The following is a 72089-nucleotide window of genomic DNA, read 5'->3' as shown; positions in this document are numbered from 1 at the left end:
AGAGGGTCATTGTGGGGGTACCTCATGTGTCTGGCGTCATCCTCTGTAAAAGTGAGAGTTTCACTTTCATACTTCAGATTTTTTGGAGATCGCTCCTCGACTGTCATGCACTGAGAAGACTCCCCTACCTCATGTCTTAGGGTCCTTGCATATCGCTCACGAGCATTGTTTCTATTGCCTGCTATGTGGGGCCCCCCACATATGGTATCCAATGTGAAGTCTACGGTTGCTGGCTCCAGTGGTGGATTCCTCTGCCTTTAGAACTCTGGATTCTTGCTCAAGGTTTCAGTCTTGACTCGGTACCTTGAAAGTTTTCATAATCGGAGGAGAAACTCTATCTCATCCTTAAATTGTTTGCAATCTTTTGTGTCGTGCCCATAATCATTATGGAAATGACAAAACTTATTATTGTCCCTCTTTCCTTCTAAATGTAAGGGTGGTGGCTTTCGGTATGGTACCTCTTGGTATGTTGCCAAGTAAATCTCGGCCCTTGATGTAGTCAGATTAGTATAATTGGTGAACATGGGCTGGTAGGGATGATGCTTAGGCTGTTTGTTGGTTGGTGTGACATAGCCTTCTTTTCCCCACCCTGCTCGACCCCTGAGGTACTCCTCTTTTTACCGTTGCCCCCATTACTGCCCTAAGGGTTTGCAGCGATCTTGTCTGCCTTGATAATGGTCGCATGATTTATGCCTTTTTCTTCCTTCACAATAGTGTCATCTAGCTTCATGTATTTGTCTGCTCGGTCCAGGAACTCCTGCAAGGTGTTGATGGGGTTCCTGTGTATGCTATCCCACAATGTACTACGATAAATTATTCCTACCAAGATGGCAAAGAACTTCCCTTCATCTTCTACTTTGGACACTCGGTTTGCCTCTCTTGTGAATCTTTGAATGTAGTCCTTCAGGGATTCATCCTTCCCCTTCTTGATGTCAGCTAGCAGATTGGCATAAACTGGTTGAATCCATCCGGCACTGAAAACCTTGCAAAATTCCTTCCCGAACTGCTCCCAGGAAGTGATGGATCTAGGTTTGAATTTCCAATACCATTCCTGAGATGAGTCGGAGAGAGTGGTAGGGAATACCCTGCACCTATAATCATGCTCCACACCAAGTAACTCCATCTGATCCTCAAACTTTCCAATGTGTCGTACTGGGTCCTCTTTCCCAGTGTATGTTGGAAGTTTTGGGGTCTTGTATTCCGGTGGTGGTTGAGCAGCTTGGATCTTGGCACTGAAGGGACTCCCCCTTCTATGAGCCAGCTTGATATCGGAAGGTTTCATTGTCAGACCATGAACATCCATGACGAGTGCATCTATTTGAGTCTGCACTGCTGGTGGGATCATTGCTCCAGGTGGGGGAGACGTCCCCGATTCCCCCTCCTGAGCGCTGGTTCTCCTGTTGATGACCTCCCTCAGATCCTGAGGTTGTGCATCTTTCCTGAGTCTATCGAACACGGTATTAGTGTTGTTCATCGGTTCCTTTCCCTTGCGAGACTGAGGGTGTAGGGGTGGTAGGTTCGCATTGCCCTTGCTGGAGCGACCCTTCCCCCGAGCCTCTCCTCCTACATGACTTTGAGACTTTGAGCAGTCATTTCCATTCCTGACACGCCTCTCAGATGTTTGACCTTCCTCTCCTGTGTTGTTTCGTCTATCCCCCTAGGAGGGGGCCTTCGGGCTAGTAACACTCTTACTCCGAGATGAAGTGTTATTCTTCTTAGTCATGGAGGAGGCAGTCTTGGACTGCGCCTCTTCATCCTGTCTCTATGAAAGTGGCTCTGAGAGCATCCTTGGGTTCGACTCCTCCCCTGGGACTCCCTGTTACTGTTGTCTCACATCCCTGCTGTTTTGGCCTAAGTCTCCCTTACCGCCTGAGCAACAGCTTCAGCGTTAGCTCGGGCTAACTGGGTAGCCGCCCCCAGGGCCATAGTAGCCTCCTGGTGCCTCCGGTCAGCTTCCTGCTCCCTCTGGATCATCCTCTGAACCTACTCATCTATCTCTTGTCATTTTAGTTCCATAGTCATCCTCTAGAGGGCAATTTCTGCAACAATGGATTTCTACCTCGCCAGAAATTGTGCCATCTCCTCCTAGTGAGCATCCTGTGGATCCACCTGAGGTTCGTTAACGGGATGATGGGATCCTGAGTGGTGGAATCCTTGGGAGTCGTCTTCTTTGTCTGACTGGGTTTTGGAGGCATCCTAAAACTAATGAAAGTGTGTTTCTTGATTTCGTACTCTCAATGAAAGCACCAAAATGTTGACCTGTGAAATTGGCCAATATTCGTATGTACAGTATATGACACCTTTTGAATGAAATGAATATAATATACGACAGAGTACAAATATCTTAAATAAACACACAGAAATTTTAGAGTGGCTCAACCTTGTTCTGATGAACAGTAATACCCTAATCCACTTAGTCTTTGGTATTGAATCACTCGATAGACAATTACACGGATGAACTGAAGTATTCACTTGTCACCAATTTGCCCAAAGTTTCCCCAAAATATTCGTCAGATCAAGATCAACTCCCTTTCAATGAAGCCCTGGGTCCTTTATTTATAGTACTCAAGGGTTGTTACATGATCAGTCATACTGGGATCGTGGTTTGGTACACGATTATTGGGTAGTGGAGATATGTGTCCACCTCCCCATGATTATGAGATCGTGGGTCTTCTCATTGTTTCTTTGGATCATGGTTGACGATGCACGATTGAAACCTTCAGGAAATGCTAAGTCTTGGTTGGTCTATGAGACTTAGGTGCTAGACTTGATGACCCTTTAGAGCTTGGGTGATGGGCCTAATGACCCTTTGGGTACTAGGCTTGCTGATCTTCTGGGTGCTAGGCCTGATGACCTTCTGGGTGCTAGGCCTGCTGATCTTCTGGGTGCTAGGCCTGTTGATCCTCTGGGTGCTAGGCATGTTGATCTTTTGGGTGTTAGGCCTGATGATCCTCTGGGTGCTAGGCCTGTTGCAATGAGCGTGAACTTTATCCAGCGAAGTGTATTTGGGAGTTTAGGCGGACCACCCATGTGGCTCTTGAGCATGTCAGACCGACCACCCCTAGGGGTTGGGGTCAAGCCGACCACCCCTAGGGGCTAGGGCCAGGCCGACTACCCCTAGGGGGTCTAGGCCTGGTCGACTTCCTTATAGGTCCTGGACCTGTCTTTTTTTTCTCATCGGTCTTTATTCAATACTTTGTTATTTTTCTATGACTAGTGATGTCATGTGCCGCTTTCTCATTCGCCGCGTCATCTCTTGAATTTTTAGGGATAACAATTACAGCTTTTGAGAGAAAAAGACTTAGAAAGGGCTGGAGAGAAGACTACAACACTACAACATTATTGTTCATCAATCTAGTTTCTTTTCTTCCCTTAATTTCTTTAATTTTAATTATAATTATGTTTGTGATTATGATTTCCATAATGGAGTAGGCTCTTTTTAGGTTAAGGGTTAATTCAAAACCCAAGACATGAATTCTTGATTGTTGATAATGATTATTATTCTTTAATTTCTCACAATATTAAATTATTTCTGTTTTTCCAATTGAATGTTATGAATTTTGTGATTTCTTGTTAGGTGGCCAACTAATTAAGGTTTTACATTGTTCAATTGTCATCTTAGAATTACTACTCACCTAATAGTTTAGGATTATAAGTGTATGTGATAAATTGCAATTGATAGTAATGTCAAAAGAATTGTTGATTGTGATGAAAAATAGAACATAGGTTAAATGAATTATATGCTTCATTAATTTATTGTCTAAACTAACTTGTCTCTATAGGACTTAATGTCTTACCTAAGTTAAATAGATTGAATGCTTCATAGATTTATTGCTTGGCTAAAAGAGTTAATTATTGAGTGCTTCACTTTGATTACTTGTAATAGGGAGAATTGGATAATTGTCTGGTTTAACGTTATCTGTGGGATTAATAGTTTAATTGAGAAATTTGAATAGTATTTATTATTAGTGATTGAGAATGATTGTTGAGGGTGGAGATTAATTTTTAACTGTTTCTTAATATTATAATATCAATCTTTATTTGCTTTCTTGTTTATGTTATTTAATTTTGAGTTCAAAATGTAAATCTCACTTTTAGTCTTAGTTCTAATTATTGAATAATAAAGTGAACAATAGTTATCGTGGGTTCGACCTATGCTTGCTATTAACCGAGGTTTTCGGTAACTATATTAATAAATATTATTTAAGGGTAATAATAATAGAAGTAGAAGATTAACACGGGGTTTTTACGTGGTTGGGGCGTTAATGAGCCTTAGTCCACGAGTCTGTAGTATTAGAGCTTGGAAAACCTTTTACAATGGAGTTTCTCTTTGTATTTTGACAGAGTAACTGTATCTTAGTTGAAGGGAGATCCCTCTCTCCAGTGTTCTGTAGCCTGTATTTATAGGCTTATGGGAACACTGGGTCTAGGCCGGGTATGACCCGGGCCCATCAAAGATACGGATATTCTTGGCCTTTCTAGTGGAAGCCCAATATAAAAGATATAACATACATGAATTCCAGACCAGCTAAGGCCCAATAAGTTGACTCAAGAGCTATATCTCGCCCGACAAAATGGTGCTTTTGGTCTGGACACTTCGAGTTACGAGGCAGATTCAGGAGACAAGACCAGTCAGAGTACTTGGCAGCGCAAACCTGAATCGACAGCGTGCAATCCCGAGGTGGCCTTTTCCGCAGGCGAAAAGTGGGGACAACCCCCACGCGGAGTGGGGGGGCTTCAGGGTCCTGGATGCTTGGTCCCTCCAACCGGGGACGCTATGATCCGGGTTCATTTACCTTTGTCCCTCTTCATTTACCACAGGCCCGGACCGTACCAGGGTCCGGGACCTGGATGCGTATGTCGTGGGGGGTTCGAACGGTCTGCACGTCTCTCGGATGACCATACCGGACCCCCCCTAATGTGCCCAGAATTACACCCCGGGCCCGTACCCTTCTTGGACACTCCCGTACTAAGAGGCCTTGGGCCGGGCTCGCATGCTGAACAGTCCCTGACCATGGGCCCGGACGAATGTCCCGGGTCCACGCAGGAAATGGGGATAACATTTACCCCCCAAGCCTTCACCTAGGCCTGCAAGGAGGAGGTTTGCATCGTCCCCAGAACGCTCGCACAGTTGCCTTCCCAGTTCCTGCTTGATATCGCGGGTCCGTGATAGCGGGCTGTGGTATTGGCCGTATGCCTAGCCCGGACCGCTTACCAATGTCCGGGGACGTTTACCTTTGTTCCGCTTCGTGGCAAGGGTACACGTGTCACCAGGCGATTGCTGCACAGGTCTTGAAAGGTCGCCTAGCCCTCCCAAGGGTCGCTTGGCCTAGGCTAGTGTGTCAGCACACGTCACGAAGCGTCCCATCCGCACAGGGGTCCATCATTAATATCCTTGGGATGAGGTGGACCGTAGGATGGGGCGACCTTTGGCATCCACCCCTCCTAGGCCGTTAGATCCGAGATGGCGAGGATCCAGTCTGAGGGGCTCATAAATATCCCTGCGCGACTCCCGACCGTCCGATGGGGAGACACCTTTCCGTTGGATCTGAGGCCAGGATTTGGGGCCATTATAAATACCCCACGAAAGCCAATTTGGCATTTTTACACTCTCAAACCAGTTTAAGAACCAATAATCTCTGCTCGAGCCTTGCATGTCCGACATCGCCGACAGCATACACTACCTTCTGCTGACTCTGCGCTGCTGCCTGTTCCCCAGAACCCCAACTTCTGCCCTTCTACCTGAAGACGCGTCTTCGGCCTGTCATGTCGACAAACTGCTAAACCGGCTACACCATTTCAAGAACGAAGTTCTGCCGTCCTTACAGTCGGACAACCACCACCTTTTACGGCCAACAACTCACAGTAAGTCCCCTTGACCCTCTTGACGACTATATGAACTTATGATGTTCTTTTAATCTGTGCGTTTAGGCTTTGTATTTAGGAGTTGTTAGGAAGGCCGCCTGGTTCGGGTTGCTCTGTATCCAGATGCTTCCCGGACAAAGGGCGGGTCTTAATAGTTTCTTCTTTCCCGATCGGAGTCCCGGGGCTCTTCGGTGTCCCGGACCTGATCCGAAGGGGCTCCAAGCAGTCCTTAGGAGACCCCCCGTACCTTGACCGACTTTCTTGGGTTTAGGTACTGACTGCTTGGCTTTCTTTCTTTGCTCCCAGATCGTCATCTACGGAAACGGGCGTTACGCTCCATTCTGAAGAAGAGGTCAATAGGGCCCCTGTCGTCGTTCTTGGATCCCAGACGCCCAAGGGCAACAGGTGGGAAATGGACGGACGCCTAACTTGTTCCGGAATTACCGGATGATGCTGCTCCTGGAGCAGCGTCTGGGCATCGAATCAACTCCTGGATTCTTTCACAACCGCATGGCCAGGATCGAGGAGCGGGCGCATACGCCCGTGGAAGGATTTGGGGCCTGGAGCGCCGGTCACATCAGGGTGGGAGCTACGCTCCTGCTCCACGACTATTTCGTGCGGTTCTTGACGTACGTGGGAATCGCACCATTCCAGCTTCTGCCTCAAGCGTACCGGCTACTTGCTGGATGGCGGGTGTTTTGCATCGCGAAGGAGGTCGCGGAGCCCACCCCTGCTGAGATCCTGTACTTCTACAAGCTGGAGCCGCAGGTCAACGTCAAAGACAAGGCCCTGGACGGCTTTTATAGATTGAAGCCGCGGAGTGGCTATCCCGCTCCTACCAGCTCCTGGAGGCATCCCCCGGACGTCAGGTATTATTGGTTCCTGACGTTCGAGTTCCTTGTGGACAAGAACCCCACACTGCTGCTGGACTTCCAGCGAGTGGGTAAGTATTTTCCCGGTCCTCTCTTTTATTCCTTATCATTTTTCGTCGTCTCTTATCATATCTTCCGGGTGGCAGGGCCTTTCGCTCAAACTCCCCTTACCGAGTTCATTATGGAAAGGAGGAGGTTTTACTCCGGGTTGAGCGCGGAGGATCTGGATGTGGGTGGCTACGTCACGGACGACAATCTCCGACTGGTCGGGATGCTCGCGGCCACCCAAACCATTGTTATCTCGAACCTTCGGGGCATCCCCTGCGAGAAGAACGTCGACGTTCGGGAGCAGTTGGCCCTGGACCACATTGCCAGTGTGGAGAGAGTGGCGCGAGCCGACGCGGCCCGGCACAAGAAGGACCAGGCCCTGACAGAGGCGACCACCTCAGGGGAGCTGGAGGAGCTCTTCGAAGATTCCCTACCAAACATTGGGACTCCCGGGGCTAGCATATCAGGGCGAGGTAACTCCCCTTTAATCTTAACTTACGCTCCCCGAGTCGGGGACTTAGCTAGGGATAGGCTAGTACCCTCGGGCCCCGCGTTTGGGTCCGATGGGGAGATGAGACCTTCAATTCCCGTCCCCGTAGGCTCGGAGGTCCTCATGTTCTTATCTGGGTTCATCCAGTACGGAGGTTTCCTGAACCCGGACAACTTAGGGGATCGGGTCCATTCATTTGCTTTAGAGGAATTGAGTCACGCCCGGGGCATAGATGAGGGTTCGTCCCAGGTCATTTTTAGCTTTGACATGCGTGTTTTTGTTTCTGTTTGGTTTATCATCCTAAATCCCTTTTTTGTACTTGTGCAGGGGATTCCGATATGTCAACCCCTGCCAACGAAATGAGGCGGCTCATCAAGGACAGGGCGACCAAGAAGGCGGCCAGGAAGAACAGCGAGGTGACGGGCCCGGAGCCCAACCTCACCAAGGAACTATCCGGGACGGAGCTCCGTCCCGGTGAGGGAGTCCTGGCCGCGATCCCCCTCCAAGCCGTGGAGCCTATTGCAATCTCCGCCCCCGCCCAGCACCCCGTAATTGACTTGGAGGCGGGCGCAGCGGTCAGCCGAAGCTCGGGGAAGAGGGGCCCAGACGCTGGCGCCGGAGAGGGCAACACCGGGAAGAGGCCCCGGACGAGGCGAACTGGCCTAGCTGAAGAGTCACATGGTGAGAGTCGGCTAGCTGCAAAGGAAGTCCCTCCATTGCCCCTTCTCCCCATACGCCCGACTCTTCTCGAGGAGGGGGAGTCCGCCTTGCGGGATGAGCAGTCCCGGCTGATTAACCGGACCTGGGAAAACGGTCGCGGCTGGAGGGACGAAACTTACAAAGCCCTGACGATCCGTCGTTAGGTTGAATTCGCAGAGCGTCCTGCCGAGTTCAGCGCTCCTCAGCCGATCGTGGATCGGCCAGCCGCCGAAGCGGGCTTCCACCCTAAACTCGGACAGGACACGGCCTCCCTGGCGACTGACCTGCTAGACCAGGTGGGGAACACCATGTCCAACCTCCAGCTCAAGAGGTACACCACGATAGCCAACTCGGACGTACTGTTCATCTCCCAGGCTCTTCGCCACCAGGCCACCGCAGTAACTTTTACTTGTCTTCTTATACTCCTTCCCTTATTTGTTGATGAGGATTTTATTTTCTAACTTTTCTTTGCTCCAGGTTGACCTGTTGTCCCATCGGAGTGCCAATCTAGTGGCCGAGCTGGCCTGAAGATGGAGACGGCCAAGTTGGAGCTGGAGGCGGCCGTGAATCAAAGCGAGGCTGCCAAGGAGGCCCTTGGCCGGGAGATGGCCCGTGCCAAGATGGAGCGCGAGGAGCTCGACCGCGCCAAGGCCGGACTGGAAGAGGAGTTATCTCGTAAATTGAAGGAGGCCGATGAGCAGGCAACACTCTTGGAGGCGACCGCGGCTCAGTCCGTCCTGGATAAGGAGGAGATCCAGGCCTTGAAGGTCCGGGTCTGCGAACTGGGCGACTCCCTCCTTGGGGAGAAGGCGGCGTACGAAATATCCCGCCGCGAAAAGGAGGAGGCCGAGGGCTTGCTGGATGTCACTTTTGATGAGGCCATTTACATGGCCTGGTGCAAGGACAAGAGTATGAACCTCCTTGTCTTCCCTGATCCGGAGTCGAAGCGGGCCGAGTTCAAGGCCAAGGAGAAGGAGGACGCAGACCTTCGGGCGGACGAGTTGTAGGCTCGAATCCCAGCCTTGTCCCCTTTTCTTTTTATTTTTTATTAGTACTTTTGGCTTGTAATTAAGTTCAAAACACTACTACCTTCTTTGGTTTTTATAAAGGCTTCCTTTCGTTATTTCGAGTAGAAATTTCATTTTGTTGTAGTGATTAATTGATTGTGAGGGTTTAGTTCCGGTTCCAATGGCCTGGACTAGACCCAACGACTTAACTCACCGAGTTTTTAATCCTGGCACCAAGTCCAGCGCTGTCGGGGCTTAGTTTAACTTGGAGCTTTGTTCTCCTTTTATCAGCTTTAGGCCATGGCTTTGCCCTGGGGAAAACCGGATGCTTCTATCTCCCGGACATCAATTATCCGGAATGGACGAGCCTTGGGCTCGGTCCTCTCTATTTTATACCCCCGGACATCGCTCCTCTGGGGTGGGACCGACCTTGGGCTCGGTCCTCTTTGTTTTATACTCCCGGACATCGTTCGTCTGGGGTGGGACCGGCCTTGGGCTCGGTCCTCTTTGTTTTATACCCCCGGACATCATTCATCCGGGGTGGGACCGGCCTTCGGCCCAGTCCTCTTTATTTTATACCCCCGGACATCGTTCGTCCGGGGTGGGACCCGCCTTGGGCTCGGTCCTCTTTGTTTTATACCCCCGGACGACGTTCGTCCGGGGTGGGACCGGCCTTGGGCTCGGTCCTTATTTTATACCCCCGGACATCGTTCGTCCGGGGTGGGACCGGCCTTGGGCTTGGTCCTCTTTGTTTTATACCCCCGGACGTCGTTCGTCCGGGGTGGGACCGGCCTTGGGCTCGGTCCTTATTTTATACCCCCGGACATCGTTCGTCCGGGGTGGGACCGGCCTCCGGCTCTGTCCTCTTTATTTTATACCCCCGGGCATCGTTCATCCGGGGTGGGACCGGCCTTGGGCTCGGTCCTCTTTGTTTTATAGCCTCGGACGTCGTTTGTCCGAGGTGGGACCGGCCTTGGGCTCGGTCCTTATTTTATACCCCCGGACATCGTTCGTCCGGGGTGGGACCGGCCTTGGGCTCGGTCCTTATTTTATACCCCCGGACATCGTACGTCCGGGGTGGGACTGGCCTCCGGCTCGGTCCTCTTTATTTTATACCCCCGAGCATCGTTCTTCCGGGGTGGGACCGGCCTCTGGCTCGGTCCTTATTTTATACCCTCAGACATCGTACGTCCGGGGTGGGACCGGCCTCCGGCTCGGTCCTCTTTATTTTATACCCCCGGACATCGTTCGTCCAGGATGGGACCGTGGGGTTTGCGTCGGCCGGACCTTGGTTGTCCGAGCCGGGACTAGCCTAAGCTTGCGCCCCGCCAGGTGTTTCCTTATACCTGGGATACCCCCACAAGTGAGCGGAGACGAGTCTGGGGTCACTTGAGAAAGATTAGCATAGTTTTACAACATTTCTTTATGACGTTTTGCACACGCCATTTTCATTGTTTGAAAAGGTTCGCCCTGAGGCGTACATTGTTTACAACGAAAATATTAAACTGGGAAACACTCTCTGACTACTGATAGTATTTACGGAGATGCTCTGCATTCCAGGCTCGCAAGACTTCCGAGCCATCGAGCCACTTTAAGCGGTACGTCCCGGGGCACACCTCGTGTTGGATCTCATACGGCCCCTCCCAATTTGGGCCCAGAACCCCCACTCTCAGATCTTGAGTAGCAGGGAATACTCTTCGCAAGACCAAGTCGTCAGTTCCAAACTTACGGCTCTTGACTTTGGAGTTGAAGTGTCGCGCGATTTTGCCTTGGTACATCTTCAGCTGCACCTGCGACTCTTCCCAGATCTCTTCGATGAGGTCTAGTGACTCTTGGAGTAAGGCGTGGTTCTGGACGAGGTCATACGTGTCTCATCGGTGGGACAGGACGGTCGTTTCGATCGGGATGACGGCTTCGCATCCGTAGACCATAGAGTAGGGGGTGTGTCCGGTTGACGTCCTCTCGATCGTCCGGTAAGCCCATAGCACGCGGGGCAGTTCCTCGGGCCAGTTGCTCTTACAGGCCTGGAGTTTTTTCTTCAGTGTCCCCTTCAAGATTTTGTTCACGGCTTCTGCCTGCCCGTTTGCCTGGGGCCTGGCAACCGCGGAGAAGCTCTTCACTATACCGTGCCTCTCACAAAAATCTGTGAAGTGGGCGCTGTCGAACTGCTTCCCGTTGTCAGACACGATTTTGTAGGGGAGGCCATACCGACACACTATGTTATTGATGACGAAATCTAAGGCCTTTTTGGAAGTGATTGTGTTCATGGGCTCCGCCTCAACCCACTTCATGTAATAGTCCACGGCCACGATGGCATACTTTACCCCTCCTTTCCGGGTCGGGAGAGATCCGACGAGATCGATCCCTCACACTGCGAAGGGCCAGGGGCTATTCATCAAGGTTATCTCTGTCGGGGGGCCCGTGGGACCTTCACGTATCTCTGGCACTGTTCGCACTTGCGGACGTAGTCAATACAGTCTTTCTTCATGGTTGGCCAAAAGTATCCTTGGCGCAGGATCTTCTTGGACAGGCTGGACCCGGCAGTGTGATCTCTGCAAAAACCTTCGTGCACTTCATGCATGATGGCGCTCAGCTCATTCCCGGACACACACTTGAGGTAAGGCATGGATAAACCCTGGCGATAGAGTTTTCCGTCCATCATGACATATCGGTGGACTTGGTACTGGAGTTTCCTGGCTGCGGCCCGGTCGTTTGGAATTTCCCCGGTAGACAGGTAGCGAATGAGCGGTCCCATCCAAGAAGTGGAGTGATCGACGGTGTGGACCGCGGGGGCCCTAATGCTTGGGACGGGGAGATGGTTGACGGGGACCAATCCGACCAGCTCTGCCTCGACGTCGGTGGCCAGTTTCACTAGTGTATCTGCGAAAACATTTTGCTCCCAGGGGATTTGGCGGATGGAATGTGTTGTGAATGCCTATAGCATTTCCCTCGTTTGAGTCACGTGGGCCGCCATTCTCTCTCCTTTAGTCTGATATTCCCCCAAGATTTGTCTGACAACTAGCTGGGAATCGCTGTAGATTTCCAGGTTCGCTGCCCCTACCTCCCGGGCCAAACGCAGCCCGACTAGGACAGCTTCATGCTCTGCTTCGTTATTTGACGCCTTGAACTGGAAACGGAGGGCATTTTGTAACTGGTGCCCCTGCGGTGATATCAAGATGATCCCTGCCCCTGCCCCTGCCTCTGCCCCGGCCCCGTTCTCATTCGAGGCTCCGTCCACGAAGACTTTCCATACGGGCGCCGCGGGGGCCTCGGGAATATTGTCTTCCGGAGGCACCCTGGAACATTCAACGATGAAATCGGCCAGGGCCTGTCCCTTGATGGACACCCTAGGGACGTAGGATATATCGAACTGGCTCAGCTCCATGGCCCACTTCAGGAGTCTTCCCGATGACTCGGGCTTTTGTAACACCTGCCACAGGGGGTGGTTGGTTAGGACCTTTATGGCGTAGGCCTGAAAGTAAGGTCAAAGCTTTCAGGATGCCATCAGCAGGCAGAAAGTCAGCTTTTCGATCAATGGGTACCGAGACTCAGCATCTAGAAATCGCTTGCTCACATAGTATACCGGGAGTTGTGCTCTTTCTTCCTCTCGTACCAACGCGGGGCTGATCGCGTGCTCAGTCACGGCCAGGTATAGATACAGGGGCTCCCCTTTTACCGGTTTTTCCAGGATTAGGGCTTGGGCCAAGTGTTCTTTCAGCTTACTAAAGGCCTCTTCGCATTTGGGTGACCATTCGAAACGCTGGCTTCCCCGAAGGACGTTGAAGAACGGGACGCACTTGTCCGTGGCTTTGGAAACGAAGTGGCTCAAGGCGGCTACTCGCCCCGTCAGGCTTTGTACATCCTTGTGCTTCCGGGGAGAGGCCATGTCAATTAGTGCCTTGATCTTATCTGGATTGGCTTCTATTCCCCGGAAACTCACTATGAAGCCCAGGAACTTCCTAGAGGCCACGCCAAAAGTGCACTTTTTGGGATTCAGCTTCATCCCGTACTTCCGGATGACTACGAAAGCCTCCGCCAGGTCATCCGAATGGTTTTGGGACGTCTTGGACTTGACCAGCATATCATTGATGTATACCTCCATGTTTCGCCCTAACTGGGCCCGAAACATTCGATTGACGAGCCTTTGGTAAGTTGCTCCGGCATTCTTCAGTCCGAAAGGCATGACTATCTAGCAGTGGATTCCCTTGTCGGTTTGGAAACTGGTGTGCTCTTGATCTGCCATGTGCTTAGAGATATGATTGTAGCCGGAGTAAGCGTCCATGAAGCTCAAGATCTCGTACCCGGACGTAGCATCCACCATTTGGTCGATCCGGGGGAGCGGGAAACAATCCTTCGGACAGGCTTTGTTGAGGTCCGTGAAGTCGATGCATGTTCTCCACGTCCCGTTCGGTTTCGGCACCAAGACGGGATTGGGCAGCCACACGGGGTACACAGCCTCGTGTATGAAGTTGATGGAAGATAGCTTCTCAACCTCCAGCTTAAGGGCCTCGGCCCTCTCCGTCCCCAAAGGCCTGCGTTTCTGGCGGACCAGGGTCGCGTTTGGGTCAATACTTAATGTGTGGCAAATGATTTTGCGGTCAATGCTAGTCATGTCTGAGTGAGACCAGGCCAGGATATCCTGGTTTCCCTTAACTTGGGCGATGATGGCGGCCCGAACGTCTGCCGGCGGACTTTTTCCGACTTGGATGATCCGGGCCGGATCGGTTTCGCCGATGCACACCTCTTCTATCTCGTCCATTGGTTCCAGGACGCAGTCGTCCCCTATCCGCGGGTCCAGGTCATCTTCTTCCTGGACCACCCTCACAGCAGGCGGGAGGGGAATGGGTTCGACGAAGTCCTCAACGGGCTCTTCCCGGATCATGTATATGGGTCGGGCTGACACATGGTAGCACTTCCGGGCGCTCTTCTGGTCTCCCCGGACAGTCCCTACCCCTCCGCTGTCGCATGGGAACTTCATGCAAAGATGGCGGATGGAGGTGATGGCTCCGAACTCGACCAATGCGGGCCGGCCAAAGATGACGTTGTAAGTGGTGGGGCAATCCACCACTACAAAGGTGCAAAACTTGAACGAGTGCTGCAATTCACTCCCCCAGCGTAACTGGCAACTGGATCTTTCCCATGGGGAGAAATGCATCTCCGTTGAAGCCGTAAATCTGGGTCGGGCACGATGCCAGATCCGCTTTAGTCAAGCCAATGGCGATGAAAGCGGGCTTGAACAACAGGTTGACGGAGCTCCCGTCGTCCACCAACACGCGAGACACCAACTTGTTGGCGATTTGAGCATCTATGACCAACGGGTCGTGGTGCAGAAAGTGGACATTGCGGGCGTCATCCTCCGTGAAGATGATGGGGAGGTTTATCAACTTAGGGCGCTGAGCCAGAGCCTGGACAAGGGCGCACACCTCCTGATCGTGGTCCAGCTCGCTTAGGTAGCGCTTTTTGTCATTCCTGGATGGCCCTCCCAAGTGAGGTCCGCCCGAGATGGTGGCCACATGTCCGTCAACTCGAGGGGGTGCTGCCCCGGAGGGGTAAGGTATTCCGGGGCCGGGAACCTGCGCTACGGGGGCCCCCTGAGGGGCTTGCGCTGGGGGTCCCTGTGCATACCCTCCTTGGGGGGAGGTATGCACGAGTCGTTCCCGGGACCGCGGGTTGTCCGGGGCTTGCTGACAGGCCCGGGACTCCCACGGGCATCGTTACCCAGTGGTGGAGGTGCCCCAACTTGATGAGATTTTCAATCTCATCCTTGAGCTGCCGGCATTCATCGATGGTGTGGCCCACATCCTTGTGATAGGTGCACCTTTTGCTGGTGTCTCTCGGATTCCTTCCTCCTTTGAACATGGGGCTAGGCTTCCGGTAATGAACCGCCCTTTCTGTTGCCAGATAGATGTTCTCCCTGGTGTCCACCAGGTTGGTGTATTTTGAATATTGGGGCTCGTAGCCCCTCTTCCCCTTCTTGACCGGCTCAGGCCGGTTCTGGCCTTTGCCCGATCGCTTCCCCCGGGAGGGGTTCACGCTCGCCTCAGTCACTCCTGTCTGTGACTGCTGGGCCCCGACAGGGGCCATGTTGTGTCCTGCCGGCGCAACGCCAAAACCGAAGAAGTGGGTGGATTGGGCCAGGGCATACCCTGAAGTGGTAGGGTCGTACACCGTAGAGGTGTAGTTGACCCCGGGCGCGATGGCCGGTCTCGAGGCAATGGGGGGCGTGGTGTAGGACTGTGCCAGGAACTGTCCCCCATGTCCCGGGAACGTCTGGGGGACGGGATGCGGAGCCAGGGGCCACCCGAAGGCCTGGATCTGGGCTTCCTCCCAGTTGATGAATCCTTGGGCCCTCCTGGTGAACTCTTCCAGGGTAGCGGCCTTGCTACGGTGCATGTCATCCCAAAGGGGGGACCAGGCCCTTATCCCGGACTGCAGTGCCACCAGGCGCTGTCCGTCGTCCACTTTCCTCTTCGAGGCTTCTTCAGTAAAGCGCTAGATGTAGGCCCTCAGTGTCTCCGCGGGGAGTTGCTTGATATTTGCGAGAGCGCTGATCTGCATATCCATCCTCATGGCGGCCACGAACTGCTTGCGAAACGCTGACTGCAGCCCGGACCAGGATTGGATGGATCCTGGCTTAAGTCTCTTCCACCACTCTTCGGCGGGACCGCCCAAAGTGATCGAGAAGCAGAGGCACTTGCCGTCGTCACTAACGTGGGTCACTGTCATGAGCCGGTTGTATCGGGACAGATGGTCCCTGGGGTTGGTGTTTCCAGTATAGGCGGTGAGGCTTGGCATCTTGAACCCCTTGGGGAGTATGGTGTCCAGGATGTTCCTTGCACAGGGCTCTTTATCCTCTTCGTCGGAGTTGGTGTCCGCGCCTTCTTGCTTGCGGACCAGGCGATCCATGACCTTTTTCAACGCGGCCATCTGCTCCATGAGCTGCCTGGCCATGCCATCTTCTAGGGGGATTTTCTCATTCCTCGTGTCGTTGATGTTGTTCCTGAGGTCGCCATCTCGGAGGAGGATCTTTTCCTTTCGGGCCCGCTCCTTCCGAGCGTTCAGTCCATCGCGTAAGTCTATCTGGGAAGTGTCGTCCCCTGAACTGAGGGCATGACGTTCCTCGTGGCGAGGTCGTTCTCGACGGTTCTTGTTAACCAAGGCACTTAGGTGCAAAGATCTTTCCCGCCCGTCTCGCCTTGAGGCATTCCGGGGCTGTGCGTTCCGCGGCCGCGTCCCCTGCCGGTCGATCGGGTGGCCTCGTCCTGGGACGGGGCGTACCTTCTCTTTCCTAGGGAGCGGCCAGGAGCAGGTCCCAGCTTTTACGACGAGGGCGGTCTTTTCTCGGGTCTTTCCACCGACCTTCTTTTTCTCCCTGTCCGGGTTTCCTGGAGCTGGCTCAGGAAAAGGCTCCGGGGGAGGGGCCGGGCTAGCTCCTTCAGGGATCCCGACTCGCTCTTGCGAAGCAGGCTGCTGCGCTTCTGGAAGTGGGCCAGTTGCAGGATTGGCTGCCGGACCCTGCACGGCTATGAGTGCCTGCAGGGCTTGGAGAGACTCTTGCATCCGTCGATGCGCCTCCGCTTGCGCAGCGATTCTGGCTTCCTGATCCAGGACTTGTTTCCTTAGTCTATTCACCTCCAAGTCGGGCTGGTCGGGCTCTCCTTCGGGGGTCTCGGGATCCGCAGCTTCGTCGCGGTACTCCCCCTCATTTTCCTCTTCATAATATTCCTCCTCGTTTTCCTCTTCGTATTCTGTCCCACCCTCGTAGTCTTGTGACTCGTCATGGTGAGATGTTTGAGGAGGCGCATTCTCGGGCAGATCCTGAAGGAGATGCTGTGAGGGCAGCGGGTCTCTGTTGCCCTGCCCTGGATTGCTAGGGTCGAAGGTTGTGTGTCGTGTGTTCACCATTGTAGTAAAGGCCTTACGTTAGCACTAGCTTCTTTCAACTTTCAATGAAAGCACCAAACTGTTAACCGAGGTTTTCGGTAACTATATTAATAAATATTATTTAAGGGTAATAATAATAGAAGTAGAAGATTAACACGGGGTTTTTACGTGGTTGAGGCGTTAATGAGCCTTAGTCCACGAGTCTGTAGTATTAGAGCTTGGAAAACCTTTTACAATGGAGTTTCTCTCTGTATTTTGATAGAGTAACTGTATCTTAGTTGAAGGGAGATCCCTCTCTCCAATGTTCTATAGCCTGTATTTATAGGTGTTGACGCGGTTCTTCGCCAACAGGTAATTAAGAGAAGAAGAGAAAGGGATTAGTGCTAAAGGTGAACCGAAATAGATATATGATCTTAGAGGATGAAAGAGGTGACTCAAGACACGTTTTTTAAGTGGTTCGAAGGTTAAAATCCTTCTACTCCACTAGTCAATATTATTGATCTATACTGAGTATTTGATTACAGAGTATTTCTTACAAGAGATTATTTTTCCAACCCCTATCAACTCCCAGGGTCTCCATATTTATAGGAGAAGGCACCTGGAAGTTGGTAAGAAGGTCATCCCGTGACCTTCTTACTTGTCGTATCCATTCTGTGACATTCATGATTAATTCCTAAACCTGACACATAAGTGTGGTCAAATCAATAGGTAAGGAGGTAATGGGCCGCACGGCCCAACCTAGTCGTGGGTGTCTGAATACGCACGTTCCTGCTGCGTGTCCGAGAAGTCAGGGGGATATCAGACACGTGATGTCTGATATATGCATGTTTACCTTGCGTGTGTTGACTTCACAAAGGGTCACAGCCTCCATATCCAGCTCGTACCACGAGCTTCATACTTAGCTCGGTCTTCGGCCTTCGGGATCCCTGCCCCGGCCTTGGGCGGTGAAGGCGAGCTCTTGGGGCTTCCTCGAGCTAAGAAGGCACGACATTACGACAGAAGCTCCGACCCCTGGGGATGATCATGAGGTAATCATAGTTAGGCCGCAGCTCGGCTTGCTAATCAGCCCGTGGGAAAATCAGGGCGTACATCTGCCCCCCAAGCTCCTGCTCATGGTATATTACGTCGTATATAAGACCACAGTAGGGGCTTTTAGACTTCCCCATGAACTCTTCGTATTCAACTTTTTACGCAGGCGCTTGATACGTGGAACATTGTGGGTGGTGACGGTACGTCTTACGAGAACCGCATTTAATGGCCTAGCCTATGCCCAGCCGTCGTTTCGTATTTCGAGTGGAGGGCCTCGGATCCCTCATCAGGGCCATCCAACGGCCCTCTACACGTGATCCTTTACGCATATAAAAAGGGGTGGTCACCCTACGCATGGGCCACCCTTTCATTCGAAATTTTTCATACTTCTCTTCTTCTTCTCTCTTTACTTCAGAAGAACAAACCCTCTACTCTGTTACTGTTACTTTCAGCGTTCAAGAAGCTTAGGCGCACGGATTTCTTCAAAGCTTTGGAAGCCAATACACCGACGAAGCTTTTACCAAGGCGACACCTCCATCCACCTCCCAGCCACACACTGTAAGTTTCCTGACCATGTGCGTTTTGAAAATATATGCCACTGTAGCATAGGTAAAAAATTTACTGTAGCCGCATGCAAGGGTTTACTAGGTTTTGTGGATACGGAGGGTGAAAGCCCTTTTTAGTTTAGGGTATCTTTGCTGTAGGGAATCATTTAAGAGTACGTGTTTTAGGATGCTTTCTCTAGGGAAAATTTTCTGGGTAGGAGTTTTGGTAATTTTGGGTGCAAAACCGGGTAGCTTAGGGAACACGCCTCACAGGCGGTTTTGCAATTTTCTACCTACTGAAACTTTCCCCCCAAGGCAAATTCTATCCTGACCCTCCTGGCACACGAATCCCGAGGAATCGGGATCTGTTGGGAGCACAGGCGCATGTTCATCGAACCGCGTGGTCCCACTCTCCACGGGCTAGGCTTACCTCAGCTCGTGCAAATAATAATTGCTTTTTCCTCATGCTTGGGTCGCCTTTTCTGAAATGTTTTCTTTTGTTCGTTAGGCGACCAGATGGCTCCAAAGAGGAATTTCCCACAGAAGAACGTTAGCAGCTTGGCCTCCCAGCAGGACAGAGGAAAGGCGGTGATGCCTAGCTCCCCGATCCCCCGCTTCGGGCCGACAGTTGAGAAAGAGGTCGAGGTGGCTCCTGATGCATTCTTTGAGGCGGAGAGGATCGTCTCAAAGATCACCGACCAGGTGAAGATTAACAAAATCTTCCTTTCCCACAACATCGCCCTGGGGAAAGCATCCGTAGTGGCCCGACCTGCTTCAGATGGCGAGCAAAGCTGTGCGCCGCTCGACGAGTCGTTCGCGGCCTGGAGCGGTGAACGTTTTAAGGAAGGGGCCTTCCTTCCACTGGATCAGTATTTTGCTGATTTCCTCAACTACATGGGGTTGGCCCCATTTCAGCTCCCCCCCAACTCCTACCGTCTGCTGGCAGGGTTGAGGTATTTGTTCCAGAAGCACGAGTGGGAGGTCCCCACTCCTGCAGACATTTTATATTTCTCCTGCCTCAAAGCCAACCCGGACCAGCGGGGGCGAGGCGACGGGTTTTACTATCTAACCCGGTTTCCCAATACGGCAGCGATCATCAAGCTGCCCAGCCACCCTAATGACTTTAAGGACCAGTTCTTCATGTCAACTGGGTTCCGAAACTGCGAGCACCACTACTTCAATCGTCCTCGTAAGTTCTTTTTATCTTTAGCTCGTAGGTTAGATTTCGTACAATTCCTGTGTCCCTTTCTGACTTGGATTAATCCTGCAGCTATCTTCGCGAGGACAGAGAAATCTGCAACCCTCGGGGGTCAATAGACACTGCGGGCTTGCCCCCCAGTGAGAAGGACTACCGGGTGCTCATGACGGACGAGACGATGGTGGCTTGTAAGGAGGCCTCGGGGGCCTCCCCCAGCTCGCTCCTCTATGCCCATCATCGTGGAGGAGGTCGCGATGGACGAGGACGAGGAGGACGAGACTCCACTTGTGAGGAGCAGGAAGCGGGCGCTGGAGGTCGCCCAGATAACAGACGAAGAAAGGATCCAGTCCGGAGCAACCGCGGGTCCCTCGGGCCAAGGTAACCTTTACATATTTAGGAACTTAGATAGGGCCATTGCCAACCCCCGGCTAGCTAAATTCAACCCCCGACAACTCGTCCATCATCACCGAAGTGATCCGGACCTGGACACAACCCTGCTCCACTGCGTCGATCGGCTCGTGTTGGACTACCAAGATAGCCGACCTAGGGGTACCGTAGTAGTAGATAACACCCTAGCCTTTAGGTCGATCTTATTCGAGGAGTATGGGACCAACCTCCATTCATGGTCATCCCTCCGGAGGGGTATCTTAGCCTCGGGGCTTAGGCAGTACGTAGGAGAATCTAGCCCTGAGTCAGACCCAGACCCAGAACTTGCGCCAGTTTAGGTTCTTCTTCCAGCTCGGGGGGTAGGGCTCCTTTAGTATTTGCATACTTTTTACCTTTAACCCTTTGTCTTTGTCTCTGTATGGTTGCTAACTTGTACTAACCATGCTTTTGTTTTGACAGAAGAGATGTCTCAGCCCGAGGAGTGCTTGCGAGGCGCAGTCTTCGGGGGGAACCCCTCAGCCGGGCCAAGACTGAAAAGGCTCCGGGGGTCCAAGAGCGCCGCTGGGGTCTCCACCAAGTCTCCGGCAAAGGAGAAGGAGAAAACCCCGGCAGACCAGGTCACGGGAGCGATTCTCCCTGCTGCAGGAGCAGGCCAAATGCCTCCACCACCTCCGCGAGCTCCAGCCGCCACCCAGGACACAGGATCGGAGCTCAGGACTTCGGCCGTGGTGGCCTCCGATGTACGCATCCCACTCCAAGATCTGGAGAAGATCACAGAGGCCTTCCGGGGAACAGTGTATGAGTCGGCAAACTACGCCGTCAGCCATATATACAAGTTCACCGAGAAGGAGCTCCGGGCCATTGAGACAATGAGCCCGGTTGGCATAATGGAGTCTTCAATGGGCATGACCCTAACGGTAAGCTGCCCTGTTCTCTTAAAGCTTTTACCATTACACTTTGCCCTACTTTTCCTCTAAGGCAATTTATCTTTCATTTCTCGCAGGGCGTCGTCGCTCTTCACCGGAGCATCGTCAGGGCCAAAACTCAGCTCGAGGATATGAGGACTGAGCACCAGGCCTCTCTTCAGGAGGCTAAGGCGACTAAAGATGCCTTGGCAACCTCAAAGGCCGAGTTGGAGAAGACCCGCTCGAAGGTCCAAGAGCTCGAGACCTCCCTTGCCACCTCGCGGACAGACCTCGAGGCCGCGAAGACTGAGATCCAGGCCACCCAGGCCGCCCTGGAGGCCGAACGGATCACTTCGGAGCAGTCCATGGAAGATCTGTTCTATCACTGCTGGGTCTACAATCCGGAGGCTGACTTTTCCTTCATGTCACCGAGTCTCTCGGCGCGCTTGCTGGTGAAGTTCCAAGCTCGCCTTGACAAAGAGGCGCCGCCTTCGGAGACTGGGGAAGGCTCTGGCGCGGCGGAGCAGGGTGAGACAACGACCTCCCAGTGGCCATCTGACGGAGTTTAGGGCGTTTTGTCTCTTTTGCCCTTGAATATTTTTAAGTATTTTTTTATGTAACCTTTGCATGAGGTGTTTTCACCTCGAGACAATTTGCTTTGACGTTTTCAATATATGCTTTTTCTTGCCTTTTCGCACTTCGGTTACAATATTTTGAAAAACTTAGTTCGCGTTAAATTTTATCCATATCTCGAGCTCTTTAGGAAGAACATCGATCAATAGATTTAAATTAACTTCTAAGTTCTTTGACCCGGTTAAAACCAGGAACTTAATTTGAAAACTTAGTTCATGTTAACTTTTATCCATATCTCGAGCTCTTTAAGAAGAACAACGATCAATAGATTTAAATCAACTTCTAAGTTTTATGACCCGGTTAAAACCAGGATAGGACTTAGTTAGCGTTAACCCTTATCAATATCTCACGTTTTTAAGAAAACAACGGTCAATCGATAAGAATCAACATCTAAGTCGTTAAGGAGACCTGGTTATATCCAGGTACCATATGCCCCCCAAGTAACTGGGAAAGGGTCTTTCGTGGTTACTTTAAGATTATACTTGCAAATATGCATAAAAAGCTGATTTTCATTAATACATAAAAAGTGGCCTTCCAGGCCTTACAAGTGGATCATTGATAGTATCTCTTTAAGTGGATGGCGTTCCAAGTCCGCGGGACCGCCCCTCCATCAAGTCGAGCTAACTTATAAGTTCCCTCCTTGATGACTTCGACGACCTGGTATGGTCCTTCCCAGTTCGGTCCCAAAACTCCATCTTTGGGATCTTTATCGGCGAGGAAAACTCTCCTCAGGACCAAGTCGCCCATGCTAAAGGCGCGTTTTTTGACCTTGGTGTTGAAGTAGCGGGTGATTTTCTGCTGATAATGGGCGAGCTGGAGTTGCGAATCCTCTCGCCTTTCCTCAACCAGATCGAGGGAATGGCATAGGAGCTCATGGTTTCGATCCTGGTCATAAGACTGGACTCTATGCGAAAGAACCTTTATCTCCACGGGGAGGACTGCCTCACTCCCAAAGGTTAGGGAAAAGGGAGTATGACCCGTAGGAGTTCGATGCGAGGTCCGGTATGCCCATAGGACCTGGGGGAGCTGTTCTGGCCAGACCCCCTTCGCTTCATCTAATCTTTTCTTGAGGCTCGCCTTTAGGGTCTTGTTGACAGCTTCGACCTGGCCATTAGCCTGAGGATAGGCCACGGAGGAGAAACTTTTTACAATCCCATGTCTTTCAGAGAACTCAGTGAACAGGTCGCTGTCGAACTAAGTGCCGTTATCGGGGACGATCTTCTTGGGCAGGCCGAAGCGACAGATGATGCTTTTAACCACGAAGTCAAGCACCTTTTTGGACGTTATCGTTGCCAACGACTCTGCCTCAGCCCACTTAGTAAAGTAGTCAATGGCTACAACGGCGTAACGGACCCCGCCCTTTCCAGTGGGGAGGGCGCCAACCAAGTCTATCCCCCAAACGGCAAATGGCCATGGGGACGAGATCATCTTCAGCTCGACCGGAGGAGCTCGAGCAACTGCAGCGAATCGCTGGCACTTGTCGCACTTCTTCACGTACGAGATCGAGTCTTTGGACAGAGTTGGCCAGTAATACCCTTGCCTGAGAACCTTTAAGGCCAAGCTCTGCCCCCCGGTGTGGTCTCCGCAGAATACTTCGTGAACTTCCTGCAGGATGGCCTTCGCTTCACTTGGAAGAACGCATCGGAGGAGAGGTAGGGAATGCCCATGTCGATACAACACCCCATCGACTATCGTATATCTCGGAGCTTGATACAGGATTCACCGTGCATCGTTACGCCCTTCAGGCAGCTTGCCCTCGACGAGATATTCAAGAATGGGGGTCATCCAGGTCGGCCTGGCGTCGACCATCTCGACCTCCGCCCGGTCTTCTTCTATACTTGGTATTTCCAAGAATTCTATTGGCACCAACCCCATGGTCTCCGTCTCTCCCGAGGTGGCGAGCTTGGCAAGAGCATCTGCATTAGCGTTCTGTTCCCGGGGTATCTGTTCAATCGATCCTCGCTCAAAGGTGGACAGCTCAGCTTTTACCTTTGCCAGATAGGCGGCCATCTTGGGTCCCCGCGCCTGATACTCGCCCAGAACCTGGTTTACCACGAGCTGGGAGTCACTGAAGCACTGGACAGAGCTCGCCTTTAACTCCTTGGCTATCCTCAGCCCGGCCAACAAAGCTTCGTACTCGGCCTCGTTGTTGGAGGCCTTGAATCCGAACCTTAGCACCGAGTGGAATCTATGTCCCTCGGGGGATATCAGAATGATTCTGGCCCCGGAGCCATTCTCGTTGGATGAACCATCCACAAAGATCCTCCACAACGATTGGGGCGAGGTGACCTGAGGTGAGCCCTCTACTGGATTCTCCTGGAATCCCGTGCATTCTGCCACAAAGTCGGCGAGGGCCTGACTTTTTATAGCAGTTCGTGGAGTGTAGAAAATCTCGAACTGACTGAGTTCGACCGCCCATTTTAACAAACGTCCTGATGCTTCAGGTTTTTGCAAAACCTGCCTTAGAGGCTGATCGGTCATGACGTGTACTGAGTGAGATTGGAAGTACGGCCTGAGCTTTCGCGAGGCTGTGATTAGGCAGAACGCCAATTTTTCCATCAGTGGGTATCGTGATTCTGCCCCGAGAAGTCTCTTGCTGATGTAGTAGACTGGCTTCTGAACTTGGTCCTCTTCTCGTACCAGTACGGCACTAGCTGCATCCTCAGTGACAGCCAGGTAGAGAAAAAGAGGCTCTCCTGCCTTGGGTTTGGATAGCACGGGTGGTTCAGCCAGATGTGCCTTCAGGTCGAGGAATGCGCTTTCTCATTCTACTGTCCATTCAAACTTCTTGTTTCCTCGGAGCAGGTTGTAGAAGGGCAAACACTTATCGGTTGACTTGGAAATAAACCGGTTGAGCGCTGCCACTCTTCCTGTTAAGCCTTGGACATCTTTCCGCGACCTGGGCGAAGGAAGCTCGAGCAGTGACCGGATCTTACCGGGGTTTGCCTCGATTCCTCGGGTATTGACTATGAACCCCAGGAATTTCCCTGACGCGACTCCAAAAGTGCATTTCATGGGATTGAGCCTCATGCCATATTCTCGTAGTATTTTAAAACATTCTTCCAGGTCGGAAACATGGTTATCGGCAGTCTTGGACTTGACTAGCATGTCGTCAACGTACACTTCCATGTTTTTACCGATCTGGTCCGCGAACATTCTATTTACTAGCCTTTGGTAGGTAGCTCCGGCGTTCTTCAGACCGAACGGCATGACCTTATAGCAATAGACATTAGTCGGGGTCATGAAGCTGGTATGTTCCTGGTCCGCCGGATTCATCGCGATCTGATTGTAGCCTGAGTACGCGTCCATAAAGGACATGAGCTCATGCCCCACCGTGGCATCCACCAGCTGGTCAATCCTTGGCAATGGAAAACAATCCTTGGGGCAGGCTTTATTCAGGTCGGAGAAGTCGATGCAGGTCCGCCATTTCCCGTTGGGCTTTGGAACTAGCACGAGGTTGGCGACCCAGATTGGAAACTTGGCTTCACGGATAAAGCCACATTTTTTGAGCCAGGCTACTTCTTCTTCTAGGGCTTCAGCCCGGGTTGTTCCTAAACATCTTTGCTTCTGAGACTTGGCAGGAATGCTTTTATCCAGGTGAAGCGTGTGCATGATGACACTCGGGCTAATCCCCACCATGTCCTCGTGGGACCAGGCAAATACGTCTAAGTTAGCTCGGAGAAACGTAGTCAGCTCCACCTTCCTCTTGCTACAGAGATTTTTCCCGAGCCTGACCGTCCGTGACGGATTCTGTTGATCAAGGTTCACCTCCTCGAGCTCCTCAATAGCCTGGAGCTCGGATCTGTCTTCGCCTACTCGGGGGTCAATATCCTCATTTAAAGCGACATTTCCCCCTTTGGCGTTTTGAGGTTTTTCAATCTCAGGGTCCGCTGAGGGTTCCTGAGATTCCTCTTCAACCAGAATGGCCATAGTCAGCTGCCCGGGTTTAGATTTTCCCTTCATGGAAATGTTGTAGCATTCCCTGGCAGCGAGCTGATCGCCCTGGATAGTGCAGATTCCTATTGAAGTAGGGAACTTCATGGCGAGGTGTCGAATGGAAGTGATGGCCTCGAAAGCTATGAGCGTAGGTCGGCCCAAAATGGCGTTGTAAGCAGCGGAGCAGTCTATGACCACGAACTCGAGTAGTTTGGATACTATCCGAGATTCTTCTCCTAGGGTGATCACTAGCTCGATCGTCCCTATCACTGCTGATCCTTCTCCCGAAAAACCATACAGCATCATGGAGGTTGCCTTTAGCTCGGCGACAGTCAAACCCATCTTCTCTAAGGTGGATCGGAATAGGAGGTTCACCGAGCTCCCGTTGTCTATTAGTACCCTCCTCACTCTTCGGTTGGCGGGCTGAACTGCTACAACCAAGGGGTCATTGTGAGGGAACTAGACATGGCCTGCATCTTCCTCCGTAAAAATGATTGGTTGCCTCTCCAATCGCTGCTGCTTTGACTGACGTTGCTCCGGGACGAACTCCACTCCGTTATGAGCCTTTAGTTCATTCACGTATCTCTTCTGGGCACCTCTGCTCGTGCCAGCCATGTGCGGACCTCCAGAGATGGTGGATATCTCTCCTCCGACCACGGGAGGAGGGACATCCTGATCTACCCGAGACCCGGGCTGACTGGCTGGGGCTTCTGGAGCAGGTCGACTCGCTGGAACCCTGTTCCGCGAGTATTGAGCCAAGGGGCCGGCTCGGATGAGAGTCTCGATCTCATCTTTTAAATGCCTACAATCATCGGTATTGTGGTCCACATCATTATGAAAACGGAAAAATTTGGAAGTGTCTCTTTCCCGTGTGGTGCTTCAATGGCTCCAGCCTCTTCCAGGGGACCCGAGTAGAGTTGGCCAAGAAGATACTCTCTCTGGACTGGGTGAGCTCGGTATACGTCGTGAAAACGGGCTTAAACTTATCTACGGTCTTATTCTTCTTTTGGCCGTGCTGACTGTTTTCGCCATTGCCCTTTCTTTTTTCTCCACCGGGCTGGTTGCTCTGTGCAACGTTTGGGGTCGCTGCCACGACCTCCGTCCCTACTCCCGCGGGCTGATCGGGAACCTGGCTGGTTCCCACAGCTGAGGCTTCGGCTTCTTCCAAGTTTATCCATTCTTGGGCCCTGTTAAGGAATTCGTTGACCGAGCTGACTCCCTTCCTCTGTATATCCTTCCATAGGTCTCCTCCGACAAGGATTCCGGTTCTCATGGCCATGAGCTTGGAGCTATCATCCTTGTCTCTAGCCCGAGCAGCGACGTTCGCGAATCTGCTCAGGTAGGCCTTCAGAGTCTCACCGGACTGCTATCTCACATTAGCCAGGGAGTCGGCCTGAACACGGGCGGCCTGGGAGGCTCGGAATGCCCTTTTGAAGTCGTCTGAGAAGGTCTTCCAGGAACTGATTGACTGTCTTTTACTTTGCTTGAACCACCGTCTGGCAGGTCCGGTCAGTGTGGAAGGGAAGATTAAGCATCGCAGCTCCGGGCCAACGTTATGGGCCATCATTAGGGTGTTGAACATCCCTAAATGGTCCGACGGGTCTCCGTCCCCGTTGAACTTTGACAAGTGAGGCATACGGAAACCAGATGGGTATGCCGTTGATGCTATATTGGGTGCGAAGAGTTCCATCTCGTCCCCTGAATCATATTCGTCTTTTTCTTTTTCAGACAGGAGCTTCCTCATCAGCTCCTCCATCTGAGTCAGGCGCTCGAGGGTTTGGTCTTGATGTCCTTGGTTATTCCGGGGCTGTTCAACAGCTCCGGATCCATTGTACACATTTGGTGGGTTATTGCCCCTCCTATCTTGAGATAGGTTATTTGGGACATTCCCCCTGTTGCGCACTTCGGACAGAACCCCCCCTGAACTAGCCTAGCCATCTCCTCCTGCTCTGTCCCCTCTATGAGAGTTGAGGCGATCTCGCAGGTCACCTCCCTGGGTGGTCTGGTGACTTTGTGCCGAACTTAACCGCTGACGCAGGTCTCCCCCAGAGAGATCACTCCGGCGACTGCCGGTTCAGTGGCTCCTGCTGGATAGGCTTGGAGTCCGCCTTTGGTGGTGACGACCTGAGCTTTCCCCTGGCGCCCTGCTGCGCCGGGAAGGTCCAGCTGATGGCGGGTTTCTCCTACTACTCCCATTGGCTGGGATGTCCCGGACGGGCCAAGGAGGAGATGGATATCTGATCGGAGATGGAGGATGCCTGACTGGGGAGGCGATCCTAGTTCCGTCTGGACGGATCAAGTTTGGTGGGGGCCTTTCGGCCCTGCCAACCTGCTGGTCCCGCGCCGGCCGATCTGGACGAGGTGCAGGACGGTCGTCGGGGACGGGCTGACGTCGCGAGCCCTCCCCGGATCTCCTTCGGGAATTTCCTCGAAATCTCCTGGGCGTCCTCGAGGATGGCTGAGAGCTAGGAGTTAACGTCCTGACCGAACGGCTGTATTGCTGTTGTCCGGTCCTAGGCATTTCCTCGAAGTTTGCCTCTCGATGGTGTGATGAAGGGGTGGAGTTGGCTGCCGGAAGTCTATCCGAACGACTATGCCTGGACTGGTTACCCCGGCGAGACTTAGGAGCCTCACCTTGCCTCTCTCCGACGTTAACGCCGGTTGTGAGAGGGGGTAATCGGGCCAGGATATCCTGGATTTGCTGGCTAGCTGCTGCTAACTGACTCCTCAATTGAGCGTTCTCCATTTCCACCGCAGTATAATAACATGGGTTCGGATTAGGTGGCCGAGGCGCCGAACTGCCGGTATCATCTTGGCCCACCGGCTGTTTTCCTGGCTGCTGCTGGACTTCAGGAACTTGTTCATCAGGGATGGTAGTATGATGAGCCTCCTGCCCATCATGTTGTTCTGTCTCGTTACCATGCTTGGACCGAGTAGTCACCATAGTTGGATGTTTGCAGCAGCACTAATCGAACTTGCTCTCAATGAAAGCACCAAACTGTTGACGCGGTTCTTCGCCAACAGGTAATTAAGAGAAGAAGAGAAAGGGATTAGTGCTAAAGGTGAACCGAAATAGATATATGATCTTAGAGGATGAAAGAGGTGACTCAAGACACGTTTTTTAAGTGGTTCGAAGGTTAAAATCCTTCTACTCCACTAGTCAATATTATTGATCTATACTGAGTATTTGATTACAGAGTATTTCTTACAAGAGATTATTTTTCCAACCCCTATCAACTCCCAGGGTCTCCATATTTATAGGAGAAGGCACCTGGAAGTTGGTAAGAAGGTCATCCCGTGACCTTCTTACTTGTCGTATCCATTCTGTGACATTCATGATTAATTCCTAAACCTGACACATAAGTGTGGTCAAATCAATAGGTAAGGAGGTAATGGGCCGCACGGCCCAACCTAGTCGTGGGTGTCTGAATACGCACGTTCCTGCTGCGTGTCCGAGAAGTCAGGGGGATATCAGACACGTGATGCCTGATATATGCATGTTTACCTTGCGTGTGTTGACTTCACAAAGGGTCACAGCCTCCATATCCAGCTCGTACCACGAGCTTCATACTTAGCTCGGTCTTCGGCCTTCAGGATCCCTGCCCCGGCCTTGGGCGGTGAAGGCGAGCTCTTGGGGCTTCCTCGAGCTAAGAAGGCACAACATTACGACAGAAGCTCCGGCCCCTGGGGATGATCATGAGGTAATCATGGTTAGGCCGCAGCTCGGCTTGCTAATCAGCCCGTGGGAAAATCAGGGCGTACAATAGGCTTATGGGAACACTGGGTCTGGGCCGGGTATGACCCGGGCCCATCAAAGATATGGATATTCTTGGCCTTTCTAGTGGAAGCCCAATATAAAAGATATAACATACATGAATTCTAGACCAGCTAAGGCCCAATAAGTTGACTCAAGAGCTATATCTCGCCCGACAAAATGGTGCTTTTGGTTTGGACACTTCGAGTTACGAGGCAGATTCAGGAGACAAGACCAGTCAGAGTACTTGGCAGCGCAGACCTGAATCGATGGCGTGCAATCCCAAGGTGGCCTTTTCCGCAGGCGAAAAGTGGGGACAACCCCCACGCGGAGTGGGGCAGCTTCAGGGTCCTGGACGCTTGGTCCCTCCAACCGGGGACGATATGATCCGGGTTCGTTTACCTTTGTCCCTCTTCATTTACCACAGGCCCGAACCGTACCAAGGTCCGAGACCTGGATGCGTGTGTCGTGGGGGGTTCGAACGGTCTGCACGTCTCCCGGATGACCATACCGGACCCCCCCTAATGGGCCCAAAATTGCACCCTGGGCCCGTACCCCTCTTGGACACTCCCGTACCAAGAGGCCTTGGGCCGGGCCCGCATGCTGAACAACCCCTGACCATGGGCCCGGACGAATGTCCCGAGTCCACGCAAGAAATGGGGATAACACTTGCTATTATACGAAAATAATTGGAAGTATTGAAAGAAAAATAATTATTAAATTTGTTGCGGTATAAGACAAGCATCAACATCTTTGATCACCCAAACTCTAAAAATAAAACTCAAATGGAAACTACCATACGACTTTCCAATAGGCTGATCATCATTATATGCTAACTCTGAACTCGCCATGGAAACTAAGAAAAAACAATGAAAGGAAAATGAGAATACCAAAATTTTGACCCACGATCCAATACCAAGTGAGTCCATTCTTCTCATCAAACTCTTTCCCACTAAGTTTTGCATCCTATCCGCACTATTCTTCTCTAGTGCCTGGAAAACAACACCTAAAACCTATCCAACACTATAATATTTAATACATATTCAAAGTAACAATTGGGATAAAATTGAATTCTTTCCTTTATGAAAGGGTTGCGTTGCGGATCAAGTAGGCAAAGATAATAAGACTGTCTAGTATCGAAAAATCCTCCCTAGTTTCCTTGCCACGGGTTGGCAAATCACAAAACGGTATTTCCCTCTTCATATATTATCTCATTTAGCATTATTTGCCAGCGAGAAAATAGCACCATCCACATTAAATGATGCACTTCGCACACCAACCCCAAGAGTAACAACCATCTATGGCTCAGAAAGAAAGTGTTGTATATATCTTACTAATTACAATATTCTTGAACTGAGGCTCTCAAAAAGGTAATTATTTATCTATTCCCAAGAACCAATATTCAAATAAAACAGCTGCGTAGTTCAAGTTTCTGACCTTATTAAAAATGAAGGCAAGAACCCTTTTGCATCAGTCCCGGAAAAATGGAAAATGAGGTTGAAAAAAAAAGCTCTTAATTAAAGGGGAAAACATTATGTAAAAACAACCAAAAGTATCCTTTACTTTTTTCCAACTACTAACTTTTAAGCCTCATCATCTGAGTGCTGCACAATTCTGTCTCTCCTTACCCTCTTAGCATTTGGTATACCTCCATCGTCTCCATCATTAGGCTCAGGATCTGGTTCGGGAGATAAAACCTTCTGATTAGATCCATTGTCATCGGAATCTTCACATGTCTCGTTCTGTGCTGCGTTTGAATTGTTGTTACTTACAGCTTCATGATCAGGAGCAACTTCTTCACCTGTAGTGTTGTTGTCAATTATTTTGAAGTCTCGAGCAGTGCTGCGCTTTGCGTGTCTCAATAAGTTGATTTTGCTTGCCTTGCTAAGCTGGATTAAAAACTTTTCATAATCTTCGATCTGGAATATCAGATCTGGAACACATCTATTCTCTCTTTTAATCTTGTTGATGATTCCTTTACTGCTAGCATTCTCTACTTGAACCTGCAAATCAAATATGAAGAAAACCAAGCAATCATTATCTTTTATTTAGCATACATAAATACACGTGTGAATATTCATATAAACGAAAGAATGGCTCCCCAAAGAATAGATGTCAATACCCTCTGCATCTCAGCTACAAAGTTATACAAAGGAATAGTCAGCTGCTTGCATGTTATGTCCACAAGCTTCTGGAACTCAAGGGAAGGCAAAACCTGCTTGCAACCTTTTGGAGCAATTCTAAGCTTTGATATTTGAGCCAAGTGCTTGTAAAACCTTGCAGCCAATCGGAGCAGAGTCTCAGCTTGAGCATCTGCATATAAAAATTCATAATTCTACGGTTATGCACTAAATATTATATTGGTTATGGATACTAGTCTCTGTTTGAAGGTTTTTCAGACAAAATGCATTAGTTAATGCTCTGAAAGTTTATATTGTTAAAAGAAACTTCTTTCATACCCTTTAGGCTCATTAAAGCAAAAGAAGCTAGTACTTTTGCAACTGCTTCTGCCCTAGAGCAAAGATGCTCCTCAAACGCCTGGCCAGGAATGTGCTCTCCATTCGGATTAACATGAATGCTTTTGTAGGTGAGTAAATTGAAAGTCTTCAACTTTCTTATGGCCCAATCCATATCAACAATAAACATTTCCATTAGGTGCAGCATACAAGAACTAACGGCACTATTTGTAGAGGTATTTACAAGGGTATATACTTTAGACACTGTCACTGGTTCATGTGCCTCTGATGCCATAACTTTTAACAGCTCTGTGGCAATTTCTTGTGATGTGCTTAAATCGTTTGGAGGAATGCTTAAGGAAACAGCAAGTGTAATAACACTTCTTGCAACCTTGGAATCTGTTATTTCCTTGGTTTTACAGACACGAATAGCCCAGGCTCCATGAGAGTTCCGCAACTCACATGGTATGGTCTCCCCAATCATCAACATCATGCCACAAATAACCTGAATTTAGCAAAAATCTCAATATGTGTATATTTATAAATATTATACAAATTAATATACTTATAAATCAGAAAAAGTGCAAAGTCGCTACTTGTGTATATTTGTAATGAACAATAAATATTTACCTCAACTGCATCAGAAAAGGAACGTTGAAGAAGTTGAAAAAAAAGTGGCTTCAAAGTTTTCATAATAAACAATTCTTTGTTTCTTGTGGGTTGATCATCAATCCTAGAAGCCATTTGACATTCCCCATCCAAACTGGAATCCTCGAGAGTGGAAACTGAGAGCAAATCTTCAAGTAAAGCAGTGATCTCTGGACTCTTTAGACAAATCATTATCAGTTCCTTCAAGCATACCAAGGCTAGACAAATATATTCCCTTTGTTCTCCAGCATCTCTATTTCCCTTCACCTCTTTTTTCTTTTGACTTGCTTCAGACTTGCCCACTGATTTAAGGAGATAAATTAATCTCAACAACGGAGGTCCCAGATTCCTGATATCCCCATATATCAAAAATCTCAACGTATCATCTTTTCTGAAAACAGGGAATAATTTTATATGACGAAGGCAGACATTCAGAATAAAAGAAATAATCATAGAGCAACCTTTTGATCTCTTGGTTGTAGATGACCGGTCATGGTTTTGAGAAGTTACAATCTTACTGAAGCTTTCAGGATTAAATAGTTTTGGAATCATTTGCATAATCTGGCAGATACTCGAGGTTGCCAAGAAAGAATTTTGTCTTTGAGTCACTTTTGAGTTGCCTGGTTCAAAGTTGTTGTGTGTGTCGTGAGCAACAGGTCGGATACTCCCCTTTCTAGTACCCGTGCTCTGCCTTAGCATGGATAAATCCTTTTCCAATGATTGATGAAGTTCAACAAATTCAACAAGCTCCCTTTCAAGATCCAACCTATTTGCATCTGTTGCTTTCTCCAAATCATTAGCAATTGCATTCAATACTACTTCAATTATTCCAGATAAAACCAAAGCACGACATTTACTTTTGTCCAAATCAAGAGATGCCAACTCTCCATCCTGACTTTGACCCAAGATGCCTGATCCAACATGTAAAACAACACACAGCTGGTATGAATTTTGCAAAATGTGGTGAGTATAAAATTTTCAGAAAGACTACAAATGTGTGTAGTGAGGGGGATGTGCAGATAATTATTGGAGCAAAACATCTCCCGACAAACCTCCCAGGTTAAGATTTTTTAGAAACTTCTGGATCTTCTGGAAAGCACTGGAGAATGAATCACTAGATGAACACCTTCCTGTCTGCTGCGCATAAATTTTTGACATTCAAATTAACTCTATTCACTTCTCAAATCAAAAAGAAGAAACCACATATAAAAACAACCTGCTCTACTTTGTTTATGAGCAACTAGAATACCTCATTCTCCGGCGTAAGGGAGAATCCAAAACATGCCCATGAAGAATCCAAAGCATGATCATTTTTACCATGTCGTAGGAGCAAAATCCAAGAGACGCAGTGTAACAAACTATCCAAGGGCTCATCAATATAAACTTTCCCATTCTCTAATTTAACACAACTGCAAATTCCAAGCTCTACCTCCACACCCTGCTATCATAAGTTGCATAACATTTAAAAGTTAAGAAAAAAATTAATGCATAGAATACCATGTATACATGATACTATGTAGCAGTATTTAAAACTCTCTTTCCATGCATATAAAAGTTTTAAGGAAAAAGCAAAGAGGCATCTGTTGTGCCTAGCACCATAAGCGGATTTCACATGAAAATTTAATATTGTGAGCCCAACTTTATTAGTGTGTGGACTTAACACCTCAAGTGCCTCTTAACAGTACTCAAAAACATAACTCAAAAACATAAGGGCTCGTTTGGAATGCAAGATTGGACTATACTAAACTGGACTATTAGTTTGGACTGGACTGGACTAGATTATCTTAGTATTATACTAAGTTTGGTGTAGTATGGAACTAAATAATTTTTTTATATAATAAAATTTTATCAAATAGATAAATTTCAAAATAATTCAATAATATTTTATAAAATATATTTTTGTAAAAATATATATTGAAAATAACTTATATTAATATTTTAATACTAAAATTTGTATTTAAATTTTCACAAATATTATATATATATATGTTGACCACGATTTTGGCCAACTACGAGTAGACGCAAAAACGACAATTAACCTTGAATAGAAAGTAAATAATACAAATAATTTTTATAGTGGTTCAGCCACAATTCGTTGGTAATAGCCTAATTTACTTGGAGTTGTGATATATGTATCCTACACTTAAAATCAGATGAACCTGAGCCAATTGAGTTTCTTAAATGTAAGTAAAAAAATACAGAGTTCCTCTCTCTAGAGAATACAAGCTTTCTCTCTCTAAGTTCTCTTAAAAAATGCCCCAAGAATACCCCAAGTAACAGTTCCAAAGTCTCAAAATTAGAGTCTCCAAGTGTCAAAATGATCAGATCCCCCAAATGATGCCATGAGCCATTTATTTATAGGCTCATGGATCGTACATGAGAAATATCTCGTTTTGACGAGGTCCTTGGTTGTTTCAACCAACTTTAATTAATAAATAATAAACAAATTTAAATTACAACAATACAACTATTACTACGGGATATTTGAGAGATTCGCGCAGTAGTTGCGAGCATTTCGGGTTGAAGTTGTTACTGAGATTCTGTAAAGAAGTCACTGGGCAGTTAACTCCTGAGATTCTGACACATCCGGTTGTCTGCACTCCTCAATCTAACATAGCTGGTCGGATGAAAACCATTTCTTAGATGTCTGGTTGGCTATATCACGTTGTTGAAGTAACTAGTCGGTCAAAGCACACCACTGGTCAGGCATGGCACATTACTGGTCGGGCATTGCACATCACTGGTCGGGCATAACACATCTCTATTCGGCTAAATTTATTTCCTGACCAATAATATCCCAACTCTTAAGGTCAATTATCAACCTTTACACCTCTTTAATTAACACATTTACTGACTATTAATGTATCATTTATTGACCATGCACTGCCACTCGTCCATCTGATTGCCACGTCATTGAACAAAAATTTTGGAGATAACATTTGCCCCCAAGTTTATTATATGATTTTTTCATATGATAAACTTTTCCTCTTACTCTTTGTAAAGATCCACAGTAAATTTACTAATTATCGTATCCTAAAATTCCAAAAATGACCTTTGACATTTTTCTCGCCTTTTGCAAATAAAAGTATAATTAAATTTTTCAGCCATGAAAATGGCAGTTACTCGTTTCTAATCGTGGGAGAGAGAATACCAAGAGTCTTCAAGGTGAGTGGGAGTCTCCCTTTCTCTCCTTTAAATAGACTCACGGCTGCCCAATACTCCATAAGCAAAAAATTTCTTCATTTCCCTTGGCTAAAACCTCTACAAACTTCCAAGGCATTTCACCTTCTCCAAACAAATCCAAGCTTTCTCAAGAAATCAAAGGCTCTTCAATACATTTGGGTAAGCTTCTCCTTCTCCATCTTTATATTTAAGCTTTGTAAACTTAAAAATCAACACAAAAACTTATTAGAATACACCATGCCGAAACCCCCATTTTGAAACATATTCTTGGATTTCTTCATGATAAATCTTTGTAGGAAAAAGGCATTGTGGCTGATATAATGTAGCTTAGGCTTTGGGTTAATCAATTTTTCTTTCAATTTTATGAAATTTTGCAAGAAAAATGATTTCCCACTACACATTTTAGTTTTGGGTTTATGGGTTTAAGAAGAGCATATAATATTTCCTTGAGACTTGTTGAACTCTTAGAATTCCACTGTTTGATCTTGTTTGCATAGTACAAAATTAGAAAAAAATGTTTATACATCATGCTATGCTCTTTACCCTTTAGCCCATCAAACCCATTCCTTTTGCCATACCCAGCTAATCGAACCTTGCTTGGCCCTCAGGTGTTTTGTCTCCCAGCTGCTCGATCACACATCTTTGCTCCTTGGACACGCTCCAGCACTTTGGACAGCCAGGTTCTCGGACAACCAGCTCCTTTAGACATGCCCAGCTCCTCGAACAGCAGCTCCTCAGACATGCCCAGCTCCTCGGGAATGCTCCCATCCATTCGAGGGGCACGCAAGCTCCTCTGACAGCAGCTCCTCGGATGTGCCCAGCTCCTCGGGCACGCATCCCCTCGGACGCGCATCCCCTCGACGTGCTCCTCGAGCCGCTCAGACACGCAGCTCCTCAGATGCGCCAGTTCCTCGGACACGCATCCCCTCAGACGCGCATCCCCTCGGGCATGTTCCCCCTGCCGCTCGGCGGCATTGCACAGCTGCTCGAACGCACACTTGAATGCTCGGACATCACCTCAGGCCTTAGTCCTTCAACATTCAGAATTATCTATTTGAATCTCTCAAAATTACTATTTTTTCTCAAAATGTCTTTCTTTGGGGAAAATTGATTTCTCTTCTCAAAGAATTTTTTCACTGTGTAGTGAATATTTTTGCTTTGCACTTATTTTCTATTTGGTTTACTTACCTCCCCTTATTTTTTGTAGATGAATCGCTTTAACTACAGGGGAGGTGACAACCAAATAAACTCTGATTGCTCATCTTCCGCTTCAAGTGATACCCTTTCGAGGAGTGATTCTTCTTCCAAATCTCCAAGCCAACGAACCTCGGAAGACCGTCTTTGTCATCTCAAGAAAATCCTTCCGCAATCAGCTTTATACTTCCTTCACGAAGATCAGCTCCTTAAGCAGCAACGTCAGCATCAACCAATGAGGGTGAAAAAGTCCAATCGACTCCCTCAGGAACAAGACCCTCAAGTAGCCCAAAGAGTAACACAATGTAGTGGAACACAATCTAATAGCTAGAGAACTCTTGGTAGAAGAAGCTCAAGCTTGAGGAGCTTCTTCAAGGCCTCCTCGCCAAGACCGAAAAGCTAGCAGACCGAGGAAAAAGGCTACCTAGACTTTTACAACTAAGATTCAACAAATAGCTGCTCTAAAATCAAGAAAAGATAAAGATGGCACGCCTTCTTGGTTCATAGCTAAGCCTTGTAAGCTAAACTCCAAAATGTTTGATAAGCATATTCAGACTTTGGGTCTTGAAGGAGTTAATGTGATATGTCTGCGACCTCACCAGAAAGCTAATAATCCTTGTGGAGCTTATTGCGTCTGGTCTAGATACCATGTTTATGTAGGAGCTACTATCCCTCTGCATTCTTTCTTTCGATCAGTAGCAAATTACTTCAATGTCTCTCCCTTCCAAATAGCTCCAAATGGAATTCAAGCATTGTCTGCTCTATACATTCTCTACCACTTCCAAGGCTGGAACTCACCTAGTCTTCACGAGGTACACTATTTGTTCAATTTTAAAACTAACCCCAACCACAAGAACACAGGTTTTTTCCACCTCTTTCACAGGCAAAAAGGGGTTAGGTACCTTCATGGTATCGCTCATAAATCAAATCCTGGAAAATATTACACGGAATACTTTCTTACTTCATACATTAGGGCCAACAACTTGGCTTTTACGCATGCAGGCCCTTTTCATAAACCTTTACTGACCAGGGAAATGTATTCCCGAGCAGAAGAACTTGCTAACATGCCCTAAGGAGAGAAAGATGTCAAGGAGCTGGTCAACTTAGAAAACCTTAAATTGGTGGGGTTGTTACCAAACAATCAAAACATTATAGAAGGCATTACTATTGTAGTTGTTTTGGGATTAATTCTTCTAATCTGATTTTATTGAAGAATAGAAAGGCCAATATATAGGCAAATTACAATGTACAAGATAGCTAAAAAAGAAAAGAAATAAATATTACAACCTATGCTTAGCTGTCTGATAGGCTTGATAAACCTATGATTCGGTTCATATACACTAGGAGGGGGTCGGGACACAAAGGCCAAGGGTAGGCTGGGTCATTTGATGGTTGACGTGGAGGGTAGTTTGTTAGAGGGGCAATTTGGGTACTGAGTAGCCTATTAGTGGGAAAAGGAAGCTAGTAATTAGTTATGCAAGAATTAAGAGAATTCTGGCATCATGGAGATCTTTTTCTCTGTGCTTGTATGAAACTCATATTTTCCTTCAATAACGCTTCAGAATTATTCACTCTTTGGTTACTGTTTTATTGCTTATTATTGTCTATTCTGGTTCATTGTTTCTGGTTTATTGGATTATTGGGGCAGGTCCTATTAATTGGTATCAGAACCAGTACCTGGCACTCTGTGTATGCCGGTGTCGACAAGGATGGACAATCGTGTTGTTGGCGTTGAATCTGCCTTATCCAGTGTCCAAACTCAGCTCAACGATCACGGTGCGCTGCTTAAGGATCATGCCCTCGAGCTGGGTTCTATGAAGGAGGTGCTGGATCGTTTGGTTACTGCTCAGGGACGGGTGGCTGATGAACTTGCCTCTCTTCGCGAGGGGTCTCCTGGAATTCCGGGCTCGGGTCGTCGTCTTCCTGGCGAGGGGTCCGCGGCGACTGGCGGGGGTGCCTACACGGGCCATGTCGCTGAGGGTGGGGACCGGCGATCTGAATTTCGAGCTCGGAAGATCGAATTACCCGTTTACATGGGAGAGGACCCGGATGATTGGACTTACCGTGCTGAGCGCTACTTTAACTTACAGCGGTTATCTCCGGGCGAGCAATTAGAGGCCGCTGTCTTGTGTTTGGAAGGGGCGGCTCTCAGTTGGTTTCGCTGGGAAAATCAGAGGCGCCTCATCACCACGTGGGAAGAATTGAAGTTGTTGCTTCTCCGGCGCTTCCGTCCCACTCACGAAGGCTCGGTGTATGATCGTTTCTTTGTCCTCCAACAGGTCACTTCGGTCCAGGACTATCGCAGGAGGTTTGAAGCTCTCGCTGCTTCGGTGGAGATGATGGGGGAGGCTGCCTTACGGGCTGCTTTCTTAAAGGGCCTCAAAGTGGAGATCCAGGCCCCCTTGAGGATTTTGGAGCCAAATGGGCTGTTACACATGATGGAGTTGGCTGAGCAGATTGAAGCCAATCAGGCCTTCACTAAGGGATATCGAGCTGGGCTGAGTGGGCCCATTCGGGCCAATCCAAGACCCCCTTTGAGCAGCCTGTCTCTCCCTGAACACGGTAAGGGCACATTTGTCCTTTCCCCTTCTTCTTCTTCATCATCGACCCCGACTAGTGCTAGTCCTAAGACAGCCGCGGCTCCGGCAACGTCCGTGGCATACCGCCGCCTGTCTGAGTCCGAGATTCAAGAGAAGAAACGTTGTGGGGTTTGCTTCAAATGTGACGGGCGCTGGACTAGAGGGCACGAGTGCTCTCAAGCGGAAGTTCAGGTCATTATTATCCAAGAAGAGGCCGTGGATGAGCCGGCCACTGACCCGATTGGGGAGGTTCTCGGCATTGCCGATGCTATGGGCGCGGCAGAGGCTCATATGGTGGAAGTATCTCTGAATGCCGTGGTTGGTTTGACTTCTCCAAAGACCATGAAAATTCTGGGCTCTATCATGGGTCACGAAGTGGTAGTTTTGGTGCATAGCGGGGCGACACACAACTTTATTACGACGGAATTAGCCCAGAAACTAGCGCTGCCTATGTCCACGACTGAAGCTTACGGAGTACAGATGGGCAGTGGTCAGGCGGTGAAAGGGGAGGGTATTTGTCGCTCGGTGCCGTTACACTTGCAAGGATTGGAAATTATCGACGACTTTCTGCCGTTGCAACTCGGCAGTACCGATGTTATCTTGGGCGTCCAATGGCTGCAAACTTTAGGGGAAACCACGCATCATTGGAAGGATCACACGATGAAACTACGAATCCAAGGTCAGCCCGTTGTTTTACATGGCGATCCTCTGCTTCACAAGACGTGTATATCGTTGAAGCAGATGGTATGGCTGTTACAACATGAGAGACAAGGAGTTTGGGTAGAGCTGGGTTGTGCATCGGTTTCTCAGGATCGGGCTGCCTATTCAGACGGGATACATGAAGTATTACAGCGGTACGGCACTGTGTTTGCTACACCGACTTCGCTGCCGCCGCAAAGACAACATGATCATGCCATTGTTCTTCAACCCGGCACCACCCCCGTGAGTATCCGCCCATATCGATACCCCCATGGTATCAAGGATGAGGTAGAGAAAATTGTTCGAGAGATGCTGCAATCCGGGGTGATCCAGCCGAGTAACAGTCCCTATTCGAGCCCAATTCTCTTGGTTAAGAAGAAGGATGGCGGATGGCGATTTTGTGTGGATTATAGAGCTCTTAATCGAGCCACGGTCCCCGACAAATTTCCCATCCCAGTTATTGACGAGTTGATAGACGAGTTGCACGGGGCTCATGTATTTTCGAAGTTAGATTTACGTTCGGGGTACCATCAGATTCGGGTGAGGCCGGAGGACATCCATAAAACTGCCTTTCGAACTCATGAAGGCCACTACGAGTTTGTAGTGATGCCCTTTGGGCTGACCAACGCCCCCGCCACCTTTCAATCTCAGATGAACGATATTTTCCAGCCGCATCTTCGTAAAAGAGTATTGGTCTTCTTCGACGACATCCTTGTCTATAGCCCGGATGAGGAAACTCATGTCAAAGACCTTGAGATAGTGTTACAAACTTTGTCAGACCATCAATTTTTTGCCAACTTAAAGAAGTATTGCTTTGGACAGCGACAAGTCGAATATTTGGGACATATTATTTCAGGTAAGGGAGTGGCGGTGGACCCTTCCAAGATTCAATCTATGCTCGATTGGCCGCTGCCAAGAACGATTAAGGAGCTGAGGGGGTTTCTTGGTCTTACTGGATATTACCGGAAATTCGTCAAGAATTATGGGGCCATCGCTAGACCTCTTACTGATCAACTAAAAAAGGATCAGTATGGGTGGACCGCAGAAGCTACTGCTGCCTTTGAAGAACTGAAGAGAACGCTGACCACAGTTCCTGTTTTAGCACTCCCAGATTTCACTAAGTCGTTCGTAGTTGAGACTGATGCTTCGGGGTTTGGAGGGACGCCCACTGGCGTATTTCAGTCAGATGCTGAAGCCCAAAGCTCGGCTGAAATCCATCTATGAAAAGGAACTCATGGCCATTGTCCTTGCGGTACTCAAGTGGCGACCTTACCTCCTTGGAAGACGATTTCTTGTCCGAACAGACCAAAAGAGTCTCAAGTTTTTGTTAGAACAGCGGCTGGTTACTCCTGAACATCAGAAATGGTTGGTAAAATTGTTGGGATTTGATTTTGATATTCAGTACCGCTCCGGGGAAACAAATCGGGCGGCTGATGCTTTATCTAGGGTCGGCCAAGTGGAGTGTTCCTTGTTGACGTCTACTACATGGATGGATTGGGAGCTTGTTAACCGTGAGGTGGCAGCAGACACATTCCTGTCTCGGGTTAAAGCAGACGTGGCGCAAGGTAAAATCATTGCTGGGTTTTCGTTACACCAACAGCGGCTATTGTACAGGGGTCGTTTAGTTTTATCTGCCACTTCAGCTTTACTGCCCCATTTCTTACGAGAGTATCACTGCTCGCCCATCGGCGGCCATTCGGGGGAGCTGTGGACTTATCAACGGCTGAAAGGAGATGTGTATTGGGTCAGCATGAAGGCTAAGGTCTTGGAGTTTGTTCGTTCTTGTGATATTTGCCAGCGGAACAAATATTTGACAACGTCTCCAGGGGGTTTGCTGCAGCCACTCTCGCTGCCAGCACAAGTTTGGGAGGAGTTAACTATGGATTTCATAGAAGGGCTGCCTAAATCGGAGGGTATAGATACTATATTAGTGGTGGTGGACAGGCTTAGTAAATACAGCCACTTCATAGGCCTTAGACACCCATTTACTGCCAAAACGGTGGCTGAAGCATTTGTTACACATGTGGTAAAGTTGCATGGGGTTCCGTTGTCTATTGTGTCTGACCGTGACAGGATTTTTCTCAGCCATTTTTGGTCTGAATTGTTCAAACTGCAAGGGACGGAACTTCGCCACAGTACTTCCTATCACCCCCAAACAGATGGGCAATCGGAGGTAGTAAATCGATGCCTTGAGACATATCTCCGTTGCTTCGCTTCGAACCGTCCAAAAGCTTGGGCTAAGTGGTTAGCTTGGGCTGAGTACTGGTACAACACCACTTATCACTCATCCTTGGGCTGCACTCCGTTCAAGGTTTTATACGGGCGTGACCTCCCACCGTTGATTCGTTATGCAGCAGGTACCACACATGTACTGGCTGTCGACCAGCTGCTTGAGGAGCGAGACTCATTCTTGGACGACTTGAAGATGCACCTGCTGCGAGCACAACAAAAGATGAAGGAAGGAGCTGATAGGTCGCGTAGGCAGGTGGAGTTTGTGGTGGGAGACAGGGTATTCGTTAAATTGCGACCCTACCGACAGAAATCACTGGCCATTAGAAAAAATGAGAAGCTGGCAGCAAGGTATTATGGACCTTTCGCAGTTCTGAAACGCATTGGCAAAGTGGCATACCATCTAGACTTGCCTCCTTCGTCAGCTATCCATCCGGTTTTTCATGTGTCGCAACTCCGAGCTGCTATCGGCACCGCTCATTCGTCCACTACACTTCCACCTACTTTAACGTCAGATCTGGAGCTTATTGTGGAACCTGCTGAAGTGCTGAATGTCAGGCAAAATCCCGCTTCTTCAGATCAAGCTGTTGAGGTGCTTATTCGCTGGAAGGATTTGCCTGTTTTCGAAGCTACCTGGGAGAAATTTGAAGCTATCCAAACTCAGTTTACAGCTTTCAACCTTGAGGACAAGGTTCACAAATTCGGGGGCAGTAATGATAGGCTTGATAAACCTATGATTCGGTTCACATACACTAGGAGGGGGTCGGGACACAAAGGCCAAGGGTAGGCTGGGTCATTTGATGGTTGACGTGGAGGGTAGTTTGTTAGAGGGGCAATTTGGGTACTGAGTAGCCTATTAGTGGGAAAAGGAAGCTAGTAATTAGTTATGCAAGAATTAAGAGAATTCTGGGCATCATGGAGATCTTTTTCTCTGTGCTTGTATGAAACTCATATTTTCCTTCAATAACGCTTCAGAATTATTCACTCTTTGGTTACTGTTTTATTGCTTATTATTGTCTGTTCTGGTTCATTGTTTCTGGTTTATTGGATTATTGGGGCAGGTCCTATTACTGTCTAATATTACAACCTATGCTTAGCTGTACAAGACACCCTAGATATTTACACATGTGCTATCACTATTTCTACACTCCCCCTCAAGCTGTGTTGTATATGTTATACAAACCCAGCTTGAAATTAAATTCTTCAAAACTCATTCTTGGTAGGGCTTTTGTTAGGATGTCGGCAATCTGTTTCTTTGTGGGAATGTAATTGAGCTCAATAACCTTTGAATTTACTTTCTCAAAAATAAAGTGTCGGTCAATTTCAACATGTTTAGTTCTATTATGGTGAACCGGATTCTTAGCAATGTTGATTGCAGCTTGACTATCACTATACATCTTAAATGACTCAAGAAAGTCAATTCTCAACTCATTCATTAGCCTTTTGAGCCACATTCCTTCACATATACCTAAGGCCAAAGCACGATATTCTGACTCTGCACTACTCCTTGAGACCACAGACTGCTTTTTGCTTCTCCAAGTGACTAAATTACCCCATACATAGGTGCAATAACCACTAATTGATCGTCTGTCGATCAGCTCTCCAGCCCAACTAGATTCTGTGTAGACTTCTAAGTCTCAATTGTTGTGTTTTCTGAAGTACAAACAAAGACCTGGTGTCACTTTTAAATATCTTAGAATACGACGAACTGCTTCCAAATGCTCCTCGAAAGGATTGTGCATATGTTGGCTTACCACGCTGACAGAGAAAGCAATATCAGGTCTAGTATAAGAGAGATAGATTAGTTTCCCCACTAATCTTTGATAACTCCCCCTCTCTACTAGAGTTGAATCCTCACTTCGAATTGCTTTCAAGTTTGGATCCATTGGAGTGTCAACAGGCTTACTCCCAATCATTCAAGTTTCTTTTAAAAGGTCTAAAATATACTTTCTTTGAGATATAACAATTCCATCTTTGGATCGGGCTACTTCCATTCCAAGAAAGTATTTGAGGGGTCCTAAATCTTTAATTTCAAACTCTGAGGCAAGAAGTCTTTTGAGATCTGAAATTTCGCATGAATCGTCTCCAGTTAGGATTATGTCATCCACATAGACAATGAGAATTACCAGCTTCCTTGTTGAAGAGAACTTAACAAACAGGGTATGATCAGCCTAGCTTTGAGTATATCCATGTTTAATAACTATCTTTGCAAATCTATCAAACCATGCCTAAGGTGACTGTTTCAAGCCATAAAGAGATTTGAGAAGTTTGCACACTACTCGACCACTGGAGTATTTTTTCATCCCTGGTGGAATTTCCATATAGACTTCTTCTTCGAGTTCCCCATTCAAGAAGGCATTTTTTACATCCAACTGATATAAGGGTCAATCACAATTTACAAGTAATAACAAAACTCTTACTGTACTAAGCTTGGGGACGGGAGCAAAGGTCTCTTGATAGTCAACACCATATGATTGAGTGAACCCTTTCGCGACCAACCGAGCCTTGAATCTGTTGATACTCCCATCTAAGTTATATTTGACGGTGAAAATCCACTTACAACCAACTGTCCGCTTTCCTTGAGGTAACTCAGTGAGAACCCAAATACCATTTTTCTTAAGAGCATTGATTTCTTCATCGACTGCAATCTTCCATTTAGGATCTTTCAAGGTCTCATAAATGTCCATAGAAATCTGAATAAGATCAAGGGAAGAAACAAAGGCTCAGTATATAGGTGTTAGTTTCCCATAGGCAACATATTTCTCTATTAGGTGATTAGTACAAGTTCTGACACCCTTTCGAAGAGCAATAGACAGGTCAATGTCATCAATAGTAGGAGAAATTAACTCATGAGTCATAGAATCCATACATTCATGATTTTCAAGGTCACGAGAGCTCAGTTGAGTGTTTGAACAGTTCTTGTCTTGCATGTTGACCTCTATATTCCCAGCTTTTCTCCTGCTATAAACACGAAGTTCTTTGTTACCCATATCAAATTGTGCTTGAGTTTGAAGTGGCGATACATTTGAGAGAGTGTTTGGATTTTCATCGGCGGAAAATGAGGTCGGACTGACTATAGGAAGTGAGGAGGACGGGCCGGATGTATTTTCTGCGCTGAGATTTGGTTGGATAGGCAAAGAAGAAGGCAAGGGAGAACCAGTTGACTGTGACAACACAGATAAGGGTTGAGCAATTTGATGATGTTCATGTGTGAAGACATTGGGTTGAAGAAATGCAGCCTGATGATTATGAAGAGTTTCCCAAAGCTAATATTCCTTTGAATGCTCCCCCTGAATACCAGGTTTGGGAAAAATAGATTGGTGTTCAAAAAAGGTAACATCCATAGTGTTATAAACCCTCTTTGTAACTGGGAAGTAACATTTGTATCCCTTTTGAGTGCTGGAATAGCCGATGAAGAGACATTTGTGAGACTTTGGATAAGCTTTGTTCTTTTGTTATCATAAATATGGACAAAAGCTATACAACCGAAGACTTTGAGTAGAAGATTTGAGGAGAAAGTTGAGATATGAGGGAATGTTGCGAGTAACAGATTTCTTGGAGCTTTGAATTGTAGTACTCGGCTAGGCATACGATTTATGAGATAAGTGGCTGTGAGTATGGCTTCCCCCCAAAACTGTTTCGGAACATTGTTTGAAAACATGATTGACCTAGAAACTTCAAGAAGATGTCTGTTTTTTCTCTCAGCCACCCCATTTTGTTGTGGAGTACCAACACATGAATTAATATGAACAATCCTTTGCTCTAACAAGTATGGACCAAGAATGGAGTTAAAATATTCCTTTCTATTGTCAATTTTCAAAATTTGGATTTTTTGGTTGAATTGATTTTGAAGAATGGAATGGAAATTTTGAAAGATAGAAGCAGTTTCTGATTTTTCTTTCATGAGAAAGGTCCATGTTGTCCTAGTGTGATCATCGATAAAGGATACGAACCATCTAGATCCATTGATATTTGTTACCCTTGAGGGTCCCCAAATATCACTGTGTATCAGTGAAAAAGGTTTTGAAAGTTTGTAAGAAAAATTGGGATAAGAGTTTCGAGTGTGTTTAGTAAGTTGACAGCCTTCACAGTGAAAGAATTTTAGTTGTTTGTGAATAAATAACTGAGGAAAGAGTTTTTCAAGATAACCGAAATTTGGATGTCCAAGTCGAAAATGCCACAATATGATAAGATTGTCATTTGAAACAGACACAGAATGAGAAATAGAATTTAAATGGTTACCACAACTTGATTTGTGAACTTGTTTACTTTTAGGAGAATCCTTGAGAATATAGAGTCCATCATGCATTTCAGCACTGCCAATCACCTTTGCCGAGCCCACAACCTGAAATTCACAAAAATTTGGATAGAATTTAGTCACACAATTCAAATCTCTTGTGAGTTTGCTTATTGAGAGAAGATTGCAACTTAATTTAGGGACAAATAGAACAGATGAAAGGAGAAGATCATTTGATAATTTTACAGAACTACTCCCCATCACTTTTGAGAGGGATCCATCGGCAATTCTGATTGTGGGGCAATGAGCACATTGTTTGAAGGTGGTGAAGACTTGTAAATCGCCCGTCATGTGGTTGGAAACCTCTGAATCCACTATCCAAAGACCTTTGTTGGCGGATGCAGTAAATGTGTGAAATGAAGAACCTTGATGACACATTATACTAACGTTTGCCTCAATTGTATGTGGTTGTAGCTGCTGCAAAAAATGTCAAAGAGGGTTCAGAGGTATTTTGAGAGGTGGCAAACTTTATTCCTTTGAGATGTGGCTGACTTTGTGATAGTTGGTTGGTAGAGGGTTCTCATGAAGTTGAAACAAATTTATGAGATTAATTGGCTGAGATGGAGGAGCCATGAAATTTGGAGATTGGATTTTCATGATGAATGGGCAGCAGAGAAAACAATGGGCAACGAAAAAAAAAAAAAAATGTTATGAACTCAAAATAGATGGAAAAACTTAGCACAAAAATGCAATTCTTTGATGAAATGGTGGGAGAACTCGAGATAAAGAGTCACAACCACAATAGGAAGTGTCGAGGAGGAAGACGCTAGAGAAAGATGGTCGGCGACATTGTCACGCGCCTACACGCGCGCCTGCGCGGGAGAAGACGACAGGGAGTGTGGAGGCGCGTGTGACTCGCACGCCACTCTTATAGACCACGAGATTTGGGGTTTTGCCGATCGGAGGTGGGGCAAGCTTTCTGGGCAGGAGGTGAGATTAGAAGACAATTCTAAAAAGGATTTCTAAGTTTGATCCTCAAAGAACGAAACCCTAATTTTTTTTTAAGAAATGGCAAAGAAAAAAAATTGGAAAGATTTCCCAATTTTTGGACTACAAATGCTCTGATACCATGTAGTTGTTTTGGGATTAATTCTTCTAATTTGATTTTATTGAAGAATAGAAAGGCCAATATATAGGCAAATTACAATGTACAAGATAGCTAAAAAAAGAAATAAATAAATATTACAACCTATGCTTAGCTATACAAAACACCCTAGACATTTACACATATGCTATCACTATTTCTACAACTACTGAAGAAGCAAACACAACCGACCAGTCAAATGTTGATACCAAAGTAGTGACTGACCAGTTCTCTCCTGAACCATCTCCCCAGTCACGCCAACCAGGTGATCTTATTATTAGGGAACGGGCTCCTCTAGATCCTCGTAGACATGCCTTTCCTACCAGACCCGGGAAAGGAAAAAACACTGAACTCCTTAGAGAAGACAACTCATCATCTAAAGATGAAGACGACATTCTCGATGAAATTCTGAACTCAAGTTTTTCTACCATAGTTTTTCTTGTTGTAGATAAATTTTTTTAGACTAATTGTGTGAAATCTGTAAAGTCATTTGGTCATACTAAAATCTTCATTTCCTTATATTTATCTTTCATTTCCACTGACCAGTTTTGCGCTTCACTTTTTTGCAGATCCAGACATGTTTAAGCAATCCAACACTTCCTCAACCCAAAAGAGGAAACCTGGTGAAGGTAGTAGCTCAAACCCTCCGAGCAAGGTTGCGAAGACTGTACCGACCAGCTGACTTAAGTGAACCCACTCACATTGTTGGTGAGTACGACAAAGAGTTACTAGACCATCCTCTCCACCATTCAACGACAATTCAGACCTTCGAGACTTTACCTCGACAAAGCATTGAAGTTGTCATTCACAAAGGCTTTGCTCAAATTATGAGCGTAAGCATCTTATCAAAAACACTCACTTTCTTATTGATTGTTCTTATTCTGTGTAGATTTTTGAATAATCGATATATTATTCATCAAAGAGAATTTCCTATTAATAGGCAGATTACAACAGAAAACTATAAGCTAAGCTATACAATTAACCTAGATCAACTAATCTCCTAAAAATCAAGAATATACAATATATTAGGAAATAAGATAATTCAGTTTCCGTAAAGGATTAATACCAAATAAATACAAGATATTTACATAATTCTACACTCCCCCTCAAGCTGGGTTATGTATATCAAACATTCTCAGCTTGCACACTAATTCATCAAAGACAATTCTAGGAAGGGCTTTGGTAAAAACATCGGCTGTTTGAAGTCTTGATGGAGTATAGATGGTTTGAACTGTGGCACTCTCAATCTTCTCAATGATGAAGTGTCGATCTATCTCAATATGTTTTGTCCTGTCATGATGAACAGGATTTTTAGCAATACTAATAGCAGCCTGATTATCGCAAAGCATTTTTATGGACTCGCCTGCAAATAGTCTTAGTTCACTCGGTAATCTTTTTAGCCAAATCCCTTCACAAACACCTAGAGCAAGAGCTCTAAATTCTGCTTCAGCTGAACTTCTGGAAACCACTGATTGTTTCTTATTCCTCCAGTCACTAGATTACTCCAAATATAAGAACAGTATCCTAAAGTACTCCTCATGTCTGTTATGTCTCCTGCCCAGTCTGCATCAGTGTAGACTTTGATCTCTCTGCTATCACTTTTCTTGAATAGAAGACCTTTCCCAGGATTCATCTTGAGGTATCTTAAGATTCTAGTAACATCTTCCATGTGTTCTTCAATAGGATTGTTCATGTATTGACTGACAACACCAACTGAAAAACCAATGTCAAGTCTAGTATGAGATAGGTAGATCGGGCGTCCAACTAACCTTTGATATCTCCCCCTTGTCTACTAGTGTCATGTCCTTTCCTGAACCCACTTTCTTGTTGGAGTCCATTGGGGTTGAGGCAGGATTGCATCCAAGCATTCCTGTTTCCTTCAGTAAGTCTAGTACATACTTACGTTGAGAAACAAATATGCCATGTCTTGATCGAGCAATTTCCATGCCAAGAAAATATCTAAGATACCCAAGATCTTTAATCTCGAATTCCCTAGATAAGAAATCTTTCAATCTCTCCATCTCCTCCTTGTAATCACCTATAAGTATTATGTCATCCACATAGACAATTAGGATAGCTATCCTTTTATCTGACGAGAATCTAACAAAGTGTGATCTGCTTGACATTGAGTATACATATTCTAAATGATTTCTTTAGTGAATCTGCCAAACCATGCTCGTGGAGATTGTTTAAGACCATACAAAGATTTCTTGAGTTTGTACACTTTGTCCTGATTTGAAGAGTTCTCGAAGCCCGGCGAAATGTCCATATAAACTTCTTCTTCAAGGTCACCGTTCAGGAATGCATTTTTCACATCAAGTTTGTGTAGGGGCCAATCTTTATTTGCAACAAGGAATAACAATACCCGTACAGTGTTAAGCTTGGCAACAGGCGCAAACGTTTCTTGATAATCGATTCCGTAGGACTGAGTGAAGCCGTTAGCAACAAGGCGAGCTTTAAACCTCTCAATGCTCCCATCTGCTTTGTGTTTAATGGTAAAGACCCACTTGCAACCCACGGATCTCTTCCCAGGTGGAAGACTTGTGATTGTCCAAGTACTGTTTTTCACCAAAGAACTAATCTCATTTTCCACAGCCTCTTTCCATCGAGAATCAATCAGAGCCTCTTAAACTGTGTGAGGAATCTATATGTTATCAATAACAGAGACAAACGCCTGATAGGATGGTGATAATGTTTTGTAAGATACAAAATTGCCAATAGGATGTTCTGTACATGCACGAACTCCATTTTTCAATGTAATCGGCAAATCTAAATCATCATTTATTTGAACAACATTATCATGGTTAGAATTATTTAAACCTGAATGAGTTTTTGGAGAATGAGGATCCGGTTCCGATTCATGGTGGTCCTCCAGATATGTTGTGTGCTCTATATCTTTACCAGGTTTTTTTCTTCTCGTATAGAAACGAATTTCTGGTTCTTGACAAGGTGCAAGAGCCATGGATGGACCTAGAGAGTTTTCAATGATTTTGGAACCTAAGGGTTTAGAGGAAGATGAAACTTGATTTTCTATGACTTGAGAGTTGGAAGAATCCTCTTGGTGAACACTCGGAGATGAAGTATTATTAAGACTCGGAATAGTGTCCCAAAGATGAGATTCACCTGCACTCCCCCTGAATCTCAGATTTGTAGTAAGTATGATTTTCAAAAAATGTGACATCCATAGTGTTATACATTTTCCTAGTTATAGGTGAATAACATTTATAACCCTTTTGATGAGAGGAATAACTAAGAAAAATACATTTGATAGATTTAGAGTCTAGCTTACTACAATTTTGAGAATGAAGATGAACAAAGCCTGTGCAGCCAAAGATCTTAGGATTAAGAAGACTAACGAATTTCATATGAGAGAATGATTGCAAAACTGTGTGACATGGAGTTTGAAAGTTGAGTACTCGAGATGGCATTCGGTTGATTAGATAAGTGGCTGTAAGAACAGCGTCTCCCCATAAATATTTGGGAACCTGAGTAGAAAACATGAAAGAACGAGCAACTTCTAAGAGATGTCTATTTTTACGTTCAGCAACCCATTTTGTTGAGTATCAACACGAGCTTAAGTGTAGAATACATTGTTGTGTAAGGTAAGGACCAAGAATAGAATTGAAGAAATCTTTGGCCTTGTCAGTCTTGAGGATTTGAATTTTAGTAAGAAACTGAGTTTGAATCATAGAATGAAAATATTTTAAAATTTCACTTACTTCTACTTTTGATTTTATGAGAAACACCCAAATTAATCAAGTATGATCATCAATAAAAGATACAGACCATTTTTGTCCAGTTATATTGTTTACACGTGAGGGACCCCACACATCACTATGGATCAATGAAAAAAGTTTGGAAGATTTATATGGTATTCTAGAATAGGTATTTCGAGTGTGTTTCGCAAATTGATAGATTTCACAATAAAAAGAGTTTGGATTTTTATTAATAAATAAGGAGGGAAACATTTTTGACAAATATAGAAAATTCGGATAACCAAGACGATTGTGCCACAACATAATATCACTATCTTTATTTGAAATAGACTAATTATTTAAAGAAAATAAACTGAATTTCTGAGTTGTCCTAACAGAAGTGTCATCTTGTAGGATATAGAGCCTAAAACACATCTTAGCACTGCCAATCATCTTCCCCGAATCCAATTCTTGAAACACACAAATTTGAGTAAAACTTAGTCACACAGTTTAGGTCACGAGTAAATTTACTAATAGACAGTAAATTACAATCCAGTTTAGGCACATAGAGAACAAAAGTGAGAGTTAGGTTCTGATTTATGTTGACTGAACCCGAACCCTCAACCTTAGAGGATGTGCCGTCTGCAATTTTCACTGTATGATGCTCTAGACTTGTGTGAAATTCAAAAAAAAATATTTGCATCTCCTGTCATATGATCTGATACTCCCGAATCAAGAATCCAAGGGTTAGTTGTTCTTTTATTGACGATAAAAGCTACTGAATGGTTACCTTTCATGGCCAACAGCCCTATACCTGGTGTAGTATTCGGCTTTGCAGCGAGGTGTGACTGACATAGGAGTTTTTGAAGTGCCTCTAACTATGCTTTAGAGGACGGTGATGAATCAGATGTGTCCCCTTTTCCTTCAGCAGCAGCAATATTTAAAATGGCAGGGACATTCTTGTGACTCTCTGTCTTTCCATGATTTCGGCTTCCAATCGGCAGGCTTTCCATGAAGTTTCCAGCATGTTTCTTTGAAATGCCCAGGTTAACGACAGTGATCGCACCATGGTCGACCCTTCTGCTATCCTCTTGCAATAAGAGCAGAGGACTCTTGAGTAGATGGAAGAAGAGAAGCGCCCATCATGACCTTCTTTCTGCTTTCTTCATGTCGAACCTCTAAGAATGCTTCTTTGACTGTCGGAAGTGGCTTGATACTCATGATCCTACTCCTGACAGCATCAAGTTCCTTATTGAGACCATGAAGAAATTTGAAAGTTCTCATTTCTCTACAATACTTCGGTATAGAGTAGTATCATCTGTACACTTCCAAGAATAGATTTCAAATAGGTCCAATTGATGCCAAAAATGAGTAAGTGTTAAAATATTGTGCGACTATAGTATCTTCTTGGCGGAGATCGTAAAGAGCAGCTTCAACCTCAAATAATTCTGATGTATTATCAGAACGAGAATAAGAATCTTTGACAGCATCCCAAAGTTCCTTGGTTGTCGAATATAAAATAAAGTTTTCTCCTATATCATTATTCGTTGAACTAACCAGCCAAGATTTGATCATGTGATTATCTATTTTGCAAGTTTTATACTTTGGATCGTCTGATTTTGGAGTCTCAATCTCCCCTGTGAGATATTCCTGCTTCCCCATTCCACCGATATACATCATTACTGACTATGACCATTGAAGATAATCATGGCCATTGAACTTGTGGCTGGTGACCAGAGAAACAACGACATTACTGTGAGATGAAGAACCGATTGATGCATGTGGATTAGAGAGGGTTGATGGATAAGAGGATGCATCTGAGTTTAGGCTTTCTCTTTCAGTAGCCATGGTGAAAGTGATGTGTGAAAAGATGAACAAAGGAGAAGGGCTGGTACGATTTAGAGAAAGAATGAGTGAGAGAGGCTAGTGCGATTAGGGCAGAAAAGAAAGAGAAGGAAAAAAAATATTGCGATTAAAACTACTCCTACTCTGATACCATGTAGATTTTAGAATAATCAATATATTATTCATCAAAGAGAATTGCCTATTAATAGGCAGATTACAACAGAAAACTATAGGCTAAGCTATACAATTAACCTAGGTCAACTAATTTCCTAAAAATTAGGAATATACAATATATTAGGAAATAAGATAATTCAGTTTCCTTAAAGGGTTGATACCAAATAAATACAAGATATTTACATAATTCTACATTCTGAATACTTTTTCAGTTATCTGCTTCAAGGACTCGTCACTGTTAGTCATGCTCAATGCCGAGCAGTAGACTATAAGGAGCTGGTCAAGGTCTTGAATGATCAATTGGTGGAAACCCAAACAAAGATTGCAAGTCTAACTAAGTCTGAGAAAGATCTTCAAGAAAAGACTGAGCAGGCTGAGAAAACAATTATTGACCGAGATAGATCGTTGAAGGAGTTGGTTGATGAGAACAGCAAGCAAATCCAGGCCAATAAGACAGTGACCGACCATCTGGAGAAGAAGACTTAAGAAAATGAAGAGCTGAAAAAGGAAAAGGAAGCTGATCTGGCTCGTTATGAAGAAATCAGCTTCAACTGCTTCTATCAGATTTGGAAGTTAAACAAGCCTCTCAACCTCGAATTTCTCTCTGAAGAAGCCAAGGCTGTTGAGGAGGCAGCTCTTCCAACTAACATTGTGCCTGCCTCTCCTGCTCTATCATTCTGACCAGAGGAGGTCCTGGATATTGACAATGGTGTTGACCAGTCAGAGACTAGTTTACCCAACCCACAGACACTCTTAGCCGACCTGAAAGCTTCCTATCCAACAACAAAATTTCCTACTTGACCATTGATACATGCTGAGCTGACCAGGGAAGTTGTATCTGCTCTCCCAACCAGGAAAACTTTGCACCTGACCAGCTAAACTTTGTACCTGGCCAGTAGTTTACTCTTTTTTCTTATATTTTTGTGAAGACAATTATTGCTTAGCAGCTTTGATATTTTTCTCAACAACCGAGCTGTTGGCATTTATATTTTACTTTTTTTTACTAACTTGAAACATTCTAAGTCTTTTTAGACTTAAAACATTATAAGTTTTTTATGAATAGTAAAGTCACTCTAATATATGTCATATATTTTCGCATGAGTACTTAGTTTTCTAACTTAGAAATTCTAGATATTTCATAAGTCCTATTAAGTATACTTTCTCACACTCTTATTGCTCTAACATTTTATGAGCATAATATTTATTGTCACACGAATATTTGCTTCTAACTTGAAATTTTGAAAAATTCCAAATTACTTAAGCTTTGTCAAACAAGTTAGCTTAATGGCATTTTTTAACTTCGACAATTTACAAGTCAGCCTAAAAACAAATATCTTAACTCGTATTCTTATTGCTTGTGTTAAATTATATACCAGTATGCCCCAAGTGCCCCCCAAATAATCGAGGGTTGAAAGATCCTTAGTCACTTGCTACTTGAGCGAAACTGTTCGAGCAATTAATTACTCATGAAACACATAAAATATATGAAAAATATTTGAGCAGTTGAACACTGTTTGAACATACCGAGCAGTTAAACACTATTCCGATTTTACCGACCAGTTGAATACTCTTCGAAAAATTAACACATGCATATTTGTAGCAAGAATTGACCACGTTGCGCGTAGTCTCTTTTATTACTCATAAATTAAAAAAGGACAAAACGTGTGTAATAACGAGTCTTAAATAACCAAAATTGTTCAAAAATAAATAACTGGTCAGCAAATAACCAACTCATAAACCAAACTTAAATAACAAGTTAAACATGAAATTAAGCTACCACTCTGAAAGCAGTATTTAGTGATAATATATCATTAGATGCTCGCCATTCCAGTAGCTCTTGATCAGGCTCCATTCAGCCACTAAAGTTTGTTGTAAGTGCCAGGAAACAAAACTTTCTTCATCTTATAGTCTTTCCCAATTTGGTCATAGCACTCCAACTGCTGGGTCTATGATAAACACATTTCTCATGACCAAATCACCGACATGGAACTTTCGATCTTTCACACTGGAATTGTAGTAAGAAAAATTATATACCAGTATACCAATGTGCTCCCAAGTGATTGATGGTTAATTACTTATGAAACACAGAGTATATGGAGAATTTTTTAAGTTGTTGAACACTGCCCAATTACTATTAGTTTGTCCGACTAGGTGAATACCGGCCAGGTGAACACTGCCCAATTTTTACTAATCAGCTAACAACTTTTCAAATTCACCAACCAGTTGAACACTCCCCAGTTTACTGACTAGTTGAACACTGCTTGATCTATCGACCAGTTGAACACTGGTCGATTTGACTTTTCAAAGGGCTTAGGATATAGTTACGACTTCCCGGCTCAACCCCGGCAATCTCTTCCTCCTTGTTGGTCGTTACCCTCTTTCTCCTTTGACTGATCGGTGTGATGACTATCAGCTTCATCCCGACCATATCCGTCTTTAAACTGTGAAGTTTTCTTATCTCGAGGAGTCCTGGTCTAATTATGCCTAGGTAGAGTCTTCTTATTGCCTAACAAGTGACTCCCTGATCTAGAAGCTTCTGACTAGTGGCTTCTGGAAGAGGTTCTAGAATTCTCCCTTTGTGTCGAGGCAGCCCCGGAGCAGACCCCATCATTTCCCCGACCAGTGGGATTACTTCTACTTCTGTCTGGACCCCAAGAATCGGCTCTGCTAGCGGGGGACTTCTGACTAGCGTTGTCCTTTCGTGCTCCCTAGACAGCTGCTCGTGCCGCAACTTGGGCATTGGCATGGGCCTATTGAGTATTTGCTTCTAGAGCAAGTGCTGTCTCGCGATGTCGTCGATCGGCCTCCTCCTGCCATCGCCTGATCTCTTCGCTTCTAGCATCCATTTCCCATCTTTGCTGCTTAGATGCAGCTTTCTGCCTGACCATCACCTCAGCGAAAGACTCCTGCCGAGCGTTGAATTGCATCATCTCTTCCTAGAAAGCCCCCATGGCCTCTTGGAATTGTTCGACTTCTGGAGTTGTCTCCTCGAGAAAGACCCTAGGCTCAGTCTCAGGATTCTAAGGTCCAGGACCTTCTGATCTAACAGACTCTTTTGATGTACTAGGTTTCGTGGGTGCCATATTGGTAGGATAGTAGTGTATTTCTTCTATTCAAACTCTTAATGAAAGAACCAAAAATGTTGACCACGATTTTGGCTAACTACGAGTAGACGCAAAAACGACAATTAACCTTAAATAGAAAGTAAATAATACAAATAATTTTTATAGTGGTTCAGCCATAATTCGTTGGTAATAGCCTAATTCACTTGAAGTTGTGATATATGTATCCTACACTTAAGATCAGATAAACCTGAGCCAATTGAGTTTCTTAAGTGTAAGTAAAAAAATACAGAGTTTCTCTCTCTAGATAATACAAGCTTTCTCTCTCTAAGTTCTCTTAAAAAATGCCCCAAGAATACCCCAAGTAACAGTTCCAAAGTCTCAAAATTAGAGTCTCCAAGTGTCAAAATGATCAGATCCCCCAAATGATGCCATGAGCCATTTATTTATAGGCTCATGGATCGTACATGAGAAATATCTCGTTTTGACGAGATCCTTGGTTGTTTCAACCAACTTTAATTAATAAATAATAAACAAATTTAAATTACAACAATACAACTATTATTTTGGGATATTTGAGAGATTCGCGCAGTAGTTGCGAGCATTTCGAGTTGAAGTTGTTACTGAGATTCTGTAAAGAAGTCACTAGGCAGTTAACTCCTGAGATTCTGACACATCTGGTTGTCTACACTCCTCAATCTGACATAGCTGGTCGGATGAAAACCATTCTGAGATGTCTGGTCGGCTATAGCACGTTGAAGTAACTAGTCGGTCAAAGCACACCATTGGTCGGGCATGGCACATAACTAGTCGGGCATAACACATCTCTGGTCGAGCATGACACATCTCTGGTCAACTAAATTTATTTCCTGACCAATAATATCACAACTCTTCAGGTCAATTCTCAATCTTTTCACCTCTTTAAATAACACATTTATTGACTATTAATGTGTCATTTATTGACCATGCACTACCACTCGTCCATTCGATTGTCACGTCATTAAACAAAATTTTTGGGATAACAATATATATATTTGATATAATATATTTAATCTATAAATAAAAAGTAGAAAAAAAAAGAAGTCACAATGGATTATTTTAACCCATCTATTAGATGGGTAATAATAGTCCCTTAAATATGGGACTAAAATGGTGGGCGCCAAAATCGGCCTAACCCTTGGAGAGTGCCAAACATAGAACTGTCTAGTTAAGTCCAATCCCATAGTTTTGTCCTGGTTAACAGACACGAAGGGCCAAATTTGGCTTAAAGGATCAAGCAAACTAAAAAGTTTCATCAATACCTCCTGAAAATACTGGGAGAAGTGAGGCAACAAAAGATCAAGGACTGCTCCCCCACTTGACGGGTCCACCAAGACAAGCTTTATAAGTCCACGATACATGGTCTCTTTGATATTTGCCTATGAACAATGATCTAGCTGTAATTGGAGATAGGGTTCAAAACAGAAGTAACGTGCATGACTCAAAACAAATAAATAAGTAACACCTGCTGATAAAGACACCTCTGCAGCAAACCGCTCAGCTGTTGAAATAGCCCTACACTGCCGGATATGTCAGCTTGTTGGCTGCAACTGGCTTGGCTGGATGATTCGTGAACAGAAAATGGACCATCTCTCTTGGATTGCTTTTCAGCTAATATAAGATTAATAATAGCACTAGTTGCTGCAAGACGAACTGCTTCTTCCTGTCTAAACATGGCCTTGCGCATGACCAAAATGGTGTAATCCTGCATCATTTAATGGTATATGGTAACAGAAGTTCTTTGTACATGAGGATTTCTACAAGATTTCAGATATGTTTCATAAGGTAAATTTGATGTCTATATGATCCACATAAAATCTCTAGGGAGATTTACTTCTGGACCTGGTGAGCTAATTTCATTTTAATATTCTTTAGATAATGAATATCAGTTAGTTTGAAACTTTAAGCTCCCTATCATCAATAATATCTATTATGTTTCAAAAAAAAAAACCCTGCAAGCTGAATTGTATTCTAACTTTAATGGTGGAAGTACCTGAAGATCACGGCTGAATTTGGTTAGGGGTACAAGAGCAGTAACAATACCAGAAGCAACCTTTCCATTCATGAAAGTAAAATAATCCAACAACTCCTTGAGACGAGATACATGATCTAATAAAAGATATGGACTTCTTTGTACCAGACTACCAAGTAACCTGGATGTCAAAGTTTTAATACAGCACACTTCATCATAAAGGATTCGGATAGAATACTAAACTAGTCCAAAAGAAAACTAAACATTACATCTAGGCAGTTGACCAGTTACCTTGTAATTGCTGCACTCTGCTCGGGCTTCAAAGATAGGATCCGAAATTTGCATTGCTCAATTATCTAGAGAACCATAACTGTATCAGTCATTATTTTATATCTTGAAAAAAATGATATGAAATTAAAGGTGTACATGCATTGTTGTCCTCCACTCCCAAAAAAGAGGTGCCAATTTGATATACATGGTCATATAGTGGCATTAACCTCATTTCTAGCTATATCTTGGACCTCAAATAGAGTTTTCAGCATCTCAGAAGCAAGACCTTCCATGCCTAAGAGACCATTTGAGTGGCAGAGATCTTTACAATTTGCCTCTTCCACAGATTCTAAGAGCAGAAAAGCAAACTGCACAATGCTAGGCACTATATGTTCTCTTCCGTAGTTGCTCTCATTAATCTGAAAATCAGTAAAACAAGTAATATAATTGACAATGAAACTATCTCAATTCATTGTGAGCTGAATTTTGAGGTATATGAAGAGACTTTAGAAAGATGGAAATTACAGCTCTTAACATGGCCTTTTCAACTAATTTGACATTTTTCTGGTACCCTTCCTTCAAGTCATCAGATAGCCACTTGCAGTCTCTATAAGAAAAGAAAAAGATCACTAACATTCTTCATGTAAGATGAAAAAAAAAAATCTAAAAAGGAAATATCTATTACATTTATATATGCTTTTTCTACCAAATTGTCAAATAGATTCAACTTATAAGGTACAGCCAGTAATAGAAAATTGCCATACTTAGCAAACTTGCAATCGTGGTATGCTGTAACAAGAGCTGTTTTCAAAATCCCAATCGCACTGTCACCAAACTTCCGAACCCTTGCAAGGGATAAAAGAATAGCGACTGTGAAATGATTGAAAGTTCTAGAGTCTGACCTTACAAGCCCCATAACCTCTTGGCCCAATGAAGGGTCCTGCTTCACCGCAAAGTTTAAGTGAAGCAAAATAGTACCTTCAACTTGCCTAACTATGGAGCTTACCTTCCTCTCCATTTTAGACCCAAAAAACATAACAATCCCCTCGATCACCTCTCTCTTGCTAAACCCTTTGGATGCCAAAACCAATAACTGATAAACAAGCGAAGGCAAATCCTGTAAATCCACACGAGTCATTTCCACAAATACCTTGTCTACAAACTCACTAACCCTTCCCTTGTCGAGAACGGGAAACTCCCTAACGAGCGAAACCATTTTCACTGATAACCCTTTTGACCAACTGCAACCTAGAACCCGATCCACAACCGAGTTCACCATATTCCCACCACTTTCAATCTCCGCATTACGGATCAAGTTCAAGCACCTGGGAAGGAGTTCGATGATCTGGGTATCGTCCGAATCCACAACTTCGGGCAAATACGAAGCAACTGAGTCAGCAATCTGGAGTAGAGCAGTAATGGGTACATGATCGATAAGGGTAATGAAGAATTGAATTGTTTTGAGAGAATTATGGTCATGGGGAATACGGATAGAGGTAAAGAGGTGAGTATAGGAGAGGAGGAGAGAACCGAGAAGAGAAGAAAGGGATGAAGTTTGGGGAGAGAGAGAGATGAAGTAAAGAAGAGACTGTGTGTATTCGGTGACGGCAAGAGACGGAGAAGAAGAGGACGAGCGAGAAGTGAGGTGAGAAAGGAGAATAGGGTGTGAATTTGATGAGAGGAGGAAGGAGGGAAGAGGGGAGCAGGTTTGTGCCAAGCGAACGATGTCGTCGTCTGTTATAGGTGTTGGCTCTGCGGTGACCGCCATGACAGCGTCGTCCACACTGCTTTCTCTTCCTTCCTTGGCACCTTTCAATTAGTTTTTCCAAAAACAAATTTGAGAATTTTAAATGATGATGTCCCGCCCCCGCCCTACTTGCACAGTACGGAAATTTGACTGTGAAATTTTTTAATATGCCTTAAGATATTATTCCATGTCATTTTTAATTTTTTATACAAAAATATTTCTAATAATCAAACATTTATTTTTTCTCTCAATCCAAACTCTTTTTCTAACATCTTTTATTCTTTCACTCTCTCTCTCATTCTAATGTTGTAGATCTCGAAAAAATACCAAAATTTAAAAAAAAAAATCATTTGCAACAAACATTTGAGTGAAAAAATATGAACCTCCAAAGTTTTCATCAAATTTCAGTACAGAGTATCGAAATTGCATCGAAAAAGCATTGTTTTGGCCAAAAAATCAATTTTTCATGATTGCATCGTAACAACATCGAAATACAATCGATTTTGCATCGAAACGTTATCGATTTTACATCAAAATTGCATCGAATAAGCATCGTTTTGGCCAAAAATCAAGTTTTCATAATTGCATCACAACAGCATCGAGACATCATCAATTTTGCATCAAAAAAGTATCATTTTGGCCAAAAGAACAAGTTTTCATGATTGCATCGCAAGAGCATCGAAACATCATCAATTTTGCATCGAAAAAGCATCATTTTGGCCAAAAATTAAGTTTTAATGATTGCACCGAAACACCATCGATTTTGCATCGAAAAAGTATCGTTTTGGCCAAAAAAATAAGTTTTCATGATTACATCGCAAAAGCATCGAAATTGCATCGAAAATGTATCTTTTTTGCCAAAAATCAAGTCTCATGATTGTATCGCAAGAGCATCGAAATTGCATCGATTTTGCATCAAAAATGCATCATTTTGATGCTTTTTTTTATTGTGTTTTGATGCAATTTCAATACAAAATCAATGGTGTTTTGATGCAAAATCGATGGTGTATCGATACTCATGTGATGCAATCATGAAAACTTGTTTTTTGGCCAAAACGATGTTGTTTCGATGCAAAATCGATGGTGTTGCGATGAAATCATGAAAACTTGATTTTTGGCCAAAACGATGCTTTTTCGATATAATTTCAATACTCTGTAGTGAAATTTGACGAAAATTTTGGAGGTTCATAAATCTACAAGATTAGAATAAGAGAGAGAGAATGTGAGATGTTAGAGAGAAAGTTCAGATTGAGAGAAAAAATGGATGTTTGAATATTAGGGATATTTTTATCTAAAATATTAAGATTGTCATATATTTGGGATAGTATCTTACGTTAGCATATTAAATTAATTTATTAAATTATAATGCATAACACATAAAATTTCCCTACCATTATCACTCAGATAGCCATTCTCTCTATAATTGGTGTGTGAGACTCACTTACTAATTGAGAGAGTCACAAAATAAAGGGCTGCTAAAAAAAATGTGGGGACCACATGCTAAAAAAACGGTTGCACAAATGCTCTCCCACACGGGCAAGAAAGCCACATACCCTTCTATTGAGTCGTGAGACACAGACACACTCACGCATGAAACAAGAAACAAATTGAGAAATATATTGGCTGACTTGGCCATAAAGAAAGAGAAATTTCACAAATAATACTTAATAATGCCTAATATTACTAAAAAATCCTAGCACTGTTAATCTTTTCAATTTGATGATAAACATTCCGCCCATACCCAAAATACCCCTCCCATTATATCAAAAATCCTAAAACCTTCTCTTCCTCTCTCCTCCCTCTCTCTCTTCCATTCTCACGAAATCATCCCTAAAACCTACAGATTTGTATGATTTTCTTGTCAAAATCGTTGTTAGCCACCTCCATTGTCTTTGTGAAGTCATCAATATCAAAGGCAACATCTATTTTGAGGGTTTTTGGAGAAGAAAAACCATGGGTAATAAGATTGTACATTTTATGTGTTGGGTATTATTTGTTTACATTTTTTTGGCTATTTTGAATAGATCTGAGCCTATATTGGTGTGTTTTTTGGGTTTTTTAGAGAGATTTCACGATCTGCGTTTTTCTGGGTTTTTTGCAACTTTTTTGCTCGATAGGAGCTCGATAACGGTTCGATATGAGCTAGATGGTATGTAGAAGAAGGTCTTTTTATGAGCTTGATTATAGCTCGATAGGTTTAGGTTTTGTTGCTCAATTGTGCTCGATGGCAACTCGATAAGGGTTCGACTGGACCCTACAATATTTGGTGTAGTTGTTTTCTCGGTATGTGCTCGATAGAAGCTCGATAGGGTTCGATGGAGGTTTTGGTTAGGTTTTATGTTCAATTTAAGAAATGGTAGCTCGATACTAACTCGATAAGAGCTCGATTGTGGGCTTGATGCTAACTCGATAAAGTTCGATGATAGCTCGATAAAGCTCGATGATGTTCTTTTTTCATGAATTTCTAAAGAAGAAAAAAATGACAGTTTTCTTGACAATTTCAATATATTTTTTTTCCAACACAGGCTCTATTGTCTACGTTTTTGTATCCTACAATGGTGTTTGGGAATTACAAGAGAATTAGTGGATTTTCAAGGACCCTCAATGCATGGTGATATCGATGGAGGATACTGTAACATACTTGCAACTTCTTGACATATTGCACAAGGAACTTAAAGTTGATAAACAGATGTATGGGTTGAAATTGGAGGTTCCTTACACATGTGACGACCAACCGTTTACACCCATTCATGTTGAAAGTGATCTTGGTGTCCGTGCATTCTTAGGAGTGATATCTAAAGAAAGGTTGGCCTTGTGTGTCACTCCTGTTAAAAAGATTGTCATTGCAGACCCATATTCCACTTTTGGACATGAGGGAGCAGCCAATACTTTAAGATGTCCTATTAGTGACCCGAGGGACAACCCCTATGTGAATGACAATCCAGTAGCTGAACATAATGAGGACTTAAGATACAATTCAGTGAATGACGATCCAGTAGTTGAACATTTGCAAGTAGAACAAGCACAAGAACAACCAATACGTCATATTGCACGGGCTAACCCACCAAGTCAAGGACGTCAAACACCTGGCACCAGCTCTAGTTGCCCTGGTGGAACAGAATATAACTATACAGGGAACATTCCAATATGTTCAACAGAAAATGGAGTGCTCCCATGTTTACAAAAGAAGATATCATGGCTTCTAGTCATTCTGAATCACCCTCATCCGGTGTAGCATTAGGGGAATTACATCTTGGGAAGACTTTTGAGAACAAGATGGAATTGAAAACAAAAGCAGCTCTTTTTGCAATGAAGAATAATTTTGAGTTTATGGTTAAGAAGTCTGGTACTGATGTGTTGTATATCACCTGCAAGGATCCTGATTGTTGTTGGAGAATAAGAGGGAAACAAGTAGCGCGATCGGAGATGTTTGAGATCACTGTTTATAATAGTGTACATACTTGCTCACTAGAATTGCGACAAAAAGACCACCGTCAAGCAGCACCTTCTGTCATTGGGCACCTTATCAAGAACAAATATGCTACTGATGGCACTAGCTACCCACCAAACTGTTGGGGTTTTATGCCCTAATTAAAACTCAAATTCTTTGTAATCTCATTTTATTATCAATAAAAGAATAGAAATCATTTTTTTGAGTTGGTCAACCACTTTGCTCACATGTTTTATTTTCATGATTATTTGTTTAATATAAACTTCTATTAAATCCCGAGCATATAGCTAATCTTATTTATAGTGACGTAATCACAGTGGAATATAAATATGATTATATGTTCAAAATAAGTTAGTCCTAAGATTAGTCAGTGCACCGGATTTACACTGACTTGCCAATTTACGATATGATCTACTTACACATTATAGTGTTATGTTCTTTCCAGAACATTAGCAAAGTAGATAAGATCGGATGTATTTGTTACATCGGACTAGACCAATATTGACAGTTGATAAGATAAGTAAACATACTGTTATTATCTATTCTAGTCATATCATATAGTTGACCATATGTCAATTCAATCTCAATTCTGAGTGGTTAGTATTCTAACTGACTGTATCATTTGAGTTCTTTGACTTGTTCATTACCAGCTTACCCTACGAACTAGCCCATACTTACATCTTGGGAACTCGGTAGTATAATTGAGTGGGAGTGTTAATCATAGATATGAACATTTATAGCTTCTGATGAAGAAGTGAAACGATGGTTTCCTTTTAGTTTGGTTCAAGGTGTTAAATGATAGAGATCTCATTTCAGTTATTAAATTAGTTTACTGAAATATCATTTACAAGGAACTAAGTGTTTTAAGGATAAAATACAATGAGGGGTAAAACGGTATTTTAGTCCTATCTCATTGTAGACCGTCTATAGAGGATTGAGTGACGATTATGGTTGTAACGATGGATAATTAATAGCGTATCTATATTTGTTATAGAGCGTTCTATGAATTCAAGAGTGCAATTCCAAGTCTATAGTGGAGTCACGAGGAATTAATAAGTTAGTAAATTTATTTGTTAGATTTATGATAACTTATTGGAGCTTGATTTCATAGGCCCATGGTCCCCATTGTACCTTGGATAAAATCATCTAGATAGCCTCTGTTTACCGAGTTTTTCGGAAACGAATACAAACAGAATAATAAAAAGATAAGAACTGTAGAAGTGCTGAAATGTAACTAAACAAACAGTGTTTTTACGTGGTTCAGGCGTTAACAAGCCCTAGTCCACGAGTCGATGTTATTATACTTGGAAAGGACTACAGTAAGATGGCTGGTGTACAAGAACTTCACACACTCACAGTGTTTCTCTCAGGTTCTCTTGAAGAAGATGAAGCTAGAGAGATTTTTGTAGAGTTTTTGCTATGTGATCTGTTGGCCGTCCCCCTTCTTGTAAAATAAAGGGGTCTTTATAGCTAGGGTTTCGGATTAGGGTTTTTCTCTACGTACATGAGTCTTAATTACACTAGCCATAAATAGGGGATACAATTACTGTAGTAGCATGGCTACGAGACTCTATGTGGGTATATTTACGTGAAAGTATGGGGAATACACAAAGTCAGCCGTCTTTTCCAAGTTGTCAGCGGAACAGTAGGCGAAAAGGTACCCTTAGGCGTGCTGGGATGTGTGCGGCTTTGACCTGTCGGGCGTGTCAGGCGGGATCCTGTGTCAGGTGGATATCATTCCAAATATGCCTCCTCCATGACTCGACCGCTTGGTTTTGTTCCGTGCGAGGCACGGAACTGTTTCCGCGAAGACCGCTTGAAGAGCTTCTCCTGGAAGGGGCTTCCCCGAAGGATACCCCTTAGGGAGTCCGGGAGGGTTGACGAGCTTCCGTGTCGCGTTTGCTTGGAAGAGTAATCCGGACCCTAAACAGGAGAGGCGAAGCCTTTCTGTCCATCCGCGAGCTCTGGTCGCCTACCGTGAAAGACATTGGTAATTCTGCTTCCCCGAGGATATCAATCTAAATGCTATCCGGAAATCTGGATAACATTTACCCCCCAAGGTCACGGAGCTTTGAGAGGTCCGGGAGCTTGTACAGTCCTCCGGGTACTTCGGTTTCTTAGATTAGGCGAGGGGCCACCTTCTGTGTTCCCGGAAGGATTCCTTTTTCCTTCCTGAACGTTAGTATGAAAAAGAAAGGGAATTTCTTCTGTTTGAACTCAAGTACTCAAGTGCGGCAAGGACCACGCGTCATGCTGGGAATGGTTCTGCGACCAAGACGTGTGCGTGAGGCGACTGGTTGAGTATGCGTGCGTCAGTCATCTGAGTAATGATTTGACGGTTTTTAATGGTACTCCGGGCCCGAGGTGGTATAATGATGGGAAATAAATACTTTATTCCCATCCGAGGAGTCATAAATAGGATCGTCGCTTCATCTCCAGCCGTTGGATCTGATGCACACGGAATGGGAAGATCGGGACCGTCCATTTGAGGAATTCGAAACGACTTCTTCCCTGCTATAAAAACGAGGGAACGGACCTTTCTTCCTCTTTACGCTTTCAAATTCTCTATCTTTCGGATTTTCAGATTTTCAAACCTTCGAACTCTCAGGCTTCCAAGCTTTCATTCCTTGCCACCTCTTTTGGTAAGGGATCTAGAAACTTTTCTTTTAGTTTGGCAGTGGGCTTATTCGCCGAAGTTCAGGGTTTGAATTGTCGTTCGTCTTTGCAGCTTTTACTTCTCGCGATTGTGCTGTGCAGTGATCCGGTTACTCCTTCAACCTCCGACTACCCGAATATCAGTAAGTATTTCTACTTTGCTCTTTCCTCCCAAACCTTAGGTTGTTGGTAGTTGTTAGAGTTGGGGTTTCTGCCATCATCGCTTATGTGCATGCGTGAATAGGGCTTTGGTAGGCATGTGATTGATGTGAGTCGATAAGTAGCCTTTTTTGCATGCTTTGACGATTTGCGTTTGGAAAGTCGTTCCTTGTTTTGCTGTTTTAGGGCATAAGCATGAATGCCTTTAGGTTGTCTTTCTCTGGAAAAACACTTCTTTTGGTGGGCTTAGGCTCGGAGTCTGAGTCTGGTTCCTTGCTGCCCTTCTGGTGGCATGGTGCCAATCCCTCGGTAAGCTCGGTGGGAGCCTCTCCAAGCAGTTTTCGGGGAGAGTCTCCCCGACGCCTTTGATACCACTAGGGTATGACAAGGGTGCTGACTGCTTAGAGTGTTTTCTTCTTTCTTTCTTTTGTCCAGTGACGAACATCTCAAAGGAACAACTCCTTGCTGTGGGGGAGGCTGATTCTGCCCAGGAGAAGGGTTCCCCTGTCGCTGGTGCAAAGGGGAAAGGAAAGGCGAAAGTGGTCGCGGCTAGCCCACCGACTTCCAATAGTTCAATCTGGGAGATGGACCAAAAGCCGAACCTTTTCAGGAATTATGGCATGCTGGAGCTGTATTCCTCCGAGGCAGGCCTGAAGAACATCCCAGGTCTGATGTGGCACCGTCTGTCGGTGCTGGGCGAGTCGGCTAGCCAGAGTCACGAGGGCTTTGGTGCCTGGAGCTGGGCACACATAGTGTGTGGGGCGCACTTGCCCCTAAGAAGTTACTTTGCCAATTTCTGTGTGAAGGCGGGGATTGCCCCCTTCCAGTTGATTCCTCCCAGCTACAAGCTCATAGCGGGGTGGTTCATCTTTTGCAAGTCCCGAAAACTGGAAGCTCCTACTCCGGAGGAGGTGCTGTACTTCTACGGGTTGAAGTCTCAGCCTATGAGGGGTCATTCAGACAAGGTGGGGTTTTACAGGATGGAAAGGCACCCGGACGTGATGTGCCCCACCTGTCATACCGCGAGGGTTCCAGACCTCCGGGAATACTGGTTCCTGACGACTGGCTTCCCGCTGAAGAGGGTGCCAGCCCTATCTTTGGACTTCAAAATCCCTGGTAAGTGCTCCTTCCTCTCCTTTTCAACTTTGTTTCTTTGCGTTTGATTTGCCTTTTGGGAGGATCTCTAATGCTTGTATCTGAATTTTGCAGAAGTCGTTCCGCGGACACCTCGCTGTGCGGAGATGATAAGGAGGTCCAAGTTCTACGAAGGGCTTTCTGAGGAAGAGTTGAAAGTGGAGGGACTTGTGACCTCCGAATCTTTGAGGGAGTATGGGCTACTCGCCTCTTTCCAAAACATCGAGCCAGTGAGTGGCAGGAGGCAAAGTCAGGTGTCTGCCGACATCCGGGAGCAGATTGCCCTGGAGCTGTCCAAGGTGATCAACCAAGCAGCCCGGGACGAGAATACTTTATCTCCTAGTTGGGCGGAGAGGTTCCCCGACCCCCAGCCGGAGGAAGAGGAGATCGAGGCCCGCCACGCCGCGGCTTACCCTAACAAAGGGGCTCCGGGGGCTAGTACCTCCGGGAGAGGTAAGACTAGTTTTCGATTGATCCACACCCCCAGCCTGTCTGAGGTTTCCCGGACCTCTCAAATGGGGTTCGATCCCCGCTTCCTTAGGCTAGATCCGCGTAGGATACCTTTTGACAGATATTGCGATAGGGTAGATGAGCTCCTCGGGTGTCTGAGTGACGGTAGTCTGCCAGAAGGTGTCATCATGGTTGACCCTTCTTCCCTCAGCATGTCATTCCCGGACTTCAAGGAGTACGGGAGCTTCCTGGAGCAGGAAGCGGTGTTTTGTTTTGCTCGGGGAAGGCCATCCACGTTTCTCGTGCATGGTCGTCCCTTTCAAACTTTTCTTTTTCTTGTTTCTTGTTCCCTGCTGGCGGGCTTGCTTGTGCTTTTATGTTGTTGATTGTCTTGTCTTCCGCTTATCTTCTTTCTCATTGCTTGTTGGTTCGTTAACCTTGCTTTGTACGTTTCTTGCAGAGTATCCAGAAGCCAAGATGTTGGGGAGGGTTACTTTGCTCATTAAGAAGGCTGCCACCAGCCAAGACCCGTCCACGGGGAAAGGACGGAAGACCAAGGCTGGTAGGGGAGGTAAAGCTGCCTCCCCCAAGAAGACAAGTGGCGAGGCGCAAGCGTCTCCGGGGGTAGAGAAGTCTCCTGCTGACGGGCCTTCCGAGACTATGATGGTCTCGAGTAGCAGCAGCGACGGGGAAGGGCTTGTGTTCCCCGTGAAGACAACTGGGGTGAGCAAGCGTCCCGGAGAAGATGCTGAGGGCGCTAAGAAGAAACGCCTTAGACACTCTTCTCCTGGTCGAAGGCAACAACAACAGCAACGACAGCAACCACAACTACAACAACAGCAGCAACAAGAACAACAGAGACAATCACCAACGTCACAGCAGCAGCAACAACAACATCCAAACCAGCAGCAGCAACAAGGGCAATTACTTCCGCTGCCGCAGCAGCAAAAGCAACAGACCGGGGCCTTAATACCCCGTCTGCCTCCTCCTCCAGCCCAAAGGGGGTCCACCCTTTCGGGGTCTCCTTCTTCTCAGACAACCAACCTTCCTCTGCCTGGCCTGAAGTTCCACTTCCCGCGGAAGCCAACCAGTTTCCCCGCTGCCCTCCTGGAGGGTGTAAGACGGGCCGATAGTTTTTTGAAGAGGCGGTTAGAGGCGGAGAAGGCTGTTACTCAGGGAAGGGCAGATAACTTGTCTGCCGTGAAGAGAGCTGAGCTGGCCGAGGGGGTGAGATCCCTTCACCTGGCCGGAGTGGTTTTGGATGGTCCAGCCTTGGAGAAGAGGCTGGTGCCTAGGCTCGGACGTGCATTGGCGTCGTTCGGAGCTGAGATGATGGAGGACATGGCCCTGAGCTTGTGCGAGCTCAATTCTGAGAAATGGGCCATCAGTAGCAGTAAGGATCCGCTGTTGCTGACACACGCTGTGAAGCAGCAACTGTCCGGGGTAAGCCGTCAGTTGTTGTGTTTTGGGATCATCTGTCTTTTGGTCCGTCTTAACTCATTCTGTTGTCTTTCCTTGCAGGCCTCTATGATCGCGGAACGCTCGTTCCGGGAGGTTGGTGCAGTTCTGGTTCAGCTGGAGGAGAGCCAGCTAGCTCGCCAGGCCTTGGAGGCGGAGAAGCAGAAACTGACCCAACAGGCCTTGGAGGCTTCGGAGAAGATTGATCAGGCCCGGCGCACGGCTGAGGAAGAGGCGGACAAGAAATATCTTTCCAAATATCAAGAGTACCAGGCCAAGGCAGAGAATGAGTTTAGACAGCGATCGGATGGGATGAAGGCCGAAAACTCCAAGCTCCGGGAAGAGCCGTCCCAAGCCAGGGTGGAGAAGGATACCTTGGAATCCCGCTTGCAATCAAAAAATGATCTCCTCCTTAAGCAGCAAGAGGAATATTCCACTCTTCAGAGTAAGCTGCACGAGGAGGAGCAACTCCATAAGAGGAGCAGGGATCTCGTGTCTATGCTGCAGTTGGGGCTCGCCGAGAAGGATAAAGAGATCGGGGCCTTGCAATTCACTGCCAAGGGGCATGTGACCGAGAAGCAATCCGTGCTGAACCAAAATAGGGAGCAGCGCAAGGAGATTGATTCTCTTAAGGGGGAGCGGGATGCCTCCAAGGCCGAGATGGACAAAGTAAGGGCTCAATTAGCTGTCGCGGAGGCACAGCTGGCAACCTCCGAGGCGGAGCGCTTGAAGGAGAAGGAGGATGCTGAGGTGATACTGAACAGGACGATTAATATATCGCATGTGGTCGTCATGCATCAACTCTGGAAAGTGAACCCGGAGGTACTAGGCTATCTGAGAGAGGATGCCGAAGCCATGAGGGAGAAGCTACTCGTATGGGATCAAGGCCCAGAGGCGTACGTCCAAACTTACAATATTGACGAACGTGCTGGAGCCCCTGAGGCGGGAGATCCCGGAGAGGCGGGGACCTCTGAACCTTCCCGTGACAAAGTTCCGCCTTCCAATGAGCCGACCCCGCCAGCCTCAGTTGAAGCCGATGCCCCCGAGGCCGCGGTCGTGGAAGCTGCAGCTACCCCCAATGCTTGAAGGGGTTTTATCTTTAATTATTTTTCATTTGAGTTTTTCATTGCGGACATATTTTCCATAATTATAGCATTCTCCTTTCTTTTCTGCCAAGTTCTTTATTTATCTTTGCGCTTAGGGTAGACTTTTATACGGTAGAAACTGTTGTAGGGGCGCATGAGGTTTTGGTTCCAACGGCCAAAACCTATGCACTTCCCACTTGAAGCTCTAACGGCTGATGTCTTTTCCCACGTAGTTTCTAGGTTACGAAGGTTTCCTGGTTCCAACGGCCAGGCTCCTTTCACCGTATTTTAGCTTTCCTAAGGCAAATAGCCAATCCCGGGACTTGTAGTTATACTGTTCGCTGGGATTGCTAAGGTGAGCCGTTCCATGGTTTGGAACAGGAGTTCTTTTGGTGAGCGTCACTAGACTTAAGGTTAGATTTTTGCGAAGCAAAACTAACTGTTGTTGCGAACCTCATGGTGGCTGACTTCAGGGACCTGGCATGGAGCCCTGCGAGGCAAGGCTCGTTGCTGTCGGGGAAATCGCCACGCCCACCAGGTGTGATCTCGGAGCAGGGGCTTTGCGAAGCAAGGCCTGCTGTGAGTGGGGGATCGACCATGTCTGCTCCTGGAGCTGAAACTTGCAATGGTCGAGGAGCTCGCCATGCATTATTTTGTGAGATCCGGAGCTGGAGCCTGCGAAGCAAGGCTTACGACGGTCGCGGATCTTGCCACCTTTCGCCTTGCGGGACCCGGAGCTGGAGCTTGCGAAGCAGAGCTCTACAGCGATCACGGATCTTGCCATCTTTCGCCTTGCGGGACCCGGAGCTGGAGCTTGCGAAGCAAAGCTCTACAGCGATCGCGGAGTTTTCTGCAAAGGACTTGTCAGGGAGTTGGGGGTGTTTCGGCGTAGCTCTATGAACGTGCCTCAACCCCCAGTCCTGTCCATCGCTGGGCTACACAGGAGATAATTTTCATGATACATAATGGCAGGCATTTCCATGGCAATTTTCACATAAGCACATAATGCACATATGACACGTAATGCAAGCATGCTCATGGCAACAAATAAACCTAAGCTTAACAATTTAAACATTTCAAACAATTTAAAAATTTCAAACACAATGCTAGCACATAAGTGGTGTTCTGTGTATGTTTTGTTCAAGGGGCGTATGGCTATGCCTTAGCCATGTATACCCCCCAAGTGAGCGTGGGGTCCGGACGTCTCCGGACCGCGTGGTCACTTGTTAAAACGCAGCTTTGAACACAGGGATAAAAAGTGCAGTAAAAGCG

At 45.8% G+C, this 72089-nt stretch overlaps 1 protein-coding gene across 5 annotated transcripts; it reads right to left on the bottom strand.

The window, feature by feature from the left end:
• Positions 1-30540: 30540 nt before the first annotated feature.
• On the bottom strand, positions 30541-60509 carry LOC133818728 (uncharacterized). Of its 5 annotated transcripts, XM_062251764.1 has the most exons (14): positions 59443-60509; positions 59204-59285; positions 58906-59097; positions 58700-58764; positions 58430-58589; positions 57902-58141; positions 57699-57815; positions 33606-33797; positions 33409-33493; positions 33214-33267; positions 32339-33132; positions 31712-32213; positions 31375-31565; positions 30541-31255 (listed from the first exon to the last, which is right to left on the bottom strand). In XM_062251764.1, the coding sequence occupies exons 1-14, from the start codon at positions 60444-60446 to the stop codon at positions 30836-30838; spliced, it is 4098 nt and encodes a 1365-aa protein (XP_062107748.1). In that variant the 5' UTR covers positions 60447-60509; the 3' UTR covers positions 30541-30835. The 5 variants fall into 5 exon arrangements, with proteins under 5 accessions (XP_062107748.1, XP_062107744.1, XP_062107746.1 ...); XM_062251760.1 differs by having other exon boundaries at positions 32339-33267; XM_062251762.1 differs by having other exon boundaries at positions 32339-33267; positions 33409-33490.
• Between the last annotated feature and the right edge of the window lie 11580 nt (positions 60510-72089).

This window comes from Humulus lupulus, chromosome 2 (assembly GCF_963169125.1).
Source record: "Humulus lupulus chromosome 2, drHumLupu1.1, whole genome shotgun sequence".
NCBI classification, from domain to species: Eukaryota; Viridiplantae; Streptophyta; class Magnoliopsida; order Rosales; family Cannabaceae; genus Humulus; species Humulus lupulus.
The sequence above is the reverse complement of the archived record's forward strand: the minus strand, read 5'-3'. Positions and strand labels throughout refer to the sequence as shown.

Bases quoted from the DNA above. Each gene is read 5' to 3' on its own strand.
- LOC133818728 (XM_062251760.1), bottom strand. From the start codon at position 60,446: ATGGCGGTCACCGCAGAGCCAACACCTATAACAGACGACGACATCGTT. The intron at 58,765-58,905 runs GTTAATGCCACT...ATGGTTCTCTAG, and splicing joins AAGATATAGCTAGAAATGAG to ATAATTGAGCAATGCAAATT. The intron at 58,142-58,429 runs GTACTTCCACCA...TAAATGATGCAG, and splicing joins AATTCAGCCGTGATCTTCAG to GATTACACCATTTTGGTCAT.